Source organism: Electrona antarctica, assembly GCF_951216825.1.
Source record: "Electrona antarctica genome assembly, chromosome: 4".
In the NCBI taxonomy this organism is placed as follows: Eukaryota; Metazoa; Chordata; class Actinopteri; order Myctophiformes; family Myctophidae; genus Electrona; species Electrona antarctica.
Genome location: NC_136809.1, coordinates 49,034,057 through 49,101,346, shown reverse-complemented (window position 1 = coordinate 49,101,346; position 67,290 = coordinate 49,034,057). Strand labels below are relative to the sequence as shown.

General features: G+C 42.5%; 4 protein-coding genes across 6 annotated transcripts in view; 2 read left to right on the top strand and 2 right to left on the bottom strand.

Annotated features, from left to right (window-relative positions):
- Positions 1–6,674: 6,674 nt before the first annotated feature.
- pld6 (phospholipase D family, member 6) lies at positions 6,675–27,901 on the top strand. Its single transcript, XM_079498756.1, has 4 exons — positions 6,675–6,813; positions 20,851–21,039; positions 23,621–23,850; positions 26,472–27,901. Exons 2-4 carry the CDS (start codon positions 20,855–20,857, stop codon positions 26,702–26,704), a joined length of 648 nt encoding a protein of 215 aa, XP_079354882.1. The 5' UTR covers positions 6,675–6,813; positions 20,851–20,854; the 3' UTR covers positions 26,705–27,901.
- On the bottom strand, positions 14,402–18,937 carry LOC306921577 (transcription elongation factor 1 homolog). 2 transcript variants are annotated; one of them, XM_079498763.1, is made up of 4 exons: positions 18,877–18,937; positions 17,667–17,813; positions 16,197–16,267; positions 14,402–15,181 (listed from the first exon to the last, which is right to left on the bottom strand). In XM_079498763.1, exons 2-4 carry the CDS (start codon positions 17,780–17,782, stop codon positions 15,117–15,119), a joined length of 252 nt encoding a protein of 83 aa, XP_079354889.1. In that variant the 5' UTR covers positions 17,783–17,813; positions 18,877–18,937; the 3' UTR covers positions 14,402–15,116. The 2 variants fall into 2 exon arrangements, with proteins under 2 accessions (XP_079354889.1, XP_079354890.1); XM_079498764.1 differs by lacking the exon at positions 18,877–18,937 and having other exon boundaries at positions 17,667–17,825.
- Positions 27,902–28,939: 1,038 nt separating the features above from the next.
- Positions 28,940–50,427, top strand: LOC306921587 (ras-related protein Rab-3D-like). 2 transcript variants are annotated; one of them, XM_079498782.1, is made up of 6 exons: positions 28,940–29,194; positions 31,946–32,089; positions 34,102–34,388; positions 39,585–39,703; positions 40,114–40,238; positions 49,004–50,427. In XM_079498782.1, the coding sequence occupies exons 2-6, from the start codon at positions 31,957–31,959 to the stop codon at positions 49,195–49,197; spliced, it is 858 nt and encodes a 285-aa protein (XP_079354908.1). In that variant the 5' UTR covers positions 28,940–29,194; positions 31,946–31,956; the 3' UTR covers positions 49,198–50,427. The 2 variants fall into 2 exon arrangements, with proteins under 2 accessions (XP_079354908.1, XP_079354909.1); XM_079498783.1 differs by lacking the exon at positions 31,946–32,089 and having other exon boundaries at positions 28,942–29,194.
- Positions 50,428–60,723: 10,296 nt separating this feature from the next.
- The window catches only part of LOC306921043 (intelectin-like), a 9,133-nt gene continuing 2,566 nt past the window's right edge, over positions 60,724–67,290 (bottom strand). Inside the window, exons 4-8 of the mRNA XM_079498116.1 lie at positions 66,280–66,521; positions 65,310–65,465; positions 63,686–63,818; positions 62,205–62,320; positions 60,724–61,222 (exon numbers count right to left, since the gene is read on the bottom strand). Of these exons, the coding sequence (XP_079354242.1) occupies positions 61,070–61,222; positions 62,205–62,320; positions 63,686–63,818; positions 65,310–65,465; positions 66,280–66,521 (800 nt within the window). The 3' untranslated portion in view covers positions 60,724–61,069. The remainder of the gene's footprint in view (positions 61,223–62,204; positions 62,321–63,685; positions 63,819–65,309; positions 65,466–66,279; positions 66,522–67,290) is intronic.

Sequence of the window (67,290 nt, the reverse complement as noted above, 5' to 3'; positions counted from 1 at the left end):
GGAGCCGTCTCTGGGCCCATGCAGCACATTAGAGTCAAAACTGACAGTTTATGGTAGCTCTCTCTCACATGGCCACCCTAAAAAAGAAAGAAGACACCTGGGTATGTTTCCAATTAGTGCAGTATGTGTTCCAGTGACAAGCAGTAACAGAGCCAGTATAGACACACTGGGCTGCTGGACACTGCAGTGGACATAGAACAGGATGGCATGCAGCATGCAGGCTTAATTTTTACACCAGGGGGGGTCTGGTCTCTCTGACAGAGTCTGACACCGACCATGTCACACTTCCGTGAGAAGACAGTTGAGTTGTCATCGTCGTAATCAATCAACATCATCATCATCATCATCGTCCTTATCATCGGTCACAGAGATGGACAGTTGTTAGATATGGAGGCGAGGAGGAGGAGGAGGGGCCGGACTGAAGCCTAATTTGTCACATTTCTTGTCACCAAATCAGTTCTTTTTTTGGCGAGCGCCGTAGCCGTATGGTGAGGAATAAATTGGGCTTAAGGGGGAGTTGTAGTTTAATGAGGGAGTCGGGTGTCTTCTCGACAGGAGATAGCCTGGCTACTTTTTTTTTGGCACTTCCTGTCAATGGCGAAGGCAGGGCCAGGAAGTGGACAGCTGCTGCTGGGATGTAGTGCTAGTGAGAGATTTGACAGAGGCAGACAAGCATCTCCTGTAGCTCTGTGTTGCGTTGGGCCGTCACATCACAGGCCCATGGCTCTGCTCCACTCGCTCTAATGCCAAGCGATTGGTAAGTTGATACAGAGAGTGATGCATCATTTATCGTATGTCTGAAAGGATCAAACTGATATGAGAGTATACCGGGGAGGGGGGGGGGGGGGGAGAGAGAGAGAGAGTAGGAAAGACTATACATACATTAATTTATCAATTGTGTAACGCTAGGAGTGTACAACAAATGTAACCAAATGTAAAACAAATGGACCATTTGTTTTACATTTGCACACTCCCAGAGTCAAATGGACAATTCAGGGCTTTACTGTGCAGAGAGAGAGAGAGAGAGAGAGAGAAAGAGAGAAAGAAAGAGAGAAAGAGAGAGAGAGAGAAAGAGAGAGATAGCCAAATCGTGTTTGTAAACCAGCCTTTTTCCACAGGGAGCTGTCCGTGGTACTGATGCATTTCCTCCTCCTCCTCCTCCTCCCTCAATTTCCCATCCCCCACCCCCGCCCCCCCCTCACCTCCTCCCTCCTCAGCTGTTGATTGGCATCTACTGTGTCTCTAATTGGCAAGTGTGGACATGGGGCGAGTCAGGCTTATTCTCCATGGGACAGGCCGAGAGAGAGAGAGAAAGAGAGAGGGGGGGAGGGTGCACTAGGGAGAAACCAAAGCCTATAAGAGTTAAATAGAGGGAGAGAGAGAGATGGGAAAGGGATAGAAAAGGGAATAATGGGGGATAGGAGAGGAAGGAGGTAGGTGAGCGAGGGCGGTACACCTGTTTGTTAATGACTCTCCCCGCCATGGCCTCAGTGGGGTGCAGTGTAATGTAAAGTGACATGCCTGCCCTCTTCCTGAGCACTTGGCTAAATGCTTGTTTGATACCGGGGTGTGGGGGGGGGGGGGGGGGTTCTGGCTGCTGGCAATGCGGTTTGTTTACATGCAAAACCTCACATGATGCACAGTTGTGCGTGCGTGCGTGCAGATCTGCTATTTTTGAAGATGTCTGATGATGTTTGGCAATTTCCATCCACATAATATAGTGACATGGGAGCCATGAGGCTAAAGTGTGTGTGTGTGTGTGTGTGTGTGTGTGTGTGTGTGTGTGTGTGTGTGTGTGTGTGTGTGTGTGTGTGTGTGTGTGTGTGTGTGTGTGTGTGTGTGTGTGTGTGTGTGTGTGTGTGTGTGTGTGTGTGTGTGTGTGTTATAATAATATAATGACATGGGAGCCATGAGGCTAAAGTGGTGAGCTAATGCTCTGAATGCCAACTTCATGAATGATACACATTGTGGCACCAAGTGGGTGATAAAACCTGCCGGTATACGTCCCCACGACATTACAATTCCGTTTAAAAAAAAATTGTCTTTTTGTTTTCTTCTTGTTTTTCTTTTTCCGAAGGTGCTGTTCTCCTTACCGGTCGCTCCTTCACGGACCTCCTCCCCTTTCTCCCACATCCTTACTCTCGAGCGCTGAGGACAAAAGGCACGTGCAAAGAGAGAGGAGAGGACACGGACGCACGACTATAGTTCAAACTGAGGACGGACGGATGGACGGAGGAAGGGATGAAGGGGAGGAGGTTAGCCCCGCGTTGCTCCGGTCTCGACCACGGGTATTCTTGGGTTGATAATACAGATGTGGATGTTATTGCTTGAGAATACGCGTAGTTGAGAGGAAGCTTTATCGACCGCACTGGGCTGCATTTTTACCCAATAATAGACCACAATGCAACACAAACCATATAGTTTACTACCCTGTATATCTAAACTGAGGAACTCTTTTTATATGATCAAAAATAAATAACAAATAAACACTTGGAATGCAATCAACGCGAGCGAAGCAGATGGTTAAATCAATTCCAGACACTGAAAAGGTTTTAACACTTAACACTGGCCTCATCAAGCTGTTTACCCAGGTGGAGAGGTGTCCCCAGCAGGATTCACACTCGTGCATTAATAGGTGGAAGACTTGTTTCATTGCACGCTGCTATAGGATAATCCCTGCCTGGGTATTAGTAGGGTCAGATTAGAGGCTTATTCATACTCGTATGGTGGTCAATTTATGAGGTGACCACCGAAAAGCTATGAGTATGAAAAGGGCTTTACGCAAACATGAATTCCTTACATTCTTCATTACAGGCAGTAAGCGCATTCAAGAGAGGGAGAATAACGTTTTGCTTTTCTCTCATATAGTGTTTTGTAACATTATTATCACAAAACGTGCAGTAACCACGTCAGCCCTATAAGGCCATTTGAAAATAGCCGATCTACAAGCTCACAGCGCGTCGTGATGTACTGTAGACCTTGTAGATCTGATATTGTCAAAAGATATTTCTACACTTGAAATGGGGAAAAAAAGAGTACTTTTACCTTTGGTACTTTAAGTATACATTTTGATACCTTTGTACTTTTACTCAAGTACATTTTGAATTTTAAAGTATTTCTATATTGCAGTATTGATACTTTTTACTTAAGTAAAACATTTGAGTACTTTAATCCACCACTGCTTGCGTGTGAGTGCATGTGACGCCTGTCTGTGACAGCAATAAGACACAGTAACACATGAAGACATGTCGATACTTGGCTATATATTTCAGCCCTCTGCTCAGCTGACTATAGCTTGTCAGGGTTGGCACCACCACACACTTGAAGGTACACAAGTAGGCGCAGACACATTCACCTATTGCATTACTGTATAGGGCAGTGGTTTTCAACCTATTTCACATCAAGGCCCATTATTGATTTGGCGTTTGAGCCACGGACCACCGTTTGATGAGACTAAAGAATATTTTGTTGTCGTTGGATAAGAATTTGTCTACAATTCCATGCTTTTGGCAAACGTCGACCAAAATAACAATTCTTCTACATCCTCTAATTGTGTAGACTTCTTGTAAATGAAGTAATGCAGTGTTTAACAATGATCTAACTCTTGAGAGCGTAAAATGAAACCGAATGGACCCGTACGGGTCCATTCGGTTTCATTTTACGCTCTCAAGAGTTAGAGATCTATAAGGGTCCATTTGGTTACCAACTCGCCATCATTTAGCTTGGGGACCAACTGGAACCCCCTCATGGACCACTGGTTGAGAACCACTGCTGTAGGGAATCACTAAGTCTGTATACAGTAGTACAGTACAGTACCAGCAGGAAAATAAGTCAATGTGTGTACTGTGCGTGCGTGTGTGCGTGCGTGCGTGCGTGCGTGCGTGCGTGCGTGGACACTCACTCACACATGCACATAAACAAACTGCACCTTGGTTCACTGGATCCGCTCGGCACGCCAGTGGGGAAATAAGGCATTGATTGATTTTACGGGGGGACTATTTTTAGTGTGAATGATGAATGTTTGTGTCTGACCAGGTGGAAGTGTGGGTCTCGGTATTACGCAGATGTCAAGCCTTGATTAACTAGGTACCAAAGGTGCTGGAATAAAATGCATTAAATTACATTTTTGGTGCATTAGCATTATTGCTACAAGTGTTGTAAATCAACAAATCAACCCTCTCTCTGTTAGCCGAGTCTGCAATTTCTTTGGTGTCTTTTTTTTCTTTTTTTTTAGCACAAATAGATATATTACCCTCTGTGACAGGTACAGTTCCATAATGTTCTGCGTTTGCACAATCAAGTCCCTCATATTGCACAGCATGCACTTAATACACATTTTAATGGACATTGTGCAAACCTGTTGAATGGGCAATACAGATTATATGGTTTTATGGTTTAGGCGGTTTGTGTGCGCTTCCAAGCAACAAAATTACTATTGTGCTCCAGGTGCCTAGCAACCGAATCCCTCTGTTTCCACGGAAACGGTTGCTGCGCACTCACTGTGTGGGTGATTGGCAACCTTGACAACAGAGACAGAGTGACACTTGACCTCGCGTGCTGAATAGGAAAGCAGAGAAAGAGGGAGAGATGGGAGAGAGAGAGATGGAAGAGGGAGAGAGAGAGAGAGAGCGAGGGCCCAGGGAATGTGTGTTTATGTGTGTCTGTGGGGGGATGCATGCGCTGCGGGTGTAAGGAGGTAGAGGACAGACTAAAGTGATAATCATTCCCCATTGTAATCATCCCCCCAGCATTCTTTGTGGGGTATTGTGAATACCTCTCCAGCTGGGCGTCGTCATCAAACATAATACACTGTTGCACACATGCTCCCTCGGTGGAGAGCGCCGTGCAAGGCACTCCACATCTCATCTGTTATCGCTCAGCGTGCCGGGTTGCCTGGGCTCGCTGCTACACCGCGTCTCCTTTCAATTAACACTTTGTCCGCATGACGGCTGGAAGTCTCCTACGTCCACAAACCTGGGTATGGTTCTGGACACGCACTTCACAAGTTCTTAACACTTTTAATTGGTTCAATAATATATTTATATAAAGCCCACAGACAGGAGAGGGGAGGGGAAAGGAACTGCTCGGAAATAAACGTGTTCCTTCCACGCGCTTATACGTCCGGCCGGGGAAACTATCCCCTTGTCAGGTGAAAAGAAGCAGCTTGGACTCCTCATGCATAGAAGGAAGCTTGAGGTCAGTCCGGTTGGCAGAGGAACTGTAGCGCCCAGGATTACATTAGATAATTGACACTGGGTGAAAACAATGGGTTGCAAGATCGTGGTATACAAATTTAAAAATAAAATAAAGCCCACAGACACACTTAAACCCTTTTACGTTTGAAATTGTTCAAAAATATCGTGGCGCCCGCTGGCCTAGCGGTCCAGGCGCATTCCACATAGGCTCTGGCCTGCAGACGAGTCCCGTTCATGACGATCTTTGCTGAATGTCTCTCCCGTGTCTCAATCCATCTTTCTATTCCTGTCCATCTTCATTTGTGACTATCAATAAAGGCAGAAAAGCCAAAAATGAATCCTAAAAGAAGAAAAAAACACGCTCACAAATACACAATATCGCACTGTGACATATTTAGCTTATACTGTAGATATACGGTAGGCTATTTTCACACATTTTGTGACATATTTAGCTTATACTGTAGATATACGGTAGGCTATTTTCACACATTTTGTGACATATTTAGCTTATACTGTAGATATACGGTAGGCTATTTTCACACATTTTGTGCGACACCCTTGTACTACTATGTTGATTTCGTTGACTAAAACTAAGACGAAACATGTTCGTCGACTACCTTTTTCCAACTAAATAAAAACTAAGCTACGATGACTAAAACTAAGACTAAATATACTGACGATTTCGTCAACAAATAAAAACTAGACTAAAATGTTAGGAATGGACTAGTGGACAAGAGATCCAGTATAAGTAATTTTAGACTTGGTTGCATGCTGAAAATAGCAGATCTACAAGCTCACAACGCGTCGCACTGCGACGCGTTGTGAGCTTGTAGATCTAAATCACCTGTAGATTTAGTCGACTAAAATATTATGACATTTAGTCGACTAAAACTAGACTAACACTAAAACATTCCAGGTGACTAAAATGTGACTAAAACTAAATAAAACTATTCAAGAGACTATGACTAAAACAAAAATCTAAATTTGCTGCCAAAAACAACACTGTTGACAGGCAGCACCGATTTGCTACATCCATCCTATGCTCCACTGGAATGAATGGGTCACAGATGACACTATAGTGTTGATTTTGACAGCAAATTTTGATTTAGTTTTAGTCTTTTGAATATTTTCATTTAGTTGTATTCACATTTTTGTCATCTGAATTGTTTTAGTGCTATAGTCTAGTCTATTTTGTAGACTAAAATGTATTTTGGCAGGCCTTGATGGCGTCATAATGGCTGATTTTAGACTTGGCTGCATGCTGAAAAGAGACGATCTTCTACAAGCTCACGGTCTGCTATTTTCAGCATGCAACCAAATATAAAATGACTTGTCTTTTAGTTCTACTCCATCAATTCTCCACTATAGTCCCTCCCTAACATTTTTATCTAGTTTTTATTTTACATTTATTTAGTCACTGCCCCTTTAAGGGTAGTGCATAAAAGGGGTGACCAGGTTTGAGGCCTCATGTTTGGCCAGAAGCCTGATTTGAGTGTTTGTTGGGGAGCTGGAGGCATGAGCGGCATTAGTCAGACACCCTACCCAAAACCCAAACCCTATAAACCTCACAGGAAACCACAGGTTAGTTTTAACCTGCCACGCATGTCGGGAGCCATGGGTGAGTTTTAGCTGCCCACGAGTTTGTTGTAACTGGCCACGCATGTCGATCCGTTTGGAACCTATCAGTGATCACTCTATGCTCTTATAGCTCCGAGGAGAGGTTCCGTGTCAGGATATCCCTGCATCGGTAGAACGGGGGTTGAGCCGTCCAAAAACAGTGGTGAAAACCCTTTTCGCAGGATCGTTTCCAAAACGTAAAGGTATTTCTGGCTAGCTACAGATGATAAACTTAGGACAGCCTATAGTAAATGTTTTAGACGGGGGTTAAACAACGGTGTACAAGCCTACAGTCCTTGGTAAGAAAATAAACCTGAAGCAATGTTGATGCTTTGATCATTCATTTTGATTCTATGGGGATATATTTTAATTAGGGGCATTTTAGATTCCATTTACAGAGTTCGGCAGGTGTGATGCTTTGTGAGGGGGAGCTGGGATGCTGCCGGAGTTAGTAGGGGAATGGGTTTTTTAGAGGGTTTTTGACATGATGGGGATAATGTTAGTCGACTGTTAGCCTTACCTCGGTACCCAGACTTTTATTTCCGTTCGTGTTCGGCTCAACAAATTAAAGCCTGGAGGAACGTGACACATTTCCTGGTCTAGGACAAGGAAGCTCTGAGAAGGAAGTGAAGTGGTCACGTGACTGGGCTGCGCCATGACACTTTCATGGACGCTTTCATGGGAGCCAAACTACCCGGAAGTTTGGCAGAATGCACTGGAGTCAATGAGAGCTCAGTGACCAGCTCATGAACAAACATTATTTATGAACAATTGAGACCTTTTGTAAAGTAATCACTTCTGGAAAATAACAGAAGACATGTAACACATTATTGTCTGCTGTGTTGTTATTCAATGTGTACACTGTGTAATTTTTATAGAGGTATGGTACCTAAAGAGCACAAAGTACCTTTCTGAAAGCACCAAGTATCGCGAGACTTCCCAGCCAGAAACAATACCTGCTGCTGTTTAGATCCTCAGATAAAATTATATACTGTGCACTCTGTGCACATCGAAAAGTAAGTGATTAGAAAACAACCTGTGATATGTCTTCTGTTATTTTCCAAAAGTGATTACTTTACAAAAGGTCTCAATTGATCATAATGTTTGTTATGAGCTGGTCCAGCCGGCTCCATTCACTGCCATGTATTCATTGCACTTCCGGTGTGAGTTTGGCTCCCATGAGTGTCCATGAAAGTGTCATGGCACAGCCCAGTCACGTGACCACTTCCCTTCCTTCTCAGAGCTTCCTTGGTCTAGGAGAGTGGGAGTGAAGTACAATGCAGAGGGGCGTCGCTTTCCTCCGCTGATTTCTACCAGGGAGGGGAGGGGCGGAGGGGGGCAGGGGTGGGGGCTCAGATCGGTGAACCAATATTCTCCAGCGGTTGCTCCATGCGTGCCCGCCCCTCTAGACCAGAAAGCACGCTGGCTATAGAGCGTCGCAGTCCCGCCCCCTTTCATGACGACGCCAGGCCCAGGAAATGAATCCCAATGCATTTCTCCCATATACATTTCATAACGTATTTATTTAAAGACCTTTTAAGCGTCGTACGAAGCCAACTCTTGTCGTGACAAATCATATTTTTGACCAAACAAATAATTACAAAGAAGAAAAACTACAAAAAAAAGTATTGTAACCTGCCGTTTCTTTCTACTTTCTAATTCTTTGTATGGCCCAAAAGATTGTGTTTGTGTCATGATTTGTCACGACAAGAGTTGGCTTTGTCCGCGGCGTAAACGTCTTTAAATAAATACTTTATGAAAAGTCTGAGGAAAATGAACGGGGCTTTCTTTTCGGGGTCTCTCGAGGGGGCAGGACTGCGACGCTCTATAGCCAGGCTAGTCAACTGTTAGCCTAATTTATCCTCTGTATTTCCATAGCCTCCAGGTCCTTTCCTGGGTTCAGTTCAAGGGTTCCTTGAGTATATTGACTAGGTATGTTTTGGTATTTTGTTGTATTTTTGGTCATTTTGCTATATTTTGTATAATGTAATGAATTTCTATTGAGGGGTAACGGATGTATGTGATATATTGTACGAGGACAACTATAGAGCTCCGAAGTCTGACGTCACTTTCAGTAGAGGGCGTCAATCTCCAGGTTCATGTATTTGTTTATTTGCATTGAGATCCCCAAACGGCGATTTTAGGTCGCTTCATATAAGAACTGTGTTTGAAAAATAAACCGACCACCTCGGCGTTTCTGTCAGGATAGTGGCTGTGCGTCGTTAATGATGTCCATTCATATTTGATACAGCCAGTTTCTAGAGAAAATGGAATTAATGTGACCGCAAAAGCCTTGAAACTACATATGAATGCAATGTCGCTGAGCATATACGTCACGCCCAGCTGTCAACATATTGTGTTCCTGAGATTCCTCGTTGACGTAAGCTCAGCTGGTGGTGACTCGACTCGTACTAACCACGATACATTATATATCAATAAAAATAAACGTAATTAACGTTCAGTTTCTGTTGTGCGACGGGCTGTGGGCAGAAGCAGCCTACCCGGAAATGTAGTCTCTGGGTTGTTAGGCTCGTTTCTAACGCTTATTTTGTTACTCTTTGGGTATATTTGTACATTTCCACCTTCAGTCGATGCTTCATATCCATATGAGTGAAAAGGCCGGGGTGATCGGTTTATTTTTCAAACACAGTTCTTATATGAGGCGATCTAAAATCCCCCTATGGAGAGTACAATGCTTATAAAAAGAGACATGAACCATGGCGCTCACTGCCCTCTACTGGTAGTAGAGGGCAGTGACGTCAGGACTTCGGTGCTCTATACCATAGAGTATATATATAATAGAGACTGAACTGGCGCGAAGCTCCGCCCCCCCAGCTATTCATGTCAGTGGAAGTTGCTCAGTGGCGTTTTGAAGCACCCGGAAGACTGCCGGAAGTCCCTCCCAGGACCTCAACTTTGAGGTCCTGAGTGACGTAGGGCAACCGAGCGCTCAACGTTAAAGCCCAGCTGCACGGGGTTTCCCGGTCATGAATCCACGGGTCCGCCTGTAGTCCCTCCTCCTACCACTAGGACCCAGAGCTTCAACGTTGGAAAGTCTGCCTGCCCCCTTGCTCTATACCTATTACCTAACCTACAACCATTCACTGATTTCCCCACCATGCCATATTGTATTTGAGAATGGGTTTTACCAGAGGCCGTGTGCCATAGTGGTGATGAGGTCGATGACACAGGCGTATACGGGGCCATTAATTAATATTGCAGTTTGGATTTTGTTTGCTGTGATTACTTAAATAACTTTATTTGCTTTTGGTTTTGCGTATTTAAATAGTTTTTATTAGTTTGGTTTATTCGTTGTGTATGTTTAGTTTTCGAGGACCCATAGGCCCTGAAGCCTTCACCCTAGTATATCACCTGCCCTTGGGCTCAGTCCCACTTTTAGGATCATGAATTCCCAGCTATAATAATAATAACCCCTCTTCCCTTATGTATTTTAAGTTTTTAACTTGAATATATTTGTTCTACATGTTGAATAAACTTGACACTTGTTACATCAGCCTCTGGTTCTGTTCATTCTGAACCCATACCAAGTTGGATCCCTCATTCGTATTCGTGAGGGTGGAGTAGTAATTTCATAATAATAGCCCAGCTACATTAGTGTTAGTCATCGTAGCTTGTTTTCCTCAGTGAAACAAGGTAGTTGATGAAAATTGTTAGTCATAGTTCGAAACACTCGATGCAACAGCAGACCACATGAGACACTACAGACGCCGTCGTGTTTTTTCTGACAATGATGCACATACTGTACAGGATTTATAACTGTTGTCTTTGCAATCTGACCCAAACTAAAGATATTTTTTGATATCGTTGGATACGATTCCATGGTAATACAATTCCATGGTAATTCCAGGAAAACGATCAAAATAAAAAAAGATCTCATTGTGTAGTGTAGACTATACTTATTGTATATTAAGTTATGCAGATGTTTAAAAGTAATTGAACTCTTGAGTGTAAAATGAAACCAAATGGACCGGCAAGGGTCCATTTGGCTTCATGTTAGTCTCAAGAGTAAAAGGTCAGGACGGTTACCACCTCTCCATCATTTAGCTGGGGACCACCTGGAACCCCCTCAAGGCCCACTGGTGGTCCCCGGACCACTGGTTGAAAACCACTGCTTTAGCAGGTTAACTGTACGCATGTTATCACTGTTACTGTGTCGTTCCATCTGCCACCACCTGGGGGCCTACAATGCTATGGAGCTACAGTGACAATAGCCTCGGAAACCCAGACGATTTTATTTCCAGGGAGGGACCGAGTCCACTTCAATTCGGCATAGAGTAGCGCAAATGTCGATCACTCTCTGGCTGTCTCTGCTGATTTCTGATCGTCTGCACCTTTGTTAAATTGACGCACACACATACCGGTACTCCTCTCTCTGTCGCTCTATTTAATTAGTCTAATGTCGCGCAGCTGCGTCTAGATTCTCCCGCCGGGAGCTGCCTATGCCATAGAAAGCATAGGTGGACCCCAGGCTACAGTGACAATGACAACGTTATTCATGTGACACTACACAACACTTAAATGGTTTCTAAACACACTTTTTATTATTTTTTAGCATACGACATTACAACTTCAAAAAGGACAATCAATTTGGATTGGCAACGCCACTGAAAAAGCGATATCTCTCAGGCCTGAATAGTATTCACCCCCTTGATACTACAATCAAATTGCACCTATTTCTAGAGAATTCATAAAAATGTATCAAAACCTTTTGTTTTTTGCTGGACAGTATGAATGAATAATTCAACACTGTTGGCTGTCAGTGTGAGTTAACGCTCAACCCGGCAGGTTCAGGGGGTGATTTAATTATAGTAGAGCATCACTACCTCTGAGACGCTGATTTGATTTGCACCTTTTTTTTCCTCTATAAATGCTACAAAAAAAAAGAGGAAAAAAAAAAGCATCAATCTCTTCCAACACATGTTTCCTTCTCTCCATTGGAATGACCCGACTGCTGTGAATAATGGATTAGCGTTAATCAGGGGTGGAAAAAAGTACTCGCATGTTTTACTAAAGTATCAATACCACAATTTACTTGAGTAAACGCACAAAAGTATTGGCATCAAAATGTACTTAAAGTATCAAAAGTAGAAAGTACTCATTATGCAGAATGTCCCATTTCACAAGTTTTCAAATGTAGAAAAGATCTATTGAAAATAGCAGATCTACAACTCTACTATGCGTCGCATCGCATTGTGAGCTTGGCCAAAATTATAGCTGAAGTGGGTTAATGTATGTTTTGTAACAATCAAAATTTACAAAGTCTACAAAACTAGTAACATATAATTGTAGTGGAGTACAAGTACAATATTTGCCTCTGACATGTAGTGGAGTAAAAGTACTGAAATACTCAAGTACAAGTTTCAAGTACTTTTAAAGTAAAGAACTACAACTCAAAGGATTCCATCATGCCCAGGTGTCACCGACTGGGATGATTGACATCGTTTTGCATCACTTTAACCCATTTAGACCTGAGGACAATTCTACAAATGTCTTCTAAATCCTGACAGTTTTCTGAAAAATCTGTTTCTATGTCAGTCGTTCCCCCCCCCCCCCCCCCAGAAGCAAAGATTTAAGTTAAAAACGTTCGCTCTGAAAGAATATTCAAAGATTTGCGCCACATTTTCACAATTTTTCAAAAATAGCAAGCTCGTAGCGCTGCTATTGTCCAATAGCTAAAGTATAACGTAATGCTTAAAACACCAAAAGGGGTTCCCGTCATGAATTAAAGAGAGAAAGAAAGGATGTGTTCCAAGTCCGCTATACAGCTGCAATGCATTACATCAGGATGTTGCAACCTTGGACTGTGTCACTCACAGCATCATCCACATAGCTGGACGTCTACAATTATTGCATATTAAATATACAGCCATGGCTATCCCACGTTAAGCACATGTACCCCGCTGCGTACCCGTGCCCTATTCTGGGCATGTCATCATAGGCTACTAGGCGAAGATTCGGGCCAAAATAGATCTACGAGCTCAGAATGCTCAAAAGCTCATACAATGCTTGTGGATCGTCTGTTTTTGGCAATTCTTGCAATTGGGCCCCCAAATAATTGACAATTCATTTTTTTAATGAAACGTATTGTTAAAAAGACTTGTCTTTAAAACCTTGACAAATTGTAGTGTCATCACTGATATTGATAAATAGGAAATTACTACATTGGTTCTGTTGATCCAGGGCAGAACCCAACGTGTTTATCAAAAAATCTATTTCAATTTGATTGATAGTTAAAATAAATATATGCTTTGAGAAAATAAATATATGCTTTGAGAAGGCCATGCTGGACGCTTTCAGGAGTTTTTAAGTGGGCCCTGGTCCAGAAAAAGTTTAAGTGGTTAAAAAGGGTTGTAGAAATGCTGGCACTATACAAGCACTGCCACTGCAATGTGGTCAAGTATTGGAACATGCACTCTTACTAGATAACGCAGCCATATTTGCCTAGAGATTATGGCCCGAGACAAATTGTCTATTAAAATTCACAACATAAATCAAGTCTTGATATGTAAACTCACTCGTTCCCTATTATAGCCTATACTAGCACTGTCACTCTAACTCTGTCTATAGAAAAGAATACCTGCACTCACTTTGTATCCAATAGGATTCTTGTTTATTTAAGTTTCCCCCAGCAGCAAACAAACGTATTTAATTTACGCTGAGGACGCTGAGGAAGGAAACATCCGTTTGTTTGCTGCTGGGGGACACTTAAACGGTGGACGCAAGAGCCAACGCTTGGCGTCAATGCTAGCGAGCTAAAATGAGGCCATCCTTGCTCTAGAAAGCGCCAATGTTCCAATCGGGATCACCGGATAATCAGAAAAGACCTCCGAACATCAGCGTTTTGTCAAAACCATGGAGAGCTCCATAGATTTAGAGTTATTCCGCTTTTTAGTCGGCCTGTATACAAGAAGCGAACGGCAGTGCGCACGCGCGAAACCAGACTAGGATCGCTGAAGAAGGAAAAATAAAAAATCAGCGGTTTGATATAAATAATAAAGCTTATATGGCGGAACGTTCCGTCACGAGCAGTTTTTGTGTTAAATAAACAAGAATCCTATTGGATACAAAGTGAGTGCTGGGATTATTTTCTATGGACTGTATCTACCTGAACCGTGCACCTGATACTTTATTACGTTGAATTACTCAACTGAGTGCTTGCTCTCTTCTCTTCACTCTTAAAGGACCACTTCACCACTTTTCAACATCTCTTCATATAATTGGTCCTCACTAAGGTTCATGATAAAACACCACCATTTTTTCCTACTCAGTCTGTGTCTCATAGAAGGGCTTTGGGCAGTTCGGACACCCGTCCACCAGTGACATCATCATTAGGCAGATTTTTAGGCATCATTAGGCAAAAGAAAGCCTGCCGTTTCTATTAGCTTGGATTCACCATCGATGATGTCACTGGTGGACGGGTTTCTGAACTGCCCACAGCCCTCCTATGAGACACAGACTGAGTAGGAAAAAATGGTGGTATTTTATCATGAACATTAGTGAGGACCAATTATAGGAAGAGAAGTTGAAAAGTGGTGAAGTGGTCCTTTAACTCTGTCTCTCATACAGTGTGGTCATATGGATCCAGTGTCACCCATGATTTGCAGGTAGGAATAGCTCCAACATAATTTTGAGGATCTATTTCTCCCAATCTAATACAATCAACTACTTCTTTGGCCTCTCATGAGGAAGACCCGGATTTGAATCCCGGGCAGGACAAAAAAAAATTGCAACCTTAAGTCTACAGTATATGATTATTCACATCAGGGTGGAAAGACATTTGGTACATAATACCAGTTCGGGATTTCTTTCCACCTGGCCTGGCCAACTATGCTGGATATCTGTGGGCACATTAAAGGGAAGAATGGGATGTGTAGCATTGTGTACACAAGTACACGGTAAAATCCTGAGTGTTCCGTTTAACCCTGAAAGTGTCAAGATGGACCGTTACGGGACCATTTTGACACTCAAGGATTTTGCTGTACCTCAAAGTCTGAGCTGATGACCTTATGCAAAAGGAGGACGGAACCGTTCCAACTAAGGCTGAGCGGGAGTGCCGTTTTGTGATTATAGAAACTGACCATCCAGCAACCGGTTTAAAACTGCACTGTAAAATCCTCAGCGTTACATTTAGCCATTTGTAACTCTGAGGGAGTGCAAAATGTAACCGAATGGACCCGTAAGTTAAATTAGGATCCACAATCAGCACCCCTAACTCCGACCAGCTTGGCCACTGTGCCGCCTCTGTTCTTGTCCCCTCCTGCTAGGCCTCAGCCCCGACAAGGGCTACTGGTTGGCGGATTCACAGGCATCTATCCAGTCACTGTACACATCCACAGCCTCGGACAGATCTGATGAACAACTGGATTAAGGAGAATCAGTCTTAATGCGTTAAACAGAAGTGATGCTTGCTCGTTACTGTGTACCAGTAATATCCTGTGTGTTAATTTTACCGTTTGAAGTGTTAATAAAAATAAAATTCAAGGCTTTTGCACACATACAACTACAAGCGACAGGAGGTGCGTAGGAGGAGGACAACCAGGTGCCCAACGTACTGAAAAAGAAGGGACTCTGCCTATATGGCCTTCATCAGGCTAAAGGATAAAGTTAGCCTGATGAAGGCCGTATAGGCCGAAACGTTGCTGGTTCCCTAATAAACTTTCTCACTGCATTTGAAGACAGTGTGCGGGAGTCCTTTCTTTTTCAGTATTGTTTGAAATGTACCCTTTCAACTTTCAGAGATAAATTAAAACAGGATTTTTCTGTGTTGACCATCGAGCCCGTTAGTGAAATTCTTTTGATGGTTTGTTCAAAGAGTTAGCATTCACCACACATCGACCAGACGGCATCTAAAGCTTGTTAAGACATTGAACTAAATGAACTGATGGTCAGACTAGCGTAATTATGAGTAGCAGAGAAATTCCTTGAACTGACATCAAAAACATAATCCGTGTAGTAGAGATCAAACCTCTAATAAGTAACTATTTATAGTATACACATATGTTCACTCTACTCGTATCAGTTCTTTCTACTTCTTATACAAAGTATGTTTGTACAAAAAATAACATCACCCACTTTAAACCTGACACCTGTGATGTGACAAAGTTGATAACTCTTAACGCTATGGACCAAACGCTAACGTGATCTCCCTGATTTTTCAATAAACTTCCTTTTGCATTTAATTGAATTGATTTTCTGGACACTCAAAGACACACCGAGGGTCTATGGGTCTCTTATTGATGCTCCCAAGGCCGCAGCCATGCCTTTCTCCTACAGTGTCGACGTTCAAATGTGAGTCGGATATTCTATTAATCGCGTTACATCTAATCTGCACATGAATATGTCTTCACGTCTTGCATAGGATACAGGTAATGGGTGTCTGGAACTCCTCCAAGCAGACTGTACAGGATATTATCCCAGTGTTTCTGCTCCTCTCCCTGTTGACAGAAGAGACAAACAAATAATATAAACTTTAAATTATGTGCAATACATTGATGCAGTGGGTTCTCAGCCTTTTCAAGCTGGGACACCCCAAACATAATCATATTTGAACTGTAAAAATAGCCGATCCACAAGCCCACACAACGCCTCACAATGTGAGCCGTTGTGAGCTTTTGATGATGCTGATTGCTTTTGATGCAGTTTCTTTTTTTTTGTATTTAAAGGACCACTTTTCAACCTATCTTCATATAGTAGGTCCTCACAAATAATCATGAAAAAATGGCGCAATTTGTATCTACTCTGTGTCCCATGGGAGGGCTGTGGGCAGTTCAGAAACCGTCTTCCAGTGACATCATCGATGGTGAATACAAGCTCATTCAGTATTTTAGCTGTGACGTGAGCGCCCCCTCCTGAGATACATCCGGGTCCTACTTTGTGTCGCTTTTGTGTCCCCATAGAGTTATACTGTGACGCTCCGTCGGACTAAATCTGAGACGAAAACAACCACGAAAGTCTAATTTTACTGCTATCCTCGCAACAACAAAGCTGCGCGACAGGCTGTCTGCCCCACACGGAATACTATCGCCATTTTATTTCATTGTGTCAACTAAATCCTAATTAATGCAAACTAGATTCAACATACTCAAGCCTGCAAACATTCTAAATATGCCCCCGAAATATTTTACTGAGCAAATGGACTGTTACCACCTTCAATAATAATGATAATAGTCTTTATTGTCTCCACATCATTTTTTTTTTGTCATAGACACTTGTACAAAACATTAATAATTCTACTCGAGTTGGAAGCATTAAGACCCATTTTAACCCTTAATGGCTTCCTTTCTGAAAAATAACGTCATTGTAAAAAGATTCACGCGTTTAGATATTCTATTTACAATGAGATGCGGACGGGAGCTGGTGCCACTTGGACCCGGACGTAGCACTACAAAATGACGTCGGACTTAAATACTGAATAGAAACTGCAGGCTTACTAGTCCTGAAAAGTTGCAATGCAAAAATGGAAGCCATCGTTCTCACGATAATGAAAATGTAAACATTTTTGTAAAAGAAATCTTGTTTAAAAAATAAATCTGCCTAATGATGATGTCACTGGAAGGCGGTTTCTAAACTGCCCACAGCCCTCTATGAGACACAGAAAATCGTGCCATTTTATCATGATTATTAGTGAGGACCTATTATATGAAGATAGGTTGAAAAGTGGTGAAGTGGTCCTTTAAGTCCTTAACCCATTCTGAGCGGGAACCCCTTTTGGTGTTCTAAGCATTGTTATACTTTAGCTATTGAAAAATAGCAGATCTACAAGCACTTGTAGGCCTGCTATTTTTGAAAAATCGTGAAAATGTAAATAATGTAACCGGTGGCTGTGTTTCGTACATCTTGACATCGCAGGACTTCTCGTGGTTGCAGAATGGACAGGTGAACTGGGTGTCCAAGTCCCCCGTCAGCTTCTTCTTGGGAGGGGGCTTTCGCTTGGACTTGCGGCGACCCATGGTGACAAACTCTGTGCAGTTTACTGTGCAGCTAACAAACAACAACAATGCTTGTAAACAAACAGTTATATTAATAATACTTATTCAAGAGTAGAACATAATGTGTGTAACCTGATACATGGAAAAACAATGTGTGTACTGTATGTATTTTTCTTTTTGCAGTGAGGTTGTAGATCTGACATTGTTGCAGCGATGTGTGTATATATATATATATATATATATATATATATATATATATATTAATTATTGAGAATCTGCTTGCTATTATCCAATTTCTAGCAGCGGCCCCAGCAGCGGCCCCGCTAAGCAACGCTTGCTTCGGCTTTGCTGTGTTTTCCGGATTTCCTCGCCCGTCCACCGCCAGGCGCGAATAGTCCTTATATTTTTGGGGACGGGAAACGGAAGTTATTTCAAAATAAATATACGGTGGCGGTAGCGGACAGCGCTTGAGGTTTTGGTGGCGGGTTATGAGTTAAGTATTGTACCATTTATTTATTTTTCTCTCAGATCCAAATATTATACTTTTACTCCACTACATTTGAAAACTTAAGTCACTTTGTAGATTTTGATTATTACAAAACATACATTCACCACTTCAACCCTATATGCCTATACATTTTGTCCATTTGAAAATAGCCTACACATTGTGAGCTTCATCATCTTCTATTTTCAAAAGATTGTTTTATACATTTGAAAACGTTAAATATGGGGCATTCTGCACAATGAGCACTTTTACCGTTGGCACTTTAAGTACATGTTGATGTCAGTATCAGTAATTTTACTCAAGTTACATTTTGAATTTGTAGTACTTTTTCTACCACTGCACATGTTGTGGTGCGACACCTTCGTACGACGAGGTATACATCAAGCATTAGCTCTACGTGCTCCTGATCCATATGAAGCTGGCTAGGTGGGTTAGCTAAGCTTATTGATTTCGAGTATTTAAACAACAAAATATCAACCGTTTCCAACATGCCAGGAGTTTAAGGGGCTACTGTCCAGTGGTGCGTGTTTAAATGACGCCTCTAAACGGCCATGCTAGAACCGTAATGGCCGCTGTGTGTAAACGTTATAAAGTTTTAGAACTTGTTTACCTTCCAGTTCAGTTGTAGAATCCAACACACACGTTGTGGCAACTTAGAGGAGGAGGAGGAGGGGGAGGAGGAAGTCAGTGTTGCCAGATTGTGTGAGAGAAACAAGCAACCAGGTCCATGAAAACAAGCCCAAAAGAAGCCTGACTACTAGGCTATTTGAAAATACCAGATCTATCTGCTAGATCTGCTATTTTTCAAAACAATCATGGAAGGGGAAAAAATGTGACAAAATGTGGAATATTCTTTGAAACACAAATCGTGTTGCTCAAAAAAAATAATAATGTAGGGTCCTTAGTTGGACAAATGCATACATTAATCTGAAGGTCCTTGACATGGAGATGTGTGAGAATCACTATAGTTTAAAACAACATTTAGGAAACAAGCCTAAATAATAGACTACACTTTAGAAACAAGCCCCCCAAAAAACGCAACCCACAACTACCAATATTTGTAAGCGACCTTACAGGAAAAACAAGCCCAAAGTAGTTTATAATAAGCAGACATGGCAACACTGGAGGAAGTTAGTTGTTCTGTCAAATCCTGTTACAATGTGCACGACGTGATTGGACGACAGGACGCCGTTCTCCGCAGTCTATTGGTTCTGGAGAAACGTCTGTCAAATTGATTGACGTGGCCAGTAGGCGGGCTCTAGACCGGATATGACTAAAAAAGAGCAGGGAAACGGAAACGAAGGCTTTCTTTTCCACACAGCCAGACAAAATACTAGCAGATCTACAAGCTCACAACGCGTCGCTATGTGAAGCGTTGTGAGCTTGTAGATCTGCTAGTATTTTGTCTGGCTGTGTGGAAAAGCCTGCAGTGTTGCCATGTCTGCTTTTCATAATCATAACCGAGTTTGGGCTTCTTTTTCTGTAAAGCTGCTAAATATAATGGCACTTGCAGGTTGCTTGTTTTTTGGGCTTGTTTCTAAAAGTGTAGTTCTTTTGGGCTTGTGTGATTCTCACACATTTTCATGTCAAGGTTGAAGGACGCCCATATGAATGCATTTGTCCAAGGAGGACCCTACATCTAAAAATATGTTTTGCCAGGGATTTGTGTTTAAAAAAAATAAAAATTAATCATTTTTTTCCAGGATGTTTTCTTTCCTTCTTATTATTCTTTTTTTTTAATCGCAGAGTTGCAGACCTACCAGTTCATCGCCTGCCCTAGTAAGTACTAAGTAGTCGCTTCTTTTGGGCTTGTTTTCATAGACGTGACAATCTGGCAACACCCAGTGGGATGTGCATGTCTCCACGTGGTGGCGACAACAGCTCAGGTATGTTGTTTTATTCACTTATTTGCATGCTACTACTAAACTGCACTCCAAAACAAAACTTTCAACCATTGCAAAGAAACACTGCTAAAAAAAAACAACCCCCGATGCTTTTGACACAGGCAGTTGGTGGTAAGCAAATGTTTAATGTTTAACCTTTTTCATATCGAGGTCCATTATTTATTTGGCATTGAACCAGCTAGGCCCACGCGGACCACCATTTGATGAGATTTGGCCTTTCAGACGCAAGACAAAATATTTTGTTGTCGTTGGATAAGATTTTGTCCACAATTCCATGCTACAGTATTGATGTGAGTACCATAGGATTATTAGGAGAGATGATAGAACAGGCAAAACGCTGATACTGACCTGATTCTGGTCATTACTGGCATTATACTGGCCATGATACTGACATGATTCTGGCCATGATAGGCCTACTGATACTGTGATACTGACAGATTATGATTCTGGCAATGATACTGACCATGATCCATCGTCCACCACTGAAAATAAGAGTATCTACAATCTCGTAACAGTTCTGTGTGCACATAGGCTATTTTCAAACATCTGAAAATACAGTGTTGTTAAATTGTTCCTCCTTTTACTGGGGGGAGTGGACCCCCTTTGACCCCTTTGGTGGTGCCTGGGACCCCACTTTTAGAACCACTGACCCATGTTGTTGTACCTGTGTGCTCTCTCAGTCAGATGTCTCTGCTCCAGACAGTGAAGGTGTTGGGCCTGGGAGCCATCGCTCTCGGTCTCAGCGGTGAGCTTCTGGGTTGGCTCCAACGCCGCCTCCGGCCTGCAAGAGCAAGACCCTTGAACGAGGTCCTCTTCTTCCCCAGTGAGCCTGCCTGTATGGAGCACCTCCTCATGCCCCATGCACAGTAGTAAGTGTACTATGTATGGAGCACCTCCTCATGCCCCATGCACAGTAGTAAGTAAGTACTATGGAGCACCTCCTCATGCCCCATGCACAGTAGTAAGTACTATGGACTGGAGCACCTCCTCATGCCCCATGCACAGTAGTAAGTGTACTATGGAGCACCTCCTCATGCGCCATGTACAGTAGTAAGTGTACTATGTATGGAGCACCTCCTCATGCCCCATGCACAGTAGTAAGTGTACTATGTATGGAGCACCTCCTCATGCCCCATGCACAGTAGTAAGTGTACTATGTATGGAGCACCTCCTCATGCCCCATGCACAGTAGTAAGTACTATGGAGCACCTCCTCATGCCCCATGCACAGTAGTAAGTGTACTATGGAGCACCTCCTCATGCGCCATGTACAGTAGTAAGTGTACTATGGAGCACTTCCTCATGCCCCATGCACAGTAGTAAGTGTACTATGGAGCACCTCCTCATGCCCCATGCACAGTAGTAAGTGTACTATGGAGCACCTCCTCATGCCCCATGCACAGTAGTAAGTGTACTATGGAGCACCTCCTCATGCCCCATGCACAGTAGTAAGTGTACTATGGAGCACCTCCTCATGCGCCATGCACAGTAGTAAGTGTACTATGGAGCACCTCCTCATGCCCCATGCACAGTAGTAAGTGTACTATGGAGCACCTCCTCATGCCCCATGCACAGTAGTAAGTGTACTATATGGAGCACCTCCTCATGCCCCATGCACAGTAGTAAGTGTACTATGGAGCACCTCCTCATGCCCCATGCACAGTAGTAAGTGTACTATGGAGCACCTCCTCATGCCCCATGCACAGTAGTAAGTGTACTATATGGAGCACCTCCTCATGCCCCATGCACAGTAGTAAGTGTACTATGGAGCACCTCCTCATGCCCCATGCACAGTAGTAAGTGTACTATGGAGCACCTCCTCATGCCCCATGCACAGTAGTAAGTGTACTATGGAGCACCTCCTCATGCCCCATGCACAGTAGTAAGTGTACTATGGAGCACCTCCTCATGCCCCATGTACTGTAGTAAGTGTACTATGGAGCACCTCCTCATGCCCCATGCACAGTAGTAAGTGTACTATATGGAGCACCTCCTCATGCCCCATGCACAGTAGTAAGTACTATGGAGCACCTCCTCATGATGCACAGTAGTAAGTACTATGGAGCACCTCCTCATGCCCCATGCACAGTAGTAAGTGTACTTGTATGGAGCACCTCCTCATGCCCCATGCACAGTAGTAAGTGTACTTGTATGGAGCACCTCCTCATGCCCCATGCACAGTAGTAAGTGTACTTGTATGGAGCACCTCCTCATGCCCCATGCGCAGTAGTAAGTACTATGAAGCACCTCCTCATGATGCACAGTAGTAAGTACTATGGAGCACCTCCTCATGCCCCATGCACAGTAGTAAGTGTACTATGGAGCACCTCCTCATGCGCCATGCACAGTAGTAAGTGTACTATGGAGCACCTCCTCATGCCCCATGCACAGTAGTAAGTGTACTATGGAGCACCTCCTCATGCCCCATGCACAGTAGTAAGTGTACTATGTATGGAGCACCTCCTCATGCCCCATGCACAGTAGTAAGTGTACTATGGAGCACCTCCTCATGCCCCATGCACAGTAGTAAGTGTACCATCATGGTATCTTTCTTTTCCATTATGGAACCTCTCCCTCTGCTATATATTATGGCTCCGAGATGAGGTTCCACACAAACGGACCGTACCGGCACCGGCCCAGACCCTTTTCTGCACATCGTATCCAAAACGTAAAGGTTGGGGGAACCCACTCTCAGATTTTCTATTTTCTAGCGGGAAAGAAAATCAAACTGATGGGTTGAGTTTGTTAGTATTGTTAGCCTTATTTAGTCCAGAAACCTTCTATTGGTTTTAAACCTGACAGGTGTATGCCTGTCAATATAGCCTACTCATTTAGAATGTTATGCATTTTGCATTGTCATATACATTAGGTACATCAATAGGCTACACATTGATTCTATCAATGTGTATCTGAACCTTTACCGATACGCCCAATACCGATACTGGCAATTCTAATCATTGTTAAATTGTGTGTTTTCAGCTTTATTATATCTTACTGTAGCCCTACACATAATGCCTTTTATGGTAATTTGAGCATAAGAACACAACCATTTGGACAAAGTGAAAGCTTTACAACAAGATCATTGGTTCTACCTTGTACAACAGCCACAGTCCGAGTTTATGATAACCAGCTATACAACGATAAGTCAATGTAAGTGAGCCTAATCTAACCAAGAGAACTATGCATATGGCTCATGGGCTATATCACTTATCATCACTATGCGATGCCACTAACTAGCCATATTAACACATTAAAACCGGGAATTTCTATTTTATTTTTTGCGTTGGCTATTCCAAAATAGCAGATATTTTTGAAAAACTTGAAAGTGTGAGAACACACTTTATACTCTGTCGAGCAACAGTGTGACTGGTCACAAACCAGTTTTTTGACGAGTGACCGTTGCAATGGCAAATAAATTGGGCTGTACTCTCTGTCCCCTCTCTGTCCACAGTCGCTGTTCTTGTCCCTTGTCCCATGACGTGGAGACTTCATTCTCTCGTCTTCTTCGTCACCTTCTGTCGGCCTCCAACACGCTCGATTTGTGCGTGTTTTCGTTTTCCAATATGGACCTGAGTCGGGCGGTACTAACGCTGCATAAAAGGGGCCTGACCATTCGTGTCCTGACAGATCAGCCATTCACCAAGATGACTGGCTCCCAGATAGGTGTACTCCGTAAGGCAGGTAAGCACAAGCCTCCAATGGGGGATTATTTTATTATGATTGTCTTCATCACTTGACACACGACGACACAAAACACAATTCTTGACTCAAGTCTTAACAAAAACATGGAGTGGAGGGCTAATTGCAAACCGGTTAATTTTTTTAAACCACTGTCAACCTGGCATCCCCATTTAAAAAATGCATCCCTATTTAAAAAAAATGCAACTTTTATCAAATTTTCTAAAATAGTTAACATGTCAGATCTACAAGCTCATAACTCGTCACATCGCTACGTGTTGTGAGCTTGTACATGGGCTATTTTGTATATGGCTTAGTGACAGAGAGTGGGTTGTGTTTCCTAACAGGTAATGAATGACTCATCTCACATTGTGCTTGAAAGTTGAAATGTCATGCTTGACACATGAGCTGTGCAACTTTTATAGAGTTAGGCTTTTTGGTGCCAAATAATTAGGCACCAATTCCACCTAAAAATGAAATGCAGGGGAAGACAAGGGTCTTCTTAAGCCTGATTTATACCGTACTTTGTCGTATGGCAGTCAGTGTTGATTTTGTCGACTAAAACTATGCGAAAAATGTTCGAATACCTTTTTACAATGTCTAAATTGAAATAAAATCTAAGCTACTGTATGAAAACTATGACTAAATTCGTCGACAAATAAACTAGACTAAAATGTTAGGGAGGGACTAGTGGAGAAGAAATTTGGTTGCGCTCAGGTCTACAATCTCACAACGCGTCGCGCTGTGACACATTGTGAGCTCGTAGATCAGCTATTTTCGACATGCAGCTAAGTGAAAATCGGTCATTTCAATGGCATCACGGCCCGCCCATAATACAAAAATCAAAATGTGTTGTTAAAATCAACACTGATGACTGGTGTCACGCACGGAAACAGATGACATACAAACACGTCATATCCACGTACACGTAGCATTGCTCATCAAAAGGTGCTCGTTCTGTATTCAAATAGTGTTATCAGAATGTCTTCCTCCTGAGACCTGACGAATGAATAGGGGGAAATGATGAGAACTGGTCCATGGGAAGTTGCCTCTACAAGCTTGCTACAGTTGGAGGCCATCGATATTGTCCTTTCTTTTTGCTGAGGTTTGCGTGATCTGCGCAAAAGGGTAGTTAACCCATTTTGGGCGGGAACCCCTTTTGGTGTTTTAAACATTATGTTATAATTTAGCTATTGAAAAATAACAGATCTACAAGCTCATAGCGCGCCACCGAGTGGCGCGCTACGAGCTTGTAGGTCTGCTATTTTTGAAAAATCGTGAAAATATTTATTTCAGAAAACTGGAGGATTTAGAAGGATTTTTTTTTAATTTTGAGGTCAGGCCTAAATGGGTCAAATGATAAGGGACAATATCGGTGGCACCCAACTGTATGAGTCAGTTTAATCCTACTCTGAGGCAAATGTGTCTGTCTTGCTCGGTTTATCCGCTTCCTCTGTGTTTTTCTCTTCCAACTGCCTTTCTGCTTTTAAGTTAATTATTACAGCCATATTGTTGCTTCAGAAATTGGCAACGGGAAAGCAAATTACATTAGGAAGTTGTGTGACTGTGCAACCCCCTAAGAATCTGTTTGCTGCAAGCCAAAATTATTACCTTCTCTCTCTTATAATATCTTTGCAAATGCCATGAAGAAATATCAACTCATTTATTTATATATACAGTATGCACACACACACACACACACACACACACACACACACACACACACACACACACTTTATAGACCATTGGCTCAAACTCAAAGGTTTGGCTTGGACCCAAGCCTTTAAAATATTTTCTGCTTAGTAATCACTGTCAGCTCTAACTGAGTTTCAGTAGAAAAAAAGAAAGAAAAGAAAACGTGGAAATGCAAGGTTAGCTGAACATCAAGTTTACTAGTCCTCTCAAAAATAAAACATCTTTTATGGACCAACGTTTAGTTGTCACTGTGTGCATGTACTGTACCAGATGATAACTTTATTTTAGATGATGGTCCTTTTCCCCCTCTATTACCAAATCTGTTTAGTCACGTTGCGACGCACTGTGAGCTTGTAGATCGGCTATTTCTACCGAAAGTTAACCTATTTTTGCCGAATTATCGCCATTATCGATGATGACATGTCCAGAATAAAGGACGCTAGGGTTCATGTGGTTAATTCAATTCATTTAACGATGGAAGTTGGAGATCCATGCCCCACCCGGCTATGCAATACCCGTTGTACCCGTGTCAGAGTACCCATCTGGCTGTGTCCCTTTTATGCCCATATATTTTTATGTCCCATTATTGCTATATATGTAGTTCTGTGTCAGGTATGCCCAAATATGGAGTGTTGTGATGTCAGAACAGACCAGCTCCATATATGGCATCCAGAGCCTATCCAGAGCCCCGGGCAGAGGCCTCTTGTGGCGGTTCTGGACAACCGTTGGTCCGACCGACTCGACACCGGGCACTGCACTCCCTGCGGGTGTGTGGAACGTGTGTGTCGAATTTGAAGTCGGTGGGGCGAACGGTTCTCGAGTGCTTTTCAGACGTACAGATGTACAGAGACGTATAATCGTGTATATATAGATTAATCTCTAATGACACCGTAACAATACTTACTGGATCATTGTCTCCTTCTTGCCAGGGATCTGTGTGCGAGTGGACTACGACGCCGTGCACATGCACCACAAGTTTGCGGTGGTGGACGGGCGACGCCTCATCACGGGCTCACTCAACTGGACCCTGCAGGCCGTGCAGAGCAACAAGGAGAACATCCTGGTCACCGAGGAACCCGACCTGGTCCGACCGTTCGTGCAGGAGTTCCAGAAGCTCTGGGATTCCAGCGACCCGGCCAAACACTGTGTGCCCCCCTGCTAACCCGCCCGTCATGCATGAGCGTCTATAGAACAGAGGTTCCCAAACAACTGGGTTGGGACCCATTCGTGGGTCACAGACACATTTGTATGGGTCCCTTGATTCTTTTTGGGGTTTTTTTGTTTTTGTTTCCTACATTTTGTTTTTAATTATTGTTATTTCAAAACATTATTAAAAAAAACTCAAAAACCCAGTATTACAGGGTTGCAAAGCAACGCGTTGTGAGCTTGTTCTGCTATTATCACTAGTTTTGGGTCCCCGGGCAAACATCTTATTTCGATTTTGACATAAAGTTGTTGTTGTTAAGGATTTGGATCACCTGTACTTTTGCCTACTGAACAGGAAAAATAAATTGTTAATGTTTCCACAGTGGCGGTGGGTTGTTGAGAGATCATCCGCTGGCAGAGATGTGTTATTCTCAGCTTCAACGGGGATCTCTTGTTGTTGCATCACCTCGCCATCGTCCACAGAAACGGGGACAATTTATAGTCTCAACCTCTGATTCTGAAGAAAAATAAGTGGGGGGAAAAATGACACGAATAGACAGATTAATACATTAATAATGTTCCAGAATACAAGGTCGGATCAGTTATTTCTATAAACGTTTTGGATTGAGTTAATTGTGCCTTCAGTGCACTCCGTAAAGGCTCATACATAGTCTGGATTTTCGGTGGTGGGGTGACCACCGAACTACAACATGACGTCACGAGCCGCGGTGAAGAGCAAACCACCGCCACCGCTCCAGCCCTTCTCTCTGTTTTTACTCACCACCTCTCAACGTTATTTCAGCTCCGGTGGTCAGCTCACCACCGGAGCGGTGGTCACCTCACCACCGAAAATCCAGACTATGAATAGGCCTTAAGAGTCTCACACAGTACACATGAGCAGTCAGCAAATGTCTTAAAGGATTTATCATTTTTTATTACACTTAAAATGGGGCTTGTTGTGATACCAAATCTCACCAACTGATGCTGGCTTGGCAGTTAAATAATTCCTGTGTTCTGAATGGTTTTATTTTGAGTGTCTCAAAAGCACATGTTGAGCTACAGTGTAAGAGGGAATACATTGAAATGATACACTTGGATTAACGTCAGTATCAATGTCCTTTTTAACGACTTTGACATAAAGTTGTTCTCGTTGGGGATTTGGATCGCCTGTTCTTTTGCCTACTGAACAGGAAAAATAAATGAGACAAATTAATCAGTTGTGAATATGCATATTTGTTCTGTGATAACCTTTCTTCAGCTTGCTGTACATTTAGCAAGTTTGTGTTAAATGTACCTTCTGGTATTGTTGCATACATCTTGCTTGATTTGATATTTTGATTATAGCTCTTTTTTTTTCAATAAACTGCCAATATGTGAATGGTACTGTGTACTTATTTTTTCACTTCAGATTACCAGTAGAGGAATTCTTGTGTTTTGGCCAAGATCATACTGAATGTGTAGACTACGGCTGCATAAATTGTCTGTTCATTTTTGCTTAATGGAAGAGAATCCAGTAACTGTAACCGTCATAATTACTCCAGTGATACAAATGTGATAGACTCAGGGACTCACGTTTTATGCACTTTGGCAGCAGGCCTGCTGAGTCTCTCTGGCTTGGAGGAGATGTGCACATTGTGCAGTGCTTGCATTTCACCTCCTGTTCCAACATGATTTACTGTGGTTAAAATAAACACAAGGGTTCCATTGTACTAGCCTACAAAAGGAAACCAAAATGTGTTATAAGATTTGTGTGTTGTGTTAATATGAACAGAAGACAGTATCTAGTCTAGAACATGATTGATTATTTTAAGTCGTGTTGCTTTTGTGTCTTGTGTGCTTGTTTGTAGCCATGGTAAGTGTATGGGTAGTAGCCTGTTGGCCACACATCTTGGCTAGGGCAGTGGACCCCCATTTTAAAAGATATGCCAGGGCAGGGACCCCCATAAGAGAAGATTTTCACAGCTATAGCAGAGATTCTTAACCTGTTTAATGTCAAGGAGCCCCAGTTTCACATGCATTAGGCTAACGGAGTATGGATCCCCATTAATGGCATTTCTATCTGCATGGGACCCCAATTTATATTGTAAAATCAATGTTAATTGAACTCTGAGTGTACAAATGGAACCAAATGTGGTTCCATTATACACTCAGCTCAGTTACCCACAATGGTCCATTTGGTTCCGTTCCAAACTATCATTTAGCAAGGGACCCCTGGAACTCTCTCAAGGACCCCTGGGGGGGTCCCCGGACGCCGGACCCCACCTTGAGAACCACTGGGCTAGGGGGTATGCCTACTACGTTCTCGTTAAAAGTGGCACACATGCTGTCTGGCATGTAATCAATGTTTCCTCCAGAGTCAGACGCTTGAGATCACACAGCCGGGGAAGGAAGGAAGGAAGGAAGGGCGCAAGGAGGAGAGGAATAGTTCGATTGATTCTCTGAAGCACACGGATCGGGACTGGTGGTGTAATACTGAATATACGGAAGCACGCAGGCGATATCTGAGGTAAAGTGATTAAATAAAACAACTTATTTGAGAGTTTGTGGTCATAAATGGTCGTTTCGTTGTTGTGTTTGTTTTCGGTGCCATATGGTGGAGCTGTCGCTGATGACAAGGCTCATTGCCCGGCGTAGAGAGAGACATGTGCTCATGCGTTTTGACAACTTTACCGAGTGAAGCATTTCGACTTGTTTTTGGATTGAATGTTGTAGAATTAAGCCAGACACTTTCTATAACTAAAGGAGCCGATGTTATGAGCAAGAGCAATAGCGAGGTCTATGTTACTTATGAACAAGGTATTTTAACATGCAATAGTCAATTGCCTGCGACTGAGGCGAGCCCCTCCCAGCACAAGTTTACAGCACACACCTTTCTCCATTTAAACCAGTGGTTTTCAACCTTTTTCATATCAAGGCACATTATTTCTTTTTCGGTATTTGAGCCACGGACCACCTTGATGAGATTTAGCCTCTCAGACCAAAAACTTGGTGAATATTTTGTGTTGGATAAGATTTTGTCCACAATTCCATGCTGTATTGATGTGGTACCACAGGAGAGATTTAAACAGGCAAACATTGATCAAAAATAAGAGTTATTCTATCTTTCCAAATGGACCTGTGGCTGTAAAGGGTCCATTTGGTTTCATTATACAGTACTCTCACAAGAGTTACAGAACTAACTAGAAAAAGTGCCCTTCTGGGCACAGGTCTCCACCAGGAGGATAGGAGTGTGTGTGTGATGTTTGGCAAAATGTTTAGGAGCAATATAAACGTGTGTGTGTGTGTGTGTGACGCAGCTTGGCCTGTTGTAGCGCCACCATGAGGCTGATTTGAAAACTGGCAAGTGGCATTTGTTCCAAAGCCTAGTGGGAATATGCATGCACAGTTTCACCACAATCGCTGCGTTGAGTAGTTGTGGCGATTTGTACAAAGCGGGCTACTCCTGAAAAGTTTAGAAGCCAATCGTAGCCAATGAGGGTGGATTATGAGAAATCAAACAAACCCGTCTTGCTCACATGACTATGAAGAGCATGTGTACCGATTTGCGTGAAATTTGGATAAAATCTGAAGGAGTAATATTAGAAAATGTGTTTTACATATGTCGGCCTCCTGGTGGCGCTATAAAGAGCAGATGTGAAAAATTCCAGGCAAAGGTTTTTCTTTGGCCTCTAGGGAGTTGGCATACAAAGTTATCCACAGATCCGTGCAGTTATAGGTAAAACACTTTTCGGCCAGTTATAGCGCCACCATGAGGCTGAGTTGAAAATGTTCATGTGGCATTTCCTCCTCGGCCTAGTGGGAATGTGCGTGCACAATTTCACGGAAATCACACGATGTGTTCATGATTTGCAGCATTTTGTTTGAAACTGAGCACTCCTGCGAACTTTGGAAGCCAATCTCAGGATGGAGTCTGAGAAATCTGAAAGACCCGTTTCGTTGAATGGCTCTAGAGAGACTGTGTACCAATTTGCGTGATGTTTGGACAAAATCTGTAGGTGTACTGTCCAAAAACTTGTTTTGCACAAAGCGGCCTCCTGGTGGCGCTATAACAGGCCGTTCTGGAAATTCTGGGGCAGAGGTTCATCGTTGGCATCCAGGGAGTGTGTGTGCAAAATTTGGCATCGACCGGGTTAACCGGTCCAAACATCACACAAATTGGTACACAGTCTCTCTAGAGCCATTCAACGAAACTGGTCTTTCAGATTTCTCACACTCCATCCTGATTGGCTAAGATTGGCTTCCAAAGTTCGCAGGAGTGCTCAGTTTCAAACAAAATGCTGCAAATCATGAACACATCGTGTGATTTCCGTGAAATTGTGCACGCACATTCCCACTAGGCCGAGGAAGAAATGCCACATGAACATTTTCAACTCAGCCTCATGGTGGCGCTATAACTGGCCGAAAAGTGTTTTTACCTCCTAACTGCATGGATCTGTGGATAACTTTGTATGCCAACTCCCTAGAGGCCAAGGAAAAACCTTTGCCTGGAATTTTTCACATCTGCTCTTTATAGTGCCACCAGGAGGCCGACATATGTAAAACACATTTTCTAATATTACTCCTTCAGATTTTATCCAAATTTCACGCAAATCAGTACACATGTTCTCCATAGTCATGTGATCAAGACGGGTTTGTTTGATTTCTCATAATCCACCCTCATTGGCTACGATTGGATTCTAAACTTTTCAGGAGTAGCCCGCTTTGTACAAATTGCCACAACTACTCACCAGTTTCACCGCAGCGTCCGATTGCGGTGAAACTGTGCATGCATATTCCCACTAGGCTGAGGAAGAAATGCCACTTGACAGTTTTCAAATCAGCCTCATGGTGGCGCTACAACAGGCCAAGCCGTGTCACACACACACAAACACACACACACACACACACACACACTTATATATTACTCCTAAACATTTTGCCAAACATCACACACACTGGTGGAGACCTGTGCCCGGAAGGGCACTTTTTCTAGTTATCTTCTACTCTCCAGCAATAATATGGGGGTGGGCTGCTTTTATATGATTAAAAAAAAGTTGGCTGCCTACAAATCGAGGCCTAAATATTTGATTGTTTTTGCATCTTATTGCCGGCTGTGATGATTTGTCATCTTGGCTATTATCCAGTGGTTCCCATTTACCTTCATTGTTTCCTTGGAGACCCCCCCCCCCTTACAAAAGCTCAGGTACTGGGAAATGAGTCATCTGTTGATACACCCACCCACCATGCCAATTACATTTCTTCTTTGTTCTTTTGCCAGCTTCTTCCAAGATGAAGAATCTTGGATCTTGGGAGAAGCTGGGAGAAGAAGCAGAAGCAGCAGAAGCAGAAGCAGCAGGCCAGACTCAGTCCCAGAAGGATGCGGCTGACCAGAACTCTGACTACGTGTTTACGTGTGCTCCTGGTGAAGACCTGTGCCCAGAAGGGCACTTTTTCTAGTTTCAAATGAATCTGATCACGAACATAATTATCTTCTACTCTCCAGCAATAATATGGGGGTGGGCTGCTTTTATATGATTAAAAAAAAGTTGGCTGCCTACAAATTGGATAGGCCTATGCCTCAAAAGCACTTATTGGGCATGTAGGCCGAGGCCCTAGACTGTATTCTCCATCTGTGTGTTTTTCTGAAAGCATTCACAAATCTGCATCTTTCATTGCATCTCAAGACTTCATGTGTGTGTTTGTGTGTGCACTGCGGTGCACATTACTGTACAGTAGATTCTTGCTGAGTGTACTGTATGTGGCGCATGGAGCCCGGTCATTTTTTTATGACCCTAGAAGGTTTAGTGCTTGAGCTGCTGCAATCAGGGAAGAAAGTGTGTGTGCGTGCGTGCGTGCGTGCGTGCATGCGTGCATCCTTCTACTTCATCAGGCCTGTGGCCAAAAGAAGAATTATAGGAAAGACCAGGGATGGATGGCTAGGAAGATGAATAGATGTGGATAAATAAGACGTCAAGGAAGATGGATTGTAGGATCAAGATAGATAGTCTAGTATCTGGACTCTTCCAGGTACTGTTGTGAGTGTCAGAGTTTCATAGATGGCCAAATATACAGGCAGGAGATCAGACTGTACTGGATGCGATTACCACTAGGGAGGTGAAAGCGGTCCCATACTGTATGTACTGTAAATGTTAAGGCCATGTGAGAGATGTAGAGACAACAATAGAGAGATGACAAAATGGAGTGGTTAGAATGAACGTGCTCTGCATGACTGATTCATTGCACATGAATGAGATGGATTAAGAAACCGATCATTCATAGGAAACTATTAATTTACTGCCACCCGCATCCCCTCAGCGGTTGTGTACTCCAATGTATCTATTTTTGAATGCTTACCACCTGCAGTGCAGACAGTATATTCTCTCATGATCATCTGCTATTAGCGGCCCCTATATCTAGAAGTCTGCTGCGTTCACACGGGTGCGAAGATACAGTCTACCATTAATTTTCAATGGAAGCCAGCGACATGAAGATGCAAAGATACACCTGCCGTTTGTAGTTGCTGCAAAAGCTACAACAGCTACAAAGCTACAAAAAGTTGAGCAGATTTCAACTTCAGATGCAAAGATACGAAGCTACAAATCCGCGGTGTAGTTTTTGCATCTTTGTATCTTTTGCATCCGCCCGTGAGGCATATGCATTGATGCAAAGTTCACAGCATATTATTTGTTGCTTTGTATCTGTTGCTCACGGTCGTTGAAGTCATCAAGCGTGTGTCTGTAGTGATGTGTGTCGGAGTAGCGGCGGCCCGTGAGGCCTTTTTGGACCTAGGCATTATTTATATGCATTGGAAACGATGGAAACGGCCAGAACAGGGTGAAAAAGGCGTCTAGGGAGAATTACAGTACAAAGCTACAGTTGTGGCTTTGTATGTTTGCATCCATAAGGAACTTTGCTTAGCCCACCCCTTACATCACCACACTCCTGCTGTATTAGACTATTATTTTCCATTAAAGCACAGTGTATTTCATATTTCTATATGTTTCATTGACATATAGTAGTAGTTGATAGATATTACCCAATATCCCCTTTTCATATGCTGTAGCATGCACTCACCTACTACAGTACAGTACTCCCAGTCTTAATTGAGCTGGTCATATCCTGGAATGAATCAATAGCCAAGCAGAGCCAAATTGAGCTTTCTGAGGCTTATTTATTATTCATGTCGCACAAGATCGAGGCCTAAATATTTGATTGTTTTTGCATCTTATTGCCGGCTGTGATGATTTGTCATCTTGGCTATTATCCAGTGGTTCCCATTTACCTTCATTGTTTCCTTGGAGCCCCCCCCCCCCCCCCCCCCCCCTTACAAAAGCTCCTGTAAAAAAAAGATCAGTTCAGGTACTGGGAAATGAGTCATCTGTTGGTACACCCACCCACCATGCCAATTACATTTCTTCTTTGTTCTTTTGCCAGCTTCCAACATGAAGAATCTTGGATCTTGGAAGAAGCTGGGAGAAGAAGCAAAAGCAGCAAAAGCAGAAGCAGCAGGCCAGACTCAGTCCCAGAAGGATGCGGCTGACCAGAACTTTGACTACATGTTTAAGCTGCTGATGATTGGTGACACCTGCGTGGGAAAGACCTCTTTTCTCTTCCGCTACACGGACGACTCCTTCACTTCAGCCTTCGTCAGCACCGTGGGCATCGATTTCAAATGTAAAACCATCTACAGGAACGAGAGGAGAGTAAAGCTGCAGATCTGGGTGAGGGAGCACACACACACACACACACACACACACACACACACACTCCTTTAAAATCTCCTTTTTGAAAAGTGTACCGCAATTTCAGAAAAGTATAAATTATGCAGATGAACTTACCATTTAAATCTATGCCAAAGTAGTATGGCAAAGGTTTACTTGCGTTATTGTGACTTGTGAGTTACACATCTGTTTGTGTTGCCGAAGGGTATCCAGCCTGATTTACAGTGTAATAAACAAATTCTGCCTCCGTCTATTTTGCTCTAAAAATGCTTCAAGTGGAATGTTTATGCATCCAGCAACACAGCTTTCTCTATTCCATTCCAAGAGAGAATGTTTTTCAGAAAATGAAATGATGATTATTTTAATTTTCTTTCCAAAAAATTTACAAAATAGCAGAAATAGTTAATCTACAAGTGACATGTAACTAAGCTTGTAGATCAGCTATTTTTGAAAGATGTTTGAAAATGAAAGGACATTTTGTCAACATGGAAACAATTGCGTGCTCCAGGTGTAGCCCGCAGAACCATTGCGGCTCAAGAATCCACCACTCCTGAATGAAGTGTCTGGTGCTGGATGTCTGGTGCAATGCACAGGTCCTAGACCTGGTGAGAGCGGGAGTGGTCCTGGTGAGACGTAGGAGGGGCCCGGACAGGAGTAAACCCACCCTCCCCTCGCCAGATTGATCTACCTCCCAGTCCCGGCAGTAGTTCCGGAGCAAAGGATTGTGTGGCCCTGCAGGTCTTTCCCTAATGGGACTGATCGAGGGTATAGCTACTGGGATGTAAGTCTGGACTTGATCACCCCGGCTGGGTCACCTGAGTGAGGGATGTGATGTTGCGAGACCTGAAACCCTGATGACCTTGGGATACAGCACTGAGGATACGTCCCAGGTGCATCCATGCGATGTTTTTTCGTTTGAGTGATTATGCAAAAATAATTGCGACTATCTAAAATTATGCAAAAATAATTTCATGCAAAGATAATTGCATTTATCTCAAATAATTGGTTTTGGCGATTAAGTAATAATTGTGACAGCCAGGCCTAACTGGAACTTCAAAACTGTCCCAGACAGTGCCATGAAGCAGAGGCTGGGAAACTCCTCCCTAGAGCAGGGGTTCTCAACCCGTGGGTCGCGACCCCTCGGGGGGGTCGCCAAATTATTTGAGGGGGTCCCCAAATTATATTCAAAAAATAAAAGTTTAATTTTTTTATTTTCACGATTTTTCAAAAATAGCAGACCTACAAGCTTGTAGCGCGCCACTCGGTGGCGCGCTATGAGCTTGTAGATATTTTTCAATAGCTAAATTATAACATAATGCTTAAAACACCAAAAGGGGTTCCCGCCCAAAATGGGTTAAGGTTATTGTAGCAGTCAATTTATATTGGGGGTCGGGAGGGGGCGGGGTGGGGGTCCCGAGACATTGCCAAAGCATTTCCGGGGGTCCCCGGCCAAAAACGTTGAGAACCCCTGCCCTAGAGGACATCCTATGAGTGGGAAGTGAGGGAAAACCTTTTCTACATGCTTCTCCTCTGCTGCAGCGCGTGTGTGCGACTGTGCGCACTCCATTTTGACACCCCAGAGTTAATGACAGTTGATGTTGAGCATCGATCGGACGCCTCTGGTTTCATGAAAGATGCATGATGAGGTTGAGCTGCTGAACACAGGAGATGATGTCCTGTGTCTCTTCTTTTGACATTAACGCATTTAGGCCTGAACTGCCGTTTCTATGTCAGTGGTGCTCAACCTTTTCATGTCAAGGACCCCCAGAATTATCTGTATTTGGCTGTGGACCCCCATCTGAAAATATGTTGTCCCAGGGACCTCCCAGAAGCAAAGATTTGCGTTAAAAATGTTTGCTCTGAAAGAATATATATATATATATTTATTAAAAATTTGCACCACATTTTCAAGATTTTTCAAAAATAGCAGATCTAGAAGCTTGTAGCGCGGCACTTGGTGCCACGCTATGATGCGTGTAGATCTGCTTGTAGATCTGCTATTTTTCAATAGCTATTATAACATAATGCTTAAAACACCAAAAGCGGTTCCTGTCCTGTTTGGGTTAACAGGACTAGCATACCCCCCTCTACTGTACATCTTTTTTTCTTTTGATTTCCAACCATTTATATGATGTTTTTTTGCATAGTAGTACTGTATATTTGTATGTCTTTAAAATGTCCTGATGAATTGGAAATGGAGGACCCCTATGTAAACAAGCCTTAGTGCCTTTTCTGGGTATCTTGATTCTTGAACTGACTTTGTATCGAACTGTGCTTATTCTACCAACCAATCAAATCAATCACATTATTTTCACAGTCTGATCTGCTATCTGACAAACATTATTTACGAGTTTTAATTAAATGATTGGTAAATATAAAACTTTAAACCACATACAAAGAACATTTTCACCATTTACTTGATTATTATTATTATTGATTCAGCGTCAGAATGAACTCTGGGCAACCGAATACTAATTACAAACTAGAGATGGTGAAAAGGGGGAATAATGATATTCGTATGCTTTGATAAACATCTGCCCTTTTCTTGCTGATATATTGGAGTCTAAATCCAGATCAGAACTGTTTCCATGGCCACCAACGTACCTTGCTACTACACCGTGTATGTGTATGTATGTAATCTGGCCTTTGTTTCCAGGAGGATTTGCTAATACGCATGTTGTGTGTCTTCGTTGGTATCTGTGCTCTGCAGGTTTCTTAGGGCCTGTACAGACGAGGACGTATTCGGTGTTTCTGGGGCAAGTAATTAGCCGATCTACCCTTTTTGTCACACGGAGACGGCGTTTTGGGGGACTTTAACGGCTAATTTTGAAACTACCTTCCAGAGTGGGAAAGTTTGGAGACGCGACTTTCACGTCTCCGTGTGTACAGCGAATGCCGCCTAATTTGCTGAAACGGTGATGTCATAGTCCCCTCGCCCCCTCCAAACTAACCAGTGTTAATGGTTTATTTCACCATAACCACTTACATATAAGTATCACAGCTATTTTATATTTGCACATAATGTCTATAAATCTCTTCTCCAAAAATAGCCGATCTGCAGCCCGCACGCATGCAAACCGTTGTTGAGATTGAGCAGGCATGCACGAGAGAGGAGTTGTGTGTGAGGAGCTGATCACAGATGGAGGGAAAGTGTTATATTTGGCCTATTATTTATGCTATATATTATTGACCGCGTCGCAGTCAGTCACAGTCACAGAGAGAGAGAGAGAGAGAGAGAGAGAGAGAGAGAGAGAGATGCTGCGTGTTAAAAAATAGAAGGGGCGCGCTCTCTCTCGCTCTCTCTCTCTCTCTCTCTCTCTCTCTCTCTCTCACACTTACTTTGTGCTTGCTGCTGTTTTCAGAAGAATTAATCCAAGGTTTGTCATATATTATGGTTTAGTAGGCATACACTTTAGCTGGTCAGTCAGTGTGTGCAGACTCAGAGAGAGAAGCAGCACTGCTCTGCTCATTAAATTGATATGACGCATATGCGCATCTGATCAAGATAATTAGTTATTTGGCAACACCTGTGTGAAATACCAACGCTTTCATATAGCCTTTAGAATAAGCTTTTTCTTTTTTTTGTGGCCATCTACAGGCCAGCCATGTGTACTGCATCTTTATCTTGAAAACGAAGCAGTTTACCGGTCTCGAGTGGACGTCGTACATAATTAACATAACCGCAATGTAGACGCAGTAAAGTTTTATATCGTTCACAAAACTTAGGCGGGGAACAGCCCGCGACGTCCTCGTGAAGGCAGCCCCTTAGTTGACACCTATTGACTGGCTTGTAAATTGGTGTCTTGTGTTGCTGCCGCCCTGCCCCTCCCCCTTTTCCTCTTCAGAACTTATTATTCACCAAGTAGTGATTTGGTGAATCTGTCTGCATGCATTGCTCAATTATCGTAACGTAACCCAGACCACCTGGCTGGAACACATCGGTGTCACCGTAGCTTTTAACCACTTGTCTTTAACCATTATTTTAATCTGTAGCTATTGGAAAAATTGCAGACATACAAGCTCATAGCGCCTCGCTACAAGCTTGTAGATCTGCGGTTTGTTTTTTAAATCGTGAAAACGTGTGCAAATCTTTGAATATAATTTTCTTTCACAGTGAACGTTTTTAACTCATCTTTGCTTCTGTTTGCTTCTGTTGTCTACATGTGCTTAAGCACATGTAGACAACACCAACGCTGTCTGTGTACTAGAATGTATATTTGTCTTGGAAAAAGAAAAGTATAACTACATGTCTACAATACATGCTTAAGCACATGTAGACAACACCAACGCTGTCTATGTGTACTAGAATGTGTATTTGTCTTGGAAAAAGAAAAGTATAACTAATCATTGCACCTGGCTTTGCTGGTATTTTCAAACGCACCAAGTGCGTGCGTGCGTGCGTGCGTGCGTGCGTGTGTGTGTGTGTGTGTGTGTGTGGGAAGGACATTGCTTTCATATCTGGTAATCTCACGAACACGGAGACTCTGAGAGATCAAGATGTTCTCTCCAATGCTTACTGTATTGTCAGGAATATAAGACGACTCTGATTATAAGACGACCCCCATTTTTCAAGACTCATTCCTGGAAAAATATAATTGAATGTCAAATAGTCTAGTCCCCGATTTATAATACAACCCTGTTTTTTAGGATATTTCCATTGGATAAAAACGTAGTCTTATATTCAGGCGAATAGGGTATTTCCGATCTTCAGTACTTTTACTTCTACTCCACTACATCTCAGAGGCAAATCGTATACTTTTACTACTCCAGGGGTCCCCACAAGCCCTACGATAAGTGCTTCTCCCACGCCCTTTTTCGGACACTTGGACAAGTCTGTAAAACATTGACGCAACATTGACACTTGACGGAATGTATTCCACTATGTATTGTATGTATGTACAATATCCAAAGAAAAAAGTACTTTCTACTTTTTGTACTTTATCAAGTACATTTCAATACAATTACTGTTGTACTTTTACTCAATACATTTTGAATTCCGGAATTTTATTTGTAACAGAGATGGCCTCAAGAGTCTAATATCTCCCCTGGGTCCATAGTATAGGGGTATCCCTTTGGCCTAGTGGTAGGCCAAGATATTGGACTTTCACGCGCAACTCGGAAGACCCGAGTTTGAATCCCAGGCGTTGTATTAGGGGACTACAGCTTTGACGTGTCTGTCCATTGGTGTGTTTCCAGGACACGGCAGGCCAGGAGCGTTACAGGACCATCACCACAGCCTACTACCGAGGAGCCATGGGCTTCGTGCTCATGTACGACATCACCAGCCAAGAGACCTTCGTTTCTGTGCAGGACTGGTAGGTCAAACCTGGCCTGTTTAACACAAGGGTTTTCAACCCTTTTCATTTCAAGGCGCTCGCCCAGCAGTCTCCTGTCACCCAGGCGGGTATGTTGATCTGACCCCCCATTCCAAATCGCCAGCGCTCGCCCAGCATTCTGCTGTCACCCAGACGGGTATGTTGATCTGACCCCCCCCCCCCCCCCATTCCAAAGCACCAGCGCTCGCCCAGCAGTCTGCTGTCACCCAGGCGGATGTGTGTGTGTGTGTGTGCACGCACCTCGCCCTTTAGGGCAAGGTCGCTTCTCGCCCTCAGGCGTCTTACTGGTAGTCCTTATGGGGGGGTGGGGGTGATGAAAGGGGTGATGAAAGACTTTATTTAGGTCGCCATTGTTGTTTATTAATTCCGTTCTACATTTGATTTCCCAGGGCGACGCAGATCAACACCTACTCGTTTGACAACGCTCAGGTGGTGCTGGTGGGGAACAAGCTGGACCTGGAGGAGGACAGACAGGTCCCCACTAAGCCCGCACGGAGACTGGCCTCAGATCTAGGTTAGTACATAATATCACTGTAGACTGGCCTCAGAGCTAGGTTGGTACATGTTATCACTGTAGACTGGCCTTAGAGCTAGGTTAGTACATAATATCACTGTAGACTGGCCTCAGAGCTAGGTTGGTACATGTTATCACTGTAGACTGGCCTCAGAGCTAGGTTAGTACATAATATCACTGTAGACTGGCCTCAGAGCTAGGTTGGTACATGTTATCACTGTAGACTGGCCTCAGAGCTAGGTTAGTACATGTTATCACTGTAGACTGGCCTCAGAGCTAGGTTGGTACATAATATCACTGTAGACTGGCCTCAGAGCTAGGTTAGTACATGTTATCACTGTAGACTGGCCTCAGAGCTAGGTTAGGCCAAGCAAAAAAAAACATTGGTCTCCGATTTGCTGTCATTTTTGGGCTGAGTAGGTAGGGAATTTATTTTTTTATTATTTTTCGTGGGAAGGATGGGTAGCAAGGAATTTTTTTTTTTTTTTTTTTTTTTTTTCCCCAATCGGCAATGATGGATAGGCTTCTTTTTGAATAACTTCAATATGTGCCTGAGTTACCATCTTTTAAATAATTCTAATTCTAAAGTACACTGTAGGCTACCTACAAAAGAGTGTCAGAACTAGAAAAAGTGCCCCTCGGGGCACAGGTCTCCACCAGGGCAGGTCAGGTTATGGCCTCCTGGTGGCGCTATAATAGGCCAATGTGAAAAGGGTGCCATTTCTTCATACGCCTTTGATGGCAATTGGATGATTTGAGGCATTTTGTTCCAAAAATGTGTTTTGCAAAAATCAACCTGTTGGTGGCGCTATAACAGGCCAATTTGAAAAGTGTGGGATATATTCCTCAGCCTAGTAAGAAAATGTGTGAAAGATTTCACGTAAATTGCACGCTGCGTTCATGATTTGAGGCTTTTATTCAAAACGGGGCAATCTTGCAAACTGTGAAAGCCAATTATAGCCAATTAGGATGGAATATGAAATATCGGACAGATCCGACTTGCGCACATGACCATAGAGATACTGTGTAACGATTTGTGAGATTTTTGGACAGAATCTGGAGGAGTAATATCAAAAAATGTGTTCCTCCTGGTGGCGCTATAAAAGGCAAATGCGGAAAATGCAGGTCAAAGGTTTGTCCTTGGCCTCTAGGGAGTGTGCATGCAACGTTTCACGCAGATCGGTGCAGTTTTAGGTAAAACATGTGAAAAGCTGCCTCATGGTGGCGCTATAACAGGCCGTTCTGGAAAATGTGGGGCAGAGGTTCATCGTTGGCATCCAGGGAGTGTGTGTGTGCAAAGTTTGGCATCGACCGGGTTAACGGTGCCGGAGATTAGCTGGTAACAGACGGACGGAAGGACACACACACACACACGGACGGACGGAGTGCAAAACATACTCTCTCCCCATGCCTTCGGCCTGGTGGAGACAAACATAACACTGTATGCCTACAGCATTTGAAAACTTTGAATAGAATGTCCACACACTGGTTGAATACTTAGTAATACTAAGTAATGCTGATGTTTAACAATAATTCAACTCTTGAGTGGAAAATGGAACCAAATGGACCCATAAGGGTCCACTTGGTTTCATTTTACACTCAAAGAGTTAAAGATCTACTGGTATAGGGGTTCATTTGGTTACCAACTCTCCATTATTTAGCTGGGGACCACCTGGAACCCCCTCAAGGTTCACTGGTGGTCCCCGGACCACTGGTTGAGAACCACTGAATGAAAGGAATGATAGACAGTATGTAGAGCACAGGCTGGGGCTGACAGAGGAAAAACAATGGTCTGGACTCAGTGGACTGGTATTAGCAGAGGGGGTGAGAGAACTCCCTCAAGGACCACCTGGGTCACTGGTTCAGAACCACACACACACACACACACTCTCAGACCCCCCCCCCCCCCCCCCCCCCCCCCCCCCCCGCACGCACGTCAGTATGTTGTTAGCGTTAGCAGTCAACATTAGCATGAGTGTAGCTTCTAGCTTTCACAACTAACTGCTATCTTTGTCAAACAAAACTGTCGGAGCTTTTGTTTTTGACCAATGCCCACTTCAAAGATCATCTGATCTTACACGTGGAGCAAATTAATTAATAATGAGCTACTGACAGTGTTGGGTAAAAGACAAATAGCTCCGCGATGAGTAGACTCAGAGAGCAGCCTGCTTGCTGCACTGCTGCTGAATGATCAGAGCGGAGAGAGAGAGGGAGGGAGGCATGGCATGCACTCTTTCAAACTTCACCGTGCGTTGCGTTAATCCGCAACGCAATGAAATTGACGCGTTAAAAGGAACTTGACAGCCTTATACAAATGTAAAAAAAAAAAAAGTAATAAAGCTGAAACATGATAATGTTTTGAAGCAGAGAGCTACTGACTATCTGGTTTGACTCGGTCGGATTTTGACTTTCTTTTTTTTTTTTTTTTTTAACCAAATGCCAATAAAATAATTTGGGTCGCGCATATTTAATAGAGTCGGTCGGAAACCGGAGACCAATCTTTATTTTTGCTCGGCCTTAGTACATGTTATCACTGTAGACTGGCCTCAGAGCTAGGTTAGTACATGTTATCACTGTAGACTGACCTCAGAGCTAGGTTAGTACATGTTATCACTGTAGACTGGACTCAGAGCTAGGTTAGTACATGTTATCACTGTAGACTGGCCTCAGAGCTAGGTTGGTACATGTTATCACTGTAGACTGGCCTCAGAGCTAGGTTGGTACATGTTATCACTGTAGACTGGCCTCAGAGCTAGGTTGGTACATAATATCACTGTAGACTGGCCTCAGAGCTAGGTTAGTACATGTTATCACTGTAGACTGGCCTCAGAGCTAGGTTAGTACATGTTATCACTGTAGACTGGCCTCAGAGCTACGTTAGTACATGTTATCACTGTAGACTGGCCTCAGAGCTACGTTAGTACATTATCACTGTAGACTGGCCTCAGAGCTACGTTAATAATAATAATACATTTTATTTATAACGCACTTTACATTTGAAGCAAATCTCAAAGTGCTACAACAACAAGAACAATAAGATAGTGATAACACGTTAGTACATGTTATCACTGTAGACTGGCCTCAGAGCTAGGCTAGTACATGTTATCACTGTAGACTGGCCTCAGAGCTAGGTTAGTACATGTTATCACTGTAGACTGGCCTCAGCTAGGTTAGTACATGCTATCACTGTAGACTGGCCTCAGAGCTAGGTTAGTACATGTTATCACTGTAGACTGGCCTCAGAGCTAGGTTGGTACATAATATCACTGTAGACTGGCCTCAGAGCTAGGTTAGTACATGTTATCACTGTAGACTGGCCTCAGAGCTAGGTTAGTACATGTTATCACTGTAGACTGGCCTCAGAGCTACGTTAGTACATGTTATCACTGTAGACTGGCCTCAGAGCTACGTTAGTACATTATCACTGTAGACTGGCCTCAGAGCTACGTTAATAATAATAATACATTTTATTTATAACGCACTTTACATTTGAAGCAAATCTCAAAGTGCTACAACAACAAGAACAATAAGATAGTGATAACACGTTAGTACATGTTATCACTGTAGACTGGCCTCAGAGCTAGGCTAGTACATGTTATCACTGTAGACTGGCCTCAGAGCTAGGTTAGTACATGTTATCACTGTAGACTGGCCTCAGCTAGGTTAGTACATGCTATCACTGTAGACTGGCCTCAGAGCTAGGTTAGTACATGTTATCACTGTAGACTGGCCTCAGAGCTAGGTTGGTACATAATATCACTGTAGACTGGCCTCAGAGCTAGGTTGGTACATAATATCTCTGTAGACTGACCTCAGAGCTAGGTTGGTACATATTATCTCTGTAGACTGGCCTCAGAGCTAGGTTAGTACATGTTATCACTGTAGACTGGCCTCAGAGCTAGGTTGGTACATGTTATCACTGTAGACTGGCCTCAGAGCTAGGTTGGTACAGACCCTTGAATTTAGACTTGTATAGAGTAGAGTTACGCAAACTGCGTTCACTTCATGGGGCCAGTCCAATGGAGGCTCTCCTACGTAGACTTCTATTGAGAATGGGGACTCGTGACTGGTACAAGTCCTGGACCGGTCTGATGATCTTAAATCCCTTTATTTTAGATTGTTTTGTAGTAATCGTACAACATAAACATTAAAGATTAACACAACCGTTGCCGGGATTCCTTCAAAATAGGAGCTTTGGGGTGCCGGAAAGACATGGCCGCTTTTACTCTGAACCCCACGACCCGGAAACAATCTGCTAAAAAAAGTTTGCTTTACATTGCCAGATTACATTGCTATCGTTTTAATTTATACGATATATGATCCAAAAAGCTTCATATTTTGCGGGAGAGACGGATGAGGAGCAGAAATGAAGCGCTAGTATATAGATCAGTTCAAAACCATGGAGAGCGCCCTGGATTAGGAGAGACGAGTCATTATTTCTGCCGCGCAGATTTATTTTCTACGGCTAAGGAAAAAAAAAGGAAAAAAATCAGAATATTCTTATCTCGCCCGGTATCATTGAGGATGCGCTAGGACGTCTACAGACGTCGTATGTACCCCTCGGTTCGATTCCCTATGATGTTTCCAGACGTCCTATGTACAGAATGTGTTAAGAGACTTTAGTTGTTAATGTACAATACTTTAAAACAGTTGTCATGTTGCACACATGCTTAAAATAGCTCTTGTTTGCACCGCCCTCGTTGAAAACAATGTATTTCCAACTCCAGCTTGGCTCAGTTCAGGCTGCATGTACAGCGCTCGGTTTCTGCCCCCTCTATATCGTAACTCTTCTATTAGATGGCTCTGGGTTGGTAGTACCAGTGTTGCTTTCGTCGACTACCTTTCACTGACAAACTAAATAACAACTAAGCTATGAAACACTAGAAAACACAAGTTGGTACATCATTATCACACACTGTAGACTGGCCTCAGAGCTAGGTTGGTACATCATTATCACACACTGTAGACTGGCCTCAGAGCTAGGTTGGTACATCATTATCACACACTGTAGACTGGCCTCAGAGCTAGGTTGGTACATCATTATCACACACTGTAGACTGGCCTCAGAGCTAGGTTGGTACATCATTATCACACACTGTAGACTGGCCTCAGAGCTAGGTTGGTACATCATTATCACACACTGTAGACTGGCCTCAGAGCTAGGTTGGTACATCATTATCACACACTGTAGACTGGCCTCAGAGCTAGGTTGGTACATCATCACATTTGGAAAAAACGTGATGACATACATAGACTCTTATGAATATAAATTAATCTTGATTTTGTTCACCTGTAGTTTGATTACCAGCTGCAGGTTCTTCAAACACGGCTGTTTTTAATCACAGTGCTACTAAGTTTTTAATCTCATTCAAGATGACATACAGACGCTAATCCAAACGTAATCAGATCACTAAAATATGCATCTGAAAGGTTTCGAAAAAATAAGCCACGTGGTTGCAAACATGCTTAGCTGGCCGTCTCTCTCTCTCTCTCTCTCTCTCTCTCTCTCTCTCTCTCTCTCTCTCTCTCTCTCTCTCTCTCTCTCTCTCTCTCTCTCTCTCTCTCTCTCTCTCTCTCTCGCGCTCTCGCTCTCGCTCTCGCTCTCTTCTCTCCAGTGTAGACAAACACTAGCCCTGCTGGACACGGTTACAGTGATTGAGATTCAAACATCCCATAGCCTGAAGGGGGAACTTTGGATTGGTTCAGAAACATACAGGCTTCCGTTTCAGACGGGGGGGAAAGAAAAACTAAACAAAACGTAAAATTACTGAAAATGTCATTGCAGTAGACCAGTGGGTTTCAACCCTTTTCATATTAAAGGGATAGTTCAGATTTTTTGAACTTAAGTTGTATGAAATACTTGCCATTAATATAGTGGTTGCAACTGTATTAATTGATTGCCCGAGTCCTGTGGTGGGAGTTCTGCTCTGGTTTTGGTGAAATATCAAGTAGTTCCGGTCATTTTGTGGGGGGCACTGGGGGCCACGCAGTAAAAGTAAATGAATCCACAAAACTAACGTCATTTGTATTGTTGACCTATTTCTAAAATATTAGTGCAACTTCCGTTCTTTTTTTACCCCTCTATCACACAGAACTATGATTTTTGTGTCCATATCACTACGCCCAAAAAATAGTTCCATGTGATAGAGGGGTCAAAGTTGAACGAAAGTCACGCTAATATTTTAGAAATAGGTCAACAATACAAATTACGTTCGTTTTGTGGATTCATTTACTTTTACTGCGTGGCCCCAGTGCCCCCCACAAAATGACCGGAACTACTTAATATTGACCAAAACCAGAGCAGAACTCCCACCACAGGACTCGGGCAATCAATAATACAGTTGCAACCACTATATTAATGGCAAGTATTTCATACAACTTAAGTTAAAAAAATCTGAACTATCCCTTTAAGGCCCATTATTTATTCTGCATTTGAACCACGGACCACCATTTGATTTAGATTAGATTTAGCCTCTCAGATCCAAACTAAAGAATAATGTCCACATTTCCATGCTGTATGGATGATAGGAGAGATAATAACACAGGCAAACATTGTGATCAAAATAACAATTCTTCTACATTCTGTAATTGTGTAGACTTCTTTTCTTGAAAATTAAGTAATGCAGATGTTTAACAATAATTTAACTCTTGAGAGTGTAAAATGGAACCGTATGGACCCGTATGGGTCCATTTGGTTTCATTTTTGCACTATCAATAGTTAGATCTTTAAGGGTCCATATGGTTACCAACTCTCCATTTAGCTGGGGACCACCTGGAACCCCCTCATGGACCACTAGAGGTCCCCGGACCACTGGTTGAAAACCACTGCAGTAGACCTTTCATAAATCATATATTATCATACACTGCACTGTTACACACAACATAATGTAGTCTCATGGCAATCGTGTGTGTGTGTGTGTGTGTGTGTGTGTGTGTGTGTGTGTGTGTGTGTGTGTGTGTGTGTGTGTGTGTGTGTGTGTGTGTGTGTGTGTGTGTGTGTGTGTGTGTGTGTGTGTGTGTGTGTGTGTGTGTGTGTGTGTGTGTGTGTGTGTGTGTGTGTGTGTGTGTGTGTGTGTGTGTGTGTGTGTGTGTGTGTGTGTGTGTGTGTGTGTGTGTGTGTTGGGCATGTTGGGCAGGCGCATGCCGTATTCCACATATACTGTATATGTGACTAAATTTGACTGAGGGGCTGCCATTGGATTTTTTTTAATTTTCGTTTTTTTGACTTATTGGTTGTTCAGTTTGACCCACCAGTTTTGGAGATATGGCTTATAGAGTAATGTCTTGCAGAAAACAGCGAGTTGAGAAAACAGGCTTGAAAGGTTCACTTCTGTGGTCTCCCAACATTACACCTAGCTACATGTTTAAGCATTTATTTCATATTTACAGCTCTATTTACAGCTCTGACACTTATTTCAGACATGCTCTATTATGTGAAGAGTGCCTGTGCTATTAACTCATTTAAAATAAAATAAAAGGTTTTCCTCCTCTGGTGAAAAGCTGGAGTTTGTGCGATGGCAGGCTCTCAGTCCAATCTAGTCACATATATAGGGGCATGTTGGGCGGGCCCATCACGTATTCTAACAACCGTATAGAGCGTCGCAGTCGCTGCGCCCCCTTTCAGAACGACGAGGGAGGGTACACATTTTTTTGTTTGTTTTTCTTTGTAATTATTTGTTCGGCCCAAAATATTGTGTTTATTTTCATGATTTGTCTTTGTCCGGGGCTTATACATGTAGGTCTTTAAATAAATACTTTTTGAAACGTCTATGGGGAAAAATGCATGGGGAATTATTTTCCGGGCCGCTTGCCGTCGTCATAAAAGAGGGAGGGGCGGGACTGCGACGCTCTATAATTGCGAAACGGCTTCCAAAATGACGTGACCGCTGTCCGTGGTGCTGAACTCTTACTTTGCGTTTCATTATTTTTCGATTTCAATTTTGTTTCCCTTTTTTCGTTTGAATTATTATACAAAAACAATAAATGGCATTTAACACATTCAGTATTAATTCATTCATTCTTCAGCCAGTGTTATTCCAGTGAAACCCTTATTTTGAAGGTCCACCGGGACCCCGAGACATGAACCGGATGTAGGAACATGTTGTGTGCTGTGACAGACGATCGATCGTTTTTTATTTCACCGTGAAAAGAGATTTTGTGGCAGTGATCATCGGTTCTTTGGTTGCGGGCCGTTGAATGAAGCTGGTTTTACCAGGGAGGGACGTGCGCAGTCTGGAAAAACAATCCCAGATAAATGCATGTTTCTGGATCTGATAACGGACGGCAGGCGAAAATGTCACTTCCGGTTAATTTCCTGTTGTATGTGTTGCTTAGCAACCTAGAACCATCATACATAACCCACTGAGAGGACCTCATGACGTCATCGACGCTTTACTGCTGGATTAGACTTGCGAGGTGGAGTAGAGGTGAATGTGTGTTAATTATTCCAATGATCCATGGGTCGGCGGTTCAAATCCCGGCTCCTCCTGTCTACATGTCGAAGTGTCCTTGGGCAAGACACTGAACCCCAAATTGCTCCCGATGTGCTGGTTGGTACCTTGCATGGCTTCCGCCGCAATCGGTGTATGAATGTAATGCACAATCTATGTAAAGCGCCTTGGATAAAGGCGCTATATAAATGCACCATTTAACCATTTAACTTACTTATATGGCCTACATGTTTTGCATTGATGTCCCAAATGTTTTGAATCTGTGTGAGAGAAATGCGCTAATTTCGTAAAATCTCTGTCTTTCTCCTCACGCAGGCTTCGAGTTCTTCGAGGCCAGTGCGAAGGACAACATCAACGTGAAGGAGGTGTTCGACAGGCTTGTGGACGTCATCTGTGAGAGGATGAACGACACCCCCCCCCCCAGTCCCTCCTGGCCTGGGGGGCCAATCAGAGTGGAGGGGGATGCCTCCCTTCTAAAGGACGCAAGCCAGGGTGGCTGTACTTGTTGATAGCTGAAATGGCTTAATGGCATATTTCACTTTAAAAAAAACAAATGTTTGGGTCAATTTATCATCTACTCAGGCTTTTGTGAACCGGCCGGTTTCTTTTGTTGCTCCATTCAGTATTTAGATGTGTGATATTAATTTTATCAGACCCCTTTCCACCCCCTTCCTACACAAACCCATTCTAACTTCATACTCCATTATGGTATTAGGCCCTAGTACATGAGGGGGTCATGTTTTATTTTTTAGATAAAACGTTTTTCATATTTGTAGTTTCGTGTCTGATGAAAATGAATATCGAATATCTAAATACTGAAAAAAAAAAAAAAAATACTTCTGGGGTGGGTTGTTCAGCTTTCGCTGAAACTAGCCGATGGACTTGCTAATCGATCGGCTATTTTAAGCTATATTAAAAGCTTTCCCCACAATATGGATGCTGGGGTTTAAGTGATTAAACATCACATAGTGGCTTAATTAACCACATGAACCCTGGCGGCGCATCCTTGTAATGGGCATGTAATGTAATAGGCGAGCATTCAGCAAACATCGGCGAACATTTCGTGAAAATAGCTCGTCTACGAGTCGACCTCGGATTGTAAATTGGCTTTGGTGTAAAGCAGAAAAAAGAGGGGGCCAAGTGTAGATACCTAGGGACCCTGGGCTGTGTATATAGGACTATGTAGTTAAACACAGACGTCACACACACTCGCCAAAGTCAGCTCAAATTGCCAAAAAGTCTAATATTTGGAATGCACTCAGCCTTATTATGTAATGTTTTGTTATGTGTTTCAAAGCAATCTTCAGTGTTCACCGTTTGTATTGGTTCTGGCTGTTCCGTAGACATTCTGAATATTTGCAGAAATGTCATAACGTTCCATATCCATTTGGTTCCCCTGACTGTATGGTTTGTTAATGGCTGAATTGCACTGAGTGTGTGTAATGTGTTGCATTGAATATCAGTTCATGTAGAACGGAAAACCCATTTCATTTGGTTGTACGATGCTGCCCCCTTGTGGGTGCTGTAGGGTACTAAAATCATTCTAAGTCAAGTGAATGGCAGAGTGCACGCCACCAACTATAACAAAGACATGGTGAACATGATATAGCCATCATTGTAGCTATCTACATCTATTTGCTTTTATTTTACTTTTCCATCATTGCGGTGTCATTTTACCTTGTAAATTATTTTGTATTGTATCTGTTGAAATATGAGAATAAAGATTGCAAAGCTATGAATTTCTTGGCATTCATTTCAACGGGTTATATTAACATTTAATTGTAAAGTCGTGCGTGCGTGTTACGGCCACGAAACCTGGCTCGAACAACCAATGGCCATACCATAATAACAGGACAATAATAACAGGACAAAGTCAGGTCTCAAAATGCAATACATTTTATTTGAAATCCAGATAAACGGGTTAGATTGTTTTTATTCTTGCATAGGGTAGTAGGAGTAGAAATTAAGCAAACCGAGACCTAACTAAAGTCTGGTATGGCAGAATCACAAGGCCAGAGTCTGGTGAGCCAAGCACTTACATGTGTCCGTCGATGGGTCACCTGACTCCTTACATGTGCCGTCGATGGGTCACCAGACTCCTTACATGTGCCCGTCGATGGGTCACCAGACTCCTTACATGTGCCGTCGATGGGTCACCTGACTCCTTACATGTGCCGTCGATGGGTCACCTGACTCCTTACATGTGCCGTCGATGGGTCACCTGACTCCTTACTTGTGTCCGTCGATGGGTCACCTGACTCCTTACATGTGCCCGTCGATGGGTCACCAGACTCCTTACTTGTGCCCGTCGATGGGTCACCTGACTCCTTACATGTGCCCGTCGATGGGTCACCTGACTCCTTACATGTGCCGTCGATGGGTCACCTGACTCCTTACATGTGCCGTCGATGGGTCACCAGACTCCTTACATGTGCCCGTCGATGGGTCACCAGACTCCTTACATGTGCCGTCGATGGGTCACCAGACTCCTTACATGTGCCTTCGATGGGTCACCTGACTCCTTACATGTGCCGTCGATGGGTCACCAGACTCCTTACATGTGCCTTCGATGGGTCACCTGACTCCTTACATGTGCCGTCGATGGGTCACCAGACTCCTTACATGTGCCGTCGATGGGTCACCAGACTCCTTACATGTGCCGTCGATGGGTCACCTGACTCCTTACATGTGCCGTCGATGGGTCACCAGACTCCTTACATGTGCCGTCGATGGGTCACCTGACTCCTTACATGTGCCGTCGATGGGTCACCTGACTCCTTACATGTGCCGTCGATGGGTCACCTGACTCCTTACATGTGCCGTCGATGGGTCACCTGACTCCTTACATGTGCCGTCGATGGGTCACCTGACTCCTTACATGTGCCGTCGATGGGTCACCAGACTCCTTACATGTGCCTTCGATGGGTCACCTGACTCCTTACATGTGCCTTCGATGGGTCACCTGACTCCTTACATGTGCCTTCGATGGGTCACCTGACTCCTTACATGTGCCTTCGATGGGTCACCTGACTCCTTACATGTGCCGTCGATGGGTCACCTGACTCCTTACATTTGCCCGTCGATGGGTCACCTGACTCCTTACATGTGCCCGTCGATGGGTCACCTGACTCCTTACATGTGCCGTCGATGGGTCACCTGACTCCTTACATGTGCCGTCGATGGGTCACCTGACTCCTTACATGTGCCTTCGATGGGTCACCTGACTCCTTGCACATGTGCCTTCGATGGGTCACCTGACTCCTTACATGTGCCTTCGATGGGTCACCTGACTCCTTACATGTGCCGTCGATGGGTCACCTGACTCCTTACATGTGCCGTCGATGGGTCACCTGACTCCTTACATGTGCCATCGATGGGTCACCTGACTCCCATGAACCCAAACACCCATTTGTGGGCCGTGGACCCGTTTGTATGGGTCCCTTAATTATTTTGAGTGGTGCAACAACTCGTGTGTGTGTGTGTGTGTGTGTGTGTGTGTGTGTGTGTGTGTGTGTGTGTGTGTGTGTGTGTGTGTGTGTGTGTGTGTGTGTGTGTGTGTGTGTGTGTGTGTGTGTGTGTGTGTGTGTGTGTGTGTGTGTGTGTGTGTGTGTGTGTGTGTGTGTGTGTGTGTGTGTGTGTGTGTGTGTGTGTGCGAAAATAGCGTTATAGCGTTTGTTCACCACCAAGTGTCTGTGACTGTTGCACAGCCTAACACACAGGCCAGGGAGGAGGGCTTGTACAGTACAGTATGTACAGTACAGTACAGCACCACTCACTTCAGACGGGTCTGATTTTTGCTCACTATATTTTGTTTTCAATTATTTCAAAACCTTAAAATAAAATAAGAAAACACTCCCAAAAAAGCATAGACCACAGCAACACGTACATGCAGACACAAAATGGAACAAACAAACGATGACCAAATAAGGCAATATTATATTGCTGTAGTGTAGACTGTGTGTGTGGGGGGAGGGGTGTTGAAAGACCATTCCTTGCTTCACTGCTGCTATAGTATACTATATAGAATAGATAATTCCCAGATCTACTTGTAAATCGTGTTACCTTGTAGTAGCACATAGGTTGCTTTAGCACTATAATTGCTCAAGCACTTATTCTGCTGTTGGTTGACTAAAAGGTTCATGGCTACTCTGACCTTGCACTTTGTACGTTGCTCTGAATCAGAACTAATGGAGTTGTACAGTAAATTGTATAGGCAGACAACAACTCTATGAAACATTGAATAGAGGAAGGGAGCGCTGCCGTGGTCCTTTGTTTGTGGAACTGAATACAGGTGCTCGTTGGCGAGGTTAAATCATAACGTTAAAGAAGGGACCCTGACGAAGGCTGAGTGCCGAAACGCGTTGGTCCTTCTTTTTGTAATGTTCTTTGCCATGCCTTAACTCTTTAACTCTAACGGCTATTTTCACCTCACTGGAACAGAGTGCCTTGGATCCTCTTCTTTAATGTTAACTCTATGAAACACACTTCTAAATGACTCTTGTTGTAAATTAAAAATACAATACTGTATGTAATGGGGCTATGGGGTGTTGTGCTAATTTGCTTATTTCCATCGAAATAAATAGTAAAGTGTGCCGCTTGGGATATTATTTACATTATGAAGAGAGGATATATACAAAAACATTATAATTTTGAGCGATGGAAATAAGCGAATTAGCACAACACCCCATAGCCCCATTCAATTCCCATTCAATGCAATTCATTTAGAGCTTATGGTAGGGGAAATAGCCAATAAGGAGCTTTTGCACAAAATAACACCTGGACCTCTTTGATGGGTAACGACTACAAAGAGAGGTAACAAAGCCTTTTAGTATGGAATTCTCCTTTAAGACTAATTATATTGACAATTTCATCCAAAAATATAAATGTCTGTCTGTACTAAAAGAGATCCAGTAGAACTAAAAAACAAGTCATTTTATGCTTGGTTGTGCGCCGGTGTTGCGCTCTGAAAATAGCAGATCTAGCAGTGGTGATGGTGAAGTATTATTTACAAATGAACAGCATATTGTACTGAGAGTAGATATCCAGTACTAATGTTACTGACAGTATACCTGTGACATGGTGTATATTATAATCATTGCTGTCGGGAGGAAACCACCTAATTTTCTTTTTAAAATCCGTGCTATTGAACACCCTTTACGTCCTTGTGTTGGTTAAAACAATACTGAACCAATGGAAAGTAGTAAAAAGCATTGGACCCTCAAACTGTCTGCTAAAGCAGCTAACGCCACCACCTTTCTTCCTCTCATGTAATTGACAATAATATAAAGTCACAGGCTGCACCAGCTTTGATGAGGCAGTATTACTTTGTCTTCAAAATATAAGGTTTTTTTCCTTTTCCTGAAAAATGTATATTTTTCATTTCCTGAAAAATGAACTTTTTGGAGTTAGGTGGTTTCTCCCCGACACAAAGCAAAGTTTGTTGGGATCGGCACTCGAACCCCCGACACACTGTCATACTGGATTACCAGCCATGGTGCCTGGACCGCTAAAGCCCTGTCGATGGTTGTTGACAAAGTGTTCATGGCACTTTAACTCTGACCTTGAACTTGGCATGTTTATCCGGATAAGAACATCCGCTATGCTGCAGACAGCAGACAACATTTAGCTCCATGAAATGTCTACCAATCCAAATGATTATACCGTTGGTCAGTGGTGGTAAAAGTACTCAAATGTTTTACTTAAGTATAAAAGTATCAATACTGCAATGCAGAAATGCTACGTTACAATTACAAGTAATAGTCCGGAATTCAAAATGTATTTGAGTAAAAGTACAAAGTATTGGCAATACCAAAAGTAGAAAGTACTCTTTATGCAAGGAGGGGCGAGGTAATTTTGCGACATGTCCCATCATTTGAAAACTGACGATCTACAAGCTCACAATGTGTCGCTTTAAATGCCTTCCGGCAGTGCAGTTTGTTTAATGCTGCGATGCCCGATGGGACAAAACTCCTGCTATAAAACTATGCTTTTTCTACTTCAGGGGTCTGTATCTTTGTCCAGGTGGCATGAGGTAGCGATACAGGGGCAGAGATATGCATGGCCCACTGGCCCGGAAGTACTATTTTTAGATCCTCCGGGCCAGTAGAACACAGCTAGCTTCCACTTGCCCACTTGTTCCAGTAAAATGTATGCCATTAAAAAAACGCTTAACACCTAAGTTCACGTAATTTTCTTGTGTCTTGGGGCTGGGGCTTTGTAATGATATTTTGTGAAATTGTCTGGTTAATTACAACATAGTGTTCTGTGAGCCCATCATTATGAGGGTCAATTCTTGACTGTTATTTGTCGCTTCAAATAACTGTAATGTTCCTGGTTCCAGCTACAATATGGTGGGGCCAGTGATCTTGACAAGTCACTAGCCCAGAGGACCAGTGGCAAAGTTCCCATAATGTCTACCCCTAAGGGGTTGATCAGTGTCATTTGATATTGAAAGTGCTAAGTGTGCGATGGCCGTATTGAACAATACATAACATAACAGTGGGTGTGGGAAGTCTGATCATCTTGGAACTGAAGCACTATGGGTAATACTGAAAAGGTTGACTAAATACATAAATAAACACAATCAGAGCCCAAGTGTGATTGTGAAGCATTATGTTGTTAAAGACATCTCATAATTTGATGATTCAGATTAAATGTTGGTGGAGCAAATTCACCATTATTCATTTGTTGGGTGAAATCAGTTTATATAGGGGAGGACAGACATTGCCATCTTTAGAATTGCATTGCACTTGTTTACAACAGGGTCCACCATTTTCAATTCATCGGAACATTTAGAGACTGTACACTTCTATAAAAATACATATACCGTATGGGGGAAAAGGGTGGGGGTGGCGGGGGGTTAAGACTCAGACTATTTACGGGGGCCAGTTTCGAATTGCAGCCGTCCGTAGGTGCCCTTTGAGAATAGTTTTGAAGGAGTTAATGGATTCACAATGTCTTAGGCTGTTGGTGCTAAAGATAAATAGGTGAAAAGTTAGTGTTCAGCCTCTCTTTGTGGAATAAAATGGTTTCTTTATTCACTGTTAGCGAAGGCCTTATACAGTACTTTCTCCACTGACTGACAAAGGTCATTCATCCTTTAGTCTTGTGATTATGATGATCTGGTAACATTGAAGACTGAAGACGCCACTTCATCTTGAACTGATACAGTATGACATTGTTGTTATGAGTACAGCTTGGCTCATCCTATCTGTCTGTATGTCTATAAACAAGGCCTTCAACTGCTCCACCACTAATGCTCTGTCTGTCGTACGACGGTGTCGAACACTGAAAATATATAAGAGCTACAAACTCACAACGCGGCGTGGATGTGACGCGATGTGAGCTTGTAGATCTGATGTTTTTGGTCTCAGTCGTAAGGATAGGATTGGATGGCGACTAGTGGTCCAAATAAGTCAAACTGGCTGAGAAACGGTTTCACTGTTAATAGACTGTATATATATTCTATATACAGTCTATTAACAGTGAAACTGTTTCATTCTATATTATAGAATGTATGCTCATTATATCCAGTTGTGTAAAGTACCACTGAGCCGTGGTGGTCACCGCTCGCTCACACAACACATTCTTACTAAAACACCGTTTCGGTGGTCACCTCTTCACCAAAAACTGGACTATGATAGGCCTTTAGTTTAGTCTATTGGTTGTCCCTGAGGGGAAATTAACAGTGATGGAAAGTAACTAAGTACATTTACCTAAGTAATGTGCTTAAGTAAAAAATGTAGGTATTTGTACTTTACTTGAGTATTTCCACTTGCCAGTGCTTTTATTTCTACTCCACTACATCTCGGAGGCAAATATTGTATTTTTTACTATAGACTACAATTATTTGACAGCTTTAGTTACTTTGGAGATTTTGATTATTATTAATCAATAACATAAATTAACCACTTTAGCTCTATATACATTTCGACATTTGAAAATAGCCGATCTACAAGCTAGCTCACAATATGTTGCATCGCATTGTGAGCTTGTAGATCTGCTATTTTCAAAAGATTTGTATACATTTGGCAACTTGAAATATGAGACATTCTGCACAATTACACAAGTACTTTTACTTTTGGTACTGTACTTTAAGTACATTTTGATCCCAATACTTTAGTACTTTTATAGTGTATTTTGAATTCCGTACTTTTACTTGTAACAGAGTAATTCTACATTGCAGTATTGATTGATACTTTTACTTATTAAAAGTACAAAAAAGCGTGAGTACATTGTCCACTGCATGCATTGTGCCATGTGATGTGAGGGCGTCATAGAGAAAGGAATATCAGCACTCTCTTGAGTAGTTTCTTATGAACTTGTTTATTCTAACTCTTAACATCTGCTTCTAGATCGCACGTGAGAACCCAATTGTTCCATTTAACAGAAAACTGTATTCATACATCCCCGTGGCCTGTCACCTTAAGGCCTCACTCACACGGTCGCAACAGATTGATGTATGCTTGTTGTATACAAAGGGTGTGACACAGCTTGCCCCAATGCATTTCCAATGGGAGTCACATGGTTTGACACATTTGTATTGTATGAGGGTGAGGGGGGCAGTCGAAACACAGCCGAAAGCCATACAACAGCTTGTAGTCCAAAATGTGGACTACAAACCATGTGACTTCCATTGGAAATGCATCCATGACACTCACAACATTCATACAACAAGCATGCATCAATGTTGTATGCTAGATCGAAAGGTGTGAGTGAGGCGTTATTATGTATCCCACCGCAGTTCTAGGAAAGCCCTGCTGTGATTGGCCAGTAGTCGTTGTGATTGACAGTTCTCGTTTTTGCAACCAGTCATTAGTCCTACAACTACAACCTATCTCAAACCCTCACCCTAAACCTAACCTCCCACGGGGCAGCACACCTAAACCTAACCTTAACCCATGTCTAACCAATGACTAGTCTAAACTAAGTATGCACCCCCCTAAACCTAACCCGAACGGCCTAACCTCAGTAAAACGATGCCTTCCCGGGAGCCAATCAGACACATGGTGAGGCGGGTCTACCCTAGAACGTTGGTGGGATTCATAATCATGTGTGAGTGAGGCCTAAGACCACAAGCCATGTGCGTGATGACGAAGCACGCTCCCGTGCGCGAGGGCATAACCCCCCCCCACCCCCCACCCCCCCGCGACTTCCGCTTCTCACCCCATTCTTCTGCCTTACAGAACGAACCAAGCTGTGTTATCACTAGAGGGAAAGATTACTTGTCTACTCTAGATAGCCTCACAAGGACGAGTGGCCGCACACTTGTACCGCGAGGTGACTTGTTTTCTACCCGGTGGTAATTGCAAATCACAGCAACACAAAAAAAACGCAGATTAAGTTTTGGGTCACTTGAGTGAAAAGAATAGAATGCACCCACACACTGTGTATTTGCTCAGTACAAGAGTATTTTTCTTTTTAATGCAACGTTTCGCTCCCTCCAGACCTTCTTCAGGCATAACACGTAATTTTGACAGAGTTACTTATATACAAACATTTGAAAAGGAATCAACCAATCACAATATACAGAGTCTAATTAGAGAAAGAGGTACAGCTTGTGGTGATCATCAATTTCCTGACATTATTTAAAGGAACAAGGACCCCAAAAAACCTGCTCTCATGACATACAGACAATGAGAGTGGAAAAATACATGAATATATATATACACAAACCAAAACATGGAAAGAAGACAAGACAACATTACACAAATGAAAGACCAACAGACAAGCCAGTTACAGCAACAATACACATCAAGAGGCCCAGATCAACTAAGAGTTAAGGTCCTAGGGGGGGAAACGTGAGTCTAATTACTAAGCTAAGCTAAATGAGAAAACAAATGCTTAAAGGACCACTTCGCCACTCTTCTTATCTTATCTTCATATAATAGGTCCTCACTAGTAATCATGATAAAATGGCACGATTTTTTTCTACTCAGTCTGTGTCTCATAGGAGGGCTGTGGGCACTTTAGAAACCGCCTTCCAGTCACATCATCATTAGGCAGATTATTTTTTTAAAATGTTTAGATTTTCATTATCGTGAGAACGATGGCTTCCATTTTCACATTGCAACTTTTCAGGACTAGAAAGCCTGCAGTTTCTATTAGCTTGTATTCCGCATCGATGATGTCACTGGAAGACGGTTTCTAAAAATTGATCTACAAGCTCACAACGCGGCGCGAAGCGACGGGTTGTGAGCTTGTAGATCGGCTATTTTCACTAGGCAAACGTCTAATTTAGTTTTTTTTGGTCTTGAGCTAAAATGTTTGGGAACCAGTGGTGTCTATAGATGATCAGCCGACCTCAAAGATCTACCCAGAGTGTGGAGCTGTAGGAGATCAGGTGTTAAACATATAAAAGAATATGATCAAAGATTTGAGGGATGAAGATGTTTTGAGGGACAAATAATCCGTCAGGTCCGTCAGGAAATGAAAAGGTCTGAGTGAGGCCTAAGGCCTACAAGCATACAGTAAGGCCTCACTCAGACCTTTAAAACATTGATGCATGCTTGTTGTATGAATGTTGTGAGTGTCATGGCCGCCCCAATGCATTCCCAATGCATTTCCAATGCATTGGGGCGTCAGGAAATGAAAAGGTCTGAGTGAGGCCTAAGGCCTACAAGCATACAGTAAGGCCTCACTCAGACCTTTAAAACATTGATGCATGCTTGTTGTATGAATGTTGTGAATGCATTTCCAATGGAAGTCACATGGTTTGTAGTCCACATTTTGGACTACAAGCTGTTGTATGGCTTTCGGCTGTGTTTCGACTGCGCCCCTCCCCCTCATACAACACAAATGTTGTGTCAAACCATGTGACTCCCATTGGAAATGCATTGGGGCAAGCTGTGTCACACCCTTTGTATACAACAAGCATACAGTAACCTGTTGCGACCGTGTGAGTGAGGCCTAAGGCTGAGCTCACACCTTTCATGCAATTCTCTGTGCTCGTTGGGTGTTGTGTCATGGCCGCCCAGCGGCCCAATGCATTTCCAATGGAGGTCACATGGTTTGACCCAACATTGTGTTGTGTGAGGGGGAGGGGCGCAGTCGTGCGCCCCTCCCCCTCACACAACACAATGTTGGGTCAAACCATGTGACCTCCATTGGAAATACATTGGGCGGCCATGACACTACCCAACGAGCACCCAACGAGCACCAGAATTGCATTAAAGGTGTGAGCTCAGCCTAAGGCTGAGCTCACACCTTTCATGCAATTCTGTGCTCGTTGGATGCTCGTTGGATGCATGTTGTGTTGTGTCATGGCCGCCCAATGCATTGCCAATGGAGGTCACATGGTTTGACCCAACATTGTGTTGTGTGAGGGGGAGGGGCGCAGTCGTGCGCCCCTCCCCCTCACACAACACAATGTTGGGTCAAACCATGTGACCTCCATTGGAAATGCATTGGGCCGCTGGGCGGCCATGACACAACACCCAACGAGCACAGAGAATTGCATGAACCGTGTGAGTGCACCCTAAGAAAAAGTCCGGAATTCCAAATGTACTTGAGTAAAAGTACAAAGGTATTGGCATCGAAATGTACTTAAAGTGCCAAAAATTGTGCAGACTGTCCTGGTTCACGTTTTCAAATGTATTCAAATCTTTTGAAAATAGCAGATCTACAAGCTCACAATGCGTAGCATCACGCCGCATTGTGCACTTGTAGATCTGCTATTTCCAAATGGCCGAAATGTATATACAGTAGGAGCTGAAGTGGTATGTTTTGTAATAATAATCAATATCTGCAAGGTAACTATAGTAACTGAAAGCTTTCAAATAGTGGAGTAAAATTACAATATTTTCCTGATGTAGTGGAGTAGAAGTAAAAGTATTGAAAATTGGAAATAAACTCAAGTAAAGTAATATTACCTAAAAAATGTTACTTAACCCTGTAAGACCCGGATGTATTTGTACTTGCAATTTTTTTTAAAAAACCTTTCAGATGGTCTTGTAGGAGTACTTTGGAGAGGAAAATATAATGTTTTTATTTTTTTAATCTTTTGGTACGTTTTATGCAAATGTTGCCATATAGCAACGTTGGGTCCATCACATAGCAACATTTCCTATAGGCCCTTTTTATGGATAACATGGCGAATGTGTAATTACTTCACTAAAACAACTTAAGGATTCATTTATATGGTTTATTATTTGGCCTCAATTATGAATAATATTTGGCCTCAGAACAGTATACATTATGAATAATAACACCAATAAGCCATATTTTTTTATCAATTTTATTAAAAGAACAGTACAGTACAGTACTTTCCACCACTGTTTATAATGCAATGCATGAATTACCGTGTGTATATATATTTGTAAAGCCGTAGTGTCGCTTGCCATACACGTCAGTGCTGTGAGGAACACGACCACTAGGGGGCGCTCAGCGATAGAAGATAAAGATGGAGGAGTCGGTGAGTGTACTGGATGCAATCCAACCTGGCGCTTGCCCTTCGCCTTTCCCGTCCAAGTTATTGAAGTCACCACACATTCTCGCTAAGTCACCGCTCTGGAATCCTCCTCCGCCAACGCAATACTATGAAAAGAAATTGCAAGCACATATGTGCACGCACGCGTGCACACGCACACACAATTATTCGAACAATCGTAATGTTCGTAAACATTGCGATAAAGCAGGTACATTTAAAATGGTATATATTTTCCATCTTTAAGAATGGAATGGAAGAATATGTGATTATTAATAATAACACTAAATTATATGTTCCAAGCAATCCTGGATTGGGACCTAATAACCAAAGTTAATTCTGGTATACGCAAGGCACAAAGCATAAATAATAATTGAAAATGTGGAGGTATCAATATGTACAAAATGCAGAGCAACCACTTTGTGAGAAATTGCACAACAAATTTGGACATCATGGAAAACCAACCATCATGGCATTAAGCGAATGTGATTACTACAGTATATATATAGTGCATCTCGGTGGAGTTGAATGTTGATTTGCTTATGGCAGCCATGTATGTTGTTGTTTTTTTGTCATAGTAAAGAGCAGTGGTGGAAAAATACCAATACTGCAATTTAGAACTACTTCGTTACAAGTAAAAGTACGGAATTGAAAATGTACTAAAAGTACAAAAGTATCGGCATCAAAATGTACTTAAAGTACTAAAAGTAAAAGTATTCATATTGCAGAATGTCCCATTTCACAAGTTCAAAATGTGTAGAAAATCGATTGAAAATAGCCGCTACAAGCTCTCAATGCATCGCAACGAGCTTGTAGATCGGCTATTTTCAAATGTATAGGGTTAAAGTGGTTAAGGTATGTTTTCTAATCAAATTTTAAATCGCCAAAGTAACTAGTAACTAAAGTGTTCAAATAATTGTAGTGAAGTAAAAGTACAAATTTTGGCTCCGAGATGTAGTGGAGTAGAAGTAAAAGTACTGGAAATTGGAAACACTCAAGTAAAGTACGAATACCTCAATTATACTCAAGTACAGTACTTGAGTAAATGTACTTAGTTACTTTCCACTACTGGTAAAGAGGGAGAGTACTCACATGTTGAAAAGAGCATGCAGAAGACGAATCTTTGATTTTAACTCCAGAGCATATGGCAAAGGGAACGCCATTCCTATTCACAGGTCTTAGGGTCACATAGCCAGGCTCAGTCTCGACTGAAGGAGAAGAAGACCATTTTAAAAACATATTATTATCGTTGTGGCAAACTGTATTTTTATTTTTTATTTTTTTTACGTGGTTTGACCAAACACTTGTGTTTGATTGCCCCCCCTCCCCATCAAACACAAGTGTTTGGTCAAACCACGTGACTTCCATTGGAAAAGCATTGAGGCGGCCATGAAACACGGACGGAAGAGACCATGTTCGTCTGATATGTCTGTACAAAGGGTGCACTCACACGGTTAATGCAATTCTCGTGCTCGTTGGATGCATGTTGTGTAGTGTCATGGCCGCCCAATGCATTGCCAATGGAGGTCACATGGTTTGACACAACATTGTGTTGTGTGAGGGGGAGGGGCGCAGCGAATGTGCCCCTCTGAAGTCTGAAGTGTCTACAAACAGTATGGTGTTAACCTTTATCTCTAGTTACAAGTGCTGCCGCAGGCCTTTCCTGAGGGGGCAATTTGATGATGACAAGCTATCCATGGCTGTTCAACCCACAAACTATGACTATCAAAGCAAACATTCTGACCACACATGGGGGCTGATATTTCTTTAGACTGCAAACCTATGAATCGGCGAAAGCAAGTCTGTAAACAGGGGCCAAGAGATGCGCTGTCACTTGTTGTTACCCACCACCACTGCCACCAATTGTTACCAAGTGGGATTGTGGATTGGCTGTTTGTCAGTGGAAAATAAAAACCTTAAAATGACAGGAATTGACCCTTAAAAATGGCAGGCTTGCAGGTGAAAAAAAGGTTTTAAATGTGTTCCAGGCCTGGATAACATAAGTGAAAAAAGCTGGACAACTAAAGATAAGGCAACACAGACAACATATAAGGCGTCAACCTCTCCCCATGGCAGCCCAGTGCACTAGTGTTGATTCCGTTGACTAAAACTATGACAAAAGAAAAAAGGTCGTTGACTACCTTTTTTCACTGACAAAAACTAAACAAAAACTAAGCTATGACGACTAAAACTAAGACTATTTGACAATTTCATCAACAAATAAAAACTAGACTAAAATGTCTGGCAGGGAATACGGACTAGTGGGCAAGAGATCCAGTAGAAATAAAAGACAAGTTATTGTATGCTTGCTTGGTTGCATGCTGAAAATAGCAGATCTATAAGCTCACAACACGTCGCTTGTAGATCGGTTATTATCGGCTTTCAACCAATTGTAAAATCAGGCATTAAGACGCCATCAAGGCACCAGAAAAACGACTGTAGATTTAGTCGACTAAAATCTTATGATATATAGGCTAAAGCTAGACTAACATGCATCAGGTGCATGCCATCACTCATCAGTCTCCTACTCCTACAGACTACAACATGATATGAGGCCTTTAATGAAGTCTTACCTTGTACAAGGGATCCATACATGGATTGTGCGACCGCATTGCCCCCCTTGTCGTATGTAATAGGTATCGCCGTTCCCCTCTGGCACGATAGGTCGTTCACATTTCTTTCCAAATTTCTTTCCAAACGATTATCCTAGAAAAAAAATGTAGATAGAATAAGACTGTTTTAGCGTTTGTATATTTTGATGTACTCTCTCTATTCACATGAGAACACAACATAGACACTGACAATGACATGAGAATAAACTAAATGTCTTATCTTAAATGAGAAATCCACACCAAAACACATTTTGGGACAGCCTTTAAATTACAGGCTGTAATCCTGTCCCAACATACATGTTGGCCTTGAATTGTTTCATAGGTGCCCCCTAAAATTTCATACAGAACCCAGGGCCAGGCCTTCATTTTCAGGCACACAGTGCATGTGTGAGTACCAGGACACCATTTATAAACGATTTGTGAAAAAAAGCTATACTAAAATACCCGCATTAGAATGAAGACAACTAGCTTTCTACCATTCTAGCTGCATTTTACTGTGGGAGCCACAGGGAGGGGTGAGGAAAATGGAGAACAGGGGGCATCTATGAAACGATTCAAGGCCAACATGTACAGTATTATAGGCTGATTCAGGGTACATGTGTTTTGGTGTGGATTTCTCCTTTTAACAACTTCCAGTCGAGGTGAAAATGTTAAAAATCTTAAAATAAAAATAGCTAAAATATCTACAAGCTCACAACGTGTTGGAACAATGAAGTATAAAACAAGGCTTAGTGCTCGGTCAAACCATCAGTATAAAACAAGGCTTAGTGCTCGGTCAAACCATCAGTATAAAACAAGGCTTAGTGCTCGGTCAAACCATCAGTATAAAACAAGGCTTAGTTCTCTGTCAAACCATTAGTATAAAACAAGGCTTAGTGCTTAGTGCTTAGGGCTTAGTGCTTAGTGCTTAGTGGTCAAACCATCAGCCGGAGCTCTTAATAGATCACTTTGAACTTGGTTGTGCACCAGTGTTGTTTTTGGCAGCAAATTTTGATTTTAGTTTTTGTCATAGTCTCTTGAATAGTTCTCATTTAGTTTTAGTCACATTTTAGTCACCTGGAATGTCTTATTTGTTGTCTAGTTTTAGTCGACTAAATGTCATAAGATTTTAGTCGACTAAATCTACAGTTGATTTAGTCGACTAAAATGTATTTTGGCGGGCCTTGATGCCGTCGTAATGACTGATCTACAAGCTCACAACACGTCGCGCTTGTAGATCGGCTATTTTCAGCATGCAACTAATTGTAAAATGACTTGTACTGGATCTCTTGTCCACTAGTTCCTTCCTAACATTTTACTCTAGTTTTTATCTGTTGACAAAATTGTCAACATATTTAGTCTTAGTTTTAGTCATCATAGCTTAGTTTATTTAGTTTCCATGTAGTTTTCGTCAGTGAAAAAAGGTAGTCGACGAACATTTTTCGTCATGGTTTTAGTCGAAGAAAACAACACTCTGCACTGAGTTGATTGATTAGGCCATAAAATTGTCAAAACTATGCTCGTTAGTGTTCTCTCTAATCAATGGATGCATCCAAGACGCGTGATTATGAATCCCGCCGACAGCAGTCACTTCAACTGATCTTACCTCAAACACTTTGTACAGGTTATTTCGGGCAAAATAGTCATTGGTGGTGTGGTATCGTAAGTAAGCTCTGTCCTTCCAGTCAGGCATACGGACGATGTTGGGAACATGCCACACCGCTATATTTCTTACGATCGGATCATCATAGTAGCCAGGGTTCTGTCAAATACAAACAAAAATTATAACAATAATAATTATAATAATAATAAATGTTATTATAACAATATTTACATTTATTTAAACACTTTCCAACAGTTTTCCATGAAATGCCATACAATTAACATATGAATGAAAGTGCACCAAGTGCACGTGTACTTGCGAGTACTCAAGCTGCATGTGCTCTGGTCTGGATAGACTACAAGTACATGAGATGGTAGTCTTATCTCCTTTTTTCTTTTCTTTTTTTTGTCAGATAATGTGATTATTTTTTATTAAAAGCTTAAATGTTTTTTTTGTTACTTCATTGGCAAAAAAAAGTTGTTTGCGGTTTGAACAGCTTAAAATGTATAGTGTTCCAAATTTGTCTGCTCATTTCTTTGTGTCATTACTTCCAATTTCACTTGTTTAAGCACAAATTGCTATCCTGATTTGAAAATGTGTTTTTGTTTACAAGATAGGGACAAGACAAGGCAACCCTTGTTACTGAACAACATTTACTTTTGTACTTTCACTCAAGTACATTTTGAATTCCAGACTTTTACTTAAAAGTTAAGAAAAAAAGTGAGTTATTTTTCCACCACTGATTAATACCAGAGAAATCGAGTAAGAGAGTGGCGACACGCTTTGATCTCGCTGCAAAGCGAGGTGCTATGGGCTATAGTTCCAAACATTGGAACTATCCCATTGAGATAGAATGAGCACTTCCGCATTCCATTGTTACAATGGGAGTCAACACTTGTGTCGCCACTCACTTACTAGATTACTCTGATAAATACTAACATCTTTGAAGACCAGTCAAAGAGCATCAACCTACCTTGTAATCCTCAGAGGTGGCGCCCTCTACCGTTCCAAATATGACCCTGTTGTTCCAGTTGCCGTCGCCGTTGGTCTGCTGTCTTCCCTGCTGCGAGGACCACAGGTCGTCCACCGTGCATCTGCCTTTAATGTTGTTCTCGTGAATGCTCGCCACCAGCGTCCAGCCGCCGCCATCAGTCGTCATGTCACAGTAAGCCTGGTATTCGTAGCCGTCCGTGGAGCGGAGGTGATAGATGCCGTCTGAAGAGTTCCAAGAGGCAGAAACATGAATGAAAATCAACAGTGGTGGAAAGTAACTTAAGTACATTTACTTATGTATACAGTACTTAAAGTTATATTTCACTTTTCAAATGTTTGGTCATTTCATCGTCTACTCAGGCTTATGTGAATACCACAGAGAGTTTTTAAGTTGATCGATTCAGTATTTAGATATTTGATATTGCTATACAAACCCATTGTAAACTCCATTTTAATTTGAATGTTTTTTTTCAATTACTGCCTCCTCCTGCTCCTTATTATTTTCCAAAAACATTATTACAAATAAATGAAAGCAGTAAATGAAAAAACAAGGCCCGCTCACGTATTAGGAGGACACCGGAAAAAAGGACTGTGTTTTCGATTAATCTATCATGGTTGAAATCGATAGGAAGGGAGCTGGGCAGCTAAAATGAACGTGAAATATCCAAATACTGAAGCAAGAAACTTAAAAAACTGTCCGGGGTGTTCACATAAGCCTGAGTAGACGATGAAATGACCAAACTTTTTAAGTGAAATATCCCTTTAAGTACAATTTTGAGGTATTTGTACTTAAGTGTTTCCATTTTCCAATATGTTTACTTCTACTCCACCAAATATTATACTTTTACTCCACTACATTTGTTTGAAAACTTTGATTATTTTAACAAAACATACCACTTTGACTCTATATACATGCAGTAGCCTACATTTCGGCCATTTCAAAATAGCCGATCTACAAGCTCACACAAGCTCACTACAAGCTTACATTGTA

Bases quoted from the DNA above. Each gene is read 5' to 3' on its own strand.
- LOC306921577 (XM_079498763.1), bottom strand. From the start codon at position 17,782: ATGGGTCGCCGCAAGTCCAAGCGAAAGCCCCCTCCCAAGAAGAAGCTG. The intron at 16,268-17,666 runs GTACGAAACACA...TTCTGTCAACAG, and splicing joins AAGTCCTGCGATGTCAAGAT to GGAGAGGAGCAGAAACACTG. The intron at 15,182-16,196 runs GTATCCTATGCA...GTTGTTCATCAG, and splicing joins GTTCCAGACACCCATTACCT to ATCTGTCCGAGGCTGTGGAT.
- pld6 (XM_079498756.1), top strand. From the start codon at position 20,855: ATGTCTCTGCTCCAGACAGTGAAGGTGTTGGGCCTGGGAGCCATCGCT. The intron at 21,040-23,620 runs GTAAGTGTACTA...CTCTGTCCACAG, and splicing joins CTCATGCCCCATGCACAGTA to TCGCTGTTCTTGTCCCTTGT. The intron at 23,851-26,471 runs GTAAGCACAAGC...CCTTCTTGCCAG, and splicing joins AGGTGTACTCCGTAAGGCAG to GGATCTGTGTGCGAGTGGAC.
- LOC306921587 (XM_079498782.1), top strand. From the start codon at position 31,957: ATGAAGAATCTTGGATCTTGGGAGAAGCTGGGAGAAGAAGCAGAAGCA. The intron at 34,389-39,584 runs GTGAGGGAGCAC...GTGTGTTTCCAG, and splicing joins GAGTAAAGCTGCAGATCTGG to GACACGGCAGGCCAGGAGCG. The intron at 39,704-40,113 runs GTAGGTCAAACC...TTGATTTCCCAG, and splicing joins TTCGTTTCTGTGCAGGACTG to GGCGACGCAGATCAACACCT.